The following is a 61,609-nucleotide window of genomic DNA, read 5'->3' as shown; positions in this document are numbered from 1 at the left end:
TTGCTACTGCGTAGAAAATTATCCAAAATTCCAGAGGGAAGCATACCCCCTCCCCCCCTCCGGACGCCCATGAACGCCAGCGTTCGTCGGAGTCAGCGTCGAGAGTTAGTTAAGGCCCGAACACACGTACGCGTTGACGCGCTGCAACGCGTACGTGTGTTCGGGCCTTTACGGATCTACGGAAGAGAGAAGCGGAGGCGAAACGCCAGCGCCGGGAGTTAGATGCACTGCTCCCGGAGCAGCAAACAGGAGAAATGCATTACAAATGAGACCATGCATAGAACAGAAAATAGATGATCCCAAACAAATCAGAAAATCACAAGAAAAGAACAGGAAGGGATACGAAACATCACATAATCACACGAAAAGAACAGAGAAGGTAAACACAATGGGAACACAGGCGAATCTATGCTCCGCAGTTCGTGCAGCTTTCACTTGGGGTGGAATTGGCTTTGATTTCTTTATCTGTACTGTCAATTACGACGAATTTCGGATATAACGAACTAATTTATGGTCATGACGCTACTTCGTTATAACAAGGTTTTACGGCCCGTGCAGTGCTCTAGCCCAGACGTTGCGAGCATCTGCGGAAAGCGCGTTTTGCTGTCGAGCCGACTTGCAGAACAGAAGCTGCGTCGGCACCGAGCATGGCGTCATGGCTTACTCGGCACGCATGCGCGAGCGCTCTTTATTAAGCGGAATAATTCTTGCTCTGTCGTTGTAACTTTGACGGCCCCAAGATGTTTTGACGCGCCGGCGGAGCGATTGTCGGTGATAAGACGCCCCCAAACCAGAGACTGGCGCAGTTCGGCGCAGTTTCCGTCGATATTATCAGGATGGCGCAGTAAATACAATTTGACGCACTTTGGCGCGGCAGTGGAATCACTGTAAATACATGATGAAAATGCATGTAGTCCGTATATGACAATAACACTTAGTGAACGCAAGCATATAACTTTAATGACAGTTTCTCAGTCAACCTTGACTCATTCACACACACAACACACACATAGAAAGGCCACTCTCAATATGTAGAAGTGTGCAGTGAATACTGAAATTCATGAACAAACAAACAATCAATGCACTTTGTAGGCCAGTCTGGGCAGCCACACTATGCTCAAGTGTACCACATCTAAAAGTAATTATTGTACTGCTACAATACTTTCCACAAGAAAAAGAAAGTAGGCATCTTTAGGTTCACAGTTTGAAAATTCCACTATACAGATTTTAGCAGGTGTGTGCAGATAACAGCAAACAAGTACGCTTACTTTGCATTAAAAAAGCATGCAGGGTTTGGAGGTCATCCTCGAGATACTGGAGAAAATACAGACAAGTGAAGAAAAAATGGCAAGGACATTGGAAAGAACTTCTTATGGCATTTACACCTGGTAAAAAAAAATCGCTGCATGTTACAAAGGCAAGGCAATACAACTTGCATGGAATAACATGGAATAACTGATAGATATATCCTATACTAATCTGGGGTAGTATTCTTCACCGATCACTTGCAGATATGCTCAAACCTAGATATAACAAACTCGGATATAGCAAATTATCGGCTATAACGAAGTAAATTAAGATTAGACTTGTCAAATATAGTATCACGAATATACATTTATAACGAATTAGTGGATATAACGAAGTTATTTTTGTGCCAGGTAAGACTTTGTCATAATTAGGTTTCAATGTATATGTACACGCACTTTCACGAGATTTCGCTTCATTCGATACCACATGTGTCAACAGTTGACAGGTCATGTGGCATGGTGCCAGGAAAACCGTTGGTTGCACACATCAGCAATCCCGGTGTTGAATCCCGCGAAATCTCCCGAAAGTGATTACGTTAGTGAAACTGATTGATTGAGAACACTGACTCTTACTTCAGTTAATTGAGGAAGCTTTGTTGTCTGCTCCATACGCCTTGCATGCTGAAAGTGCTGCTTTTTTTATTAAACAGGCTCGTGCTGTATGCATGAACATGAACACTGAAATGATACAAAAGGAACAGAAGACGCGGATAGGAAATGTGCGGTTTGCCTATTTCCACTATTTATTTTTGCGTACCTTTCCAGTGCTCATGTTCCTACGAACGTCTCACCAACTAGCCTAGCCTAGCCAAACCCCTTTTTTTTAGGTGTGTGTGCTTTCTAAAAGAAAAGTCTCCAATCTTAAGCACTGCCCACCCAATTTTGTTTTCCTCCACACTGTCTGCAGCCATTTTTCAAATAAAGTAGAATATCAGTAAATGGAAATCATATAAACAAAAAAACACTGCCTAAACAAAGCAGCTGCCTCTAATTTTGCAAGTTTTTTTTTATTTGACTGCTTCAGCATTAGACTTTCTCAGTAAACAAGACTCCTGTTAAGCGGAACGCACAAGTTTTGTTCAACGACAATTCTGCTGCACTTCTATGTAGTACTTCTATTTTGAGCATTTCTACATGCACAAGTCTTAAGTGCATATGGACTAATATAGTGTGCAACACCTCTGCATTTCGTGGCATCTGGCTGGCTCTTGCTAACATCAGGGCAATGTGTTTACAATATGGCCTAGCTAATGTATAATAAAACATGGTGGCATGAAAGAATGCAGAAAATAATTACTGTAAATAGCAAATGAGCAATGAACATGAAACTCAAACTTCATTACACTTCTAGCACTCGAGTACAACCGCATGCCAACAAATGGAAAACGCTGTACTGAGGCTAGCTCAGTGAACGTCGCACTGTCTCGTGCCGAAGCAGTTTGACGTGAAATTCAAAAAAGGAAGAAAAAGGGCTGCTTACTTTCAACAGCTGAAATGTTACAGCAAGCTCTTTTCGAAGAAAGTAAGCATATCAAGATGTTTCACAAACATTTCTAGCCACGACCAGCACTTCCTTCATGAGAATGTTGTACTTCATGGCAAAGCATTCACTTTCGGCTCGAACTTCAGTCCAGCTCAGTTAGAACTACACAATACAGCACACACCACACCCTCAAAGGTGCATATACTCGTGCACTGCCCAAACCATGTGCATGACATAGTCTTTGAGTATTGATGTTGCTTCTGATACAAGCATGTGTGACAATGGTACTTTCATGACAAATAAAAGAAAGACTGAGAGAGTGGCTCCTATGACACCAAGTATCACTGGGCCAACATATGACTGGCTCTAGCAACACTTTTTGGTCGACAACTGAAAACTTCGAGCCTCTTCCAGGGCTGCAAACGTTTGTAACTGAAAAAGAACTACAAAAAAGTGTAAACGAAATCCATCATTGTGCCTGGCAAAGAATAATATGACATAAAACCCACACTGCAAGCACCAGACAGGTGTGGGGAGATATCAAACCGTTTCAGCTTGCGGCCTCATGAAATATTTGGCAATATTTTTGTAGTGCCTGATGCGCATGCTGCAACATTGCAATTTAACATGCTATGGTTTGGAAGCACCTTTGTGGTCTAGCAATGAACTTTTTTCCTTCCCCAGCAGCACAGAAAATCAGGAGCATAAGTCAAGTGTGTGTTCTAGATGGATCCCACTTAGTGCCCTATCTTTAGGTTGTTGCCACAATGAAGAACTGCCTTGTGAAATGCATGTTGCTGTGTTACTGCACGTGCACAGTAATGCATGCACACACAGTAACAAAGTTGCAGCCAGCAAGCAAACGCATACATTAACATGTACTATGACGAGTGCAAGCGCCGAGTGGGATCCACAGATTGAAGCTCGGGATTCGAGCCAAGGCTGGCAGCCTCTCGTGGATATCAACATATGCTGTTTGTAAGGTGGATAATGCCAACTCATGCTGTGTTGTTACTTCGCAGCCATGTTGTTCTTTATAATTTTTTTTGTAGCCTTAGAGCCTATCAGACAAGTGCTTGTGCTGGGGTAGTGTCTTCGGGCAATAATTTCTGGGATACAGTCACTTTCATGGGATTTTGCATGCCTCGGCAATGCATATTCTAGTGACAGTGTTTCCGGCATTGCGGGAAGCTCTTTATCTTGGTATGGTGCCAGAGGTGCTGTCGTTACATTACTTAGGAGCACATGGTGTACGTTAGTCTACGTATAAACATATGCTGGCATATGCAAGTATACACAGAAGCAGACGGTGCAGTCAAGTAAACTCGTGCAAAGGTAATCACCGAAACTGACTAAACACTGCTCTGGAGTAGTGTGCGTAATGGTAGTGTCGAGTTTGAAGGTCAAACACCGTAAAGAAATCAATGTAAGGATGGATGAGGAACTCAAGTACAGTGAACACATTTGCCTCAGCACAAACATTTAGCCAAGGACAGCTAACTAACATTACTGCTTTGGCAACATAGTTTTGCGAGTTCCTCACTGCCGCCAACCTGCTCTGATGTGATTTGAATCAATATTATCAAAGGGAAGTAAATGGCGGCACCGTGATTACACGCAACCACGTGTCGATGAGCACTGAAAGCATAGGTCGAACATCTTCGTACGCAAGTCAGATCCAGTTAGATGGATGCTAGCAGTTGATGAAGAAAAAAAAAAAACATTGCAAGAAGTGCAAAGGCTTCATTGTCAATCATTTAATTGCAAGCTATGCAAGTGCCTCATTTACAGAGCTTTATGCAACATTGTTGAATGAAAGATGATGCTCTTGTGAACATTATGAATTCATGCTGCAGGATAGAATGCTGCAATGCTAAGCAACACATGAAATGCATACCATTAACATTGTCCATGTTGTTGATGGCATTTTTAATGTAACCAAACAGAAAACACATGTCAAACCATTTTTGCACGCACTGCTGTAAATCTCATGCTTTCCATAGTTTCTGCATAGACATCACAAGAAAGGTTTGAGAGTGCAAATAAACACAAATATGTGGACTCTACCAGGCACATTTGCGATTAGTGCATGGCTTTAGCTCGAAAACAAGCGGGATCACAGTAGTGCGCGTGAAAAAAATGTTTCAACAGTAATTCAAGTGAACTTGCTTATGATGTGATAAAAACATGTCAAAGAAAAAGTGGTGTTGCAAAAGTCAGAAGCACCACTGTTTCTTCTTTTCCCTAGCCCTCATGACTCTAAACATCCGTGACAGATGTCATTCGACCAGCCGGTTTTGGTAGCTCTCTCTCGTCACGTGCGTCACATTTCTATCGCAAAGGTCAAGGCAGACCAGTACAGTGCAGACAGATCTGGAGCTGACTCAGCACTTGTGTTCAATTTGCCAAGCTGTAGCAATTAAATATTGGCAACGAAACATACATGCTGCGACTGCATTTTCAGTTTCTACAGACTTTCGAATGACCTCACATGGTGCGAGCCATGAACTGTAGGTCGGGCAAGTGATTGACCGATGGATTCCGCAGATGCACAGCCACCTTGCTTCCTCGTATTCACACTTCACATAAACCTGCCTGACATGCAAAGTGATTTACAACCTGCCATGGGAACATGGTGTATTTGCTGACCAATTATGCTAGCACCGGCAATTGGCAGCTAACGACAAGGTCATGGGCGACGTACACCCTCGCAAAGCTTTACAAATCCATTAAAATTGGGTGTCATCCACTGTCTTCGCAAGAGTGCTGGATGGTGTCCCTGTGATCAGCTGCCAATGCATGCACTAGCCCTCCCTTTTACTTTGCGCCTACATTCCGATACGAAGAAATGCTTTAAAACCATGATAACATCATACTGGCACGTTTACATTTGCAGAAATGCCAGCCATGTTACTACAGGTTAACAGGGCACTGCTAAAAATGCGGATAGGCCATGAGACATCAAAATCAGGTGTTGAAAAAAGAGAAGAAAATACTACACAGACCACAGGCCAGCCACGCAGCTTGGCAAGTGCTTATGGAGGTACTAGTTTTGTGTGCAATGTAAAATATAGCTTTTGGTCTCCACAATGTTTATGCACAGACTGTAAGGAAACTCAGGTTCTTAATACGAGAGCTACTGAAATGCGGGCATCTGGTAGTGATGGCCGGGCAAAGATGCACTACTAGAACCTGAAAAGGTTGTGCGTTACCTAGCATTGGTTTTTCTGGCCACACAAGAAGAAGAAAAAATATTATGGGGAGTAGTGATAGGCTTCAGCTTTTAAGGAGGGTTCACAAAATATCATATAGCAAGAAGGAAAATAATATTCATGTTACTTTGAACGCAGTGTTTCCTTACCTGCACCCATTGGCATTGACATCCCTCCGTGTCAGACACCTTTGGATGGTGTCCTGATGTTTCATATATCACCTGCAAGGAGCCAAGCTCCCTGCTAGTGATTACATAAAAAACTGTTCTTGAAAGATCTGAAATACCCCAAATTCCTATCCATACAGTACATAAATTGACTTGAAAAGCCTGTGTGCACTTGCTTATGCCCAGTGACAGTTGCTATGTTCATTAATACAAACCGGCCCAATTGTATCAGTTTCCTGAATAAATAACTGTTTAAACATGTTGATAGGCGAAAAAAATAGGAAGAAGCATTTTTTACGCAACGTTACAAATCAGAACCTCTTGTTCAACTGAAAGGTGACCCATGCTTCAACCAGGAAGTTCTAGAGCCTATTCCCACTCCTTCATTGCTGCAGCACTGTAGCACCTTTCAACATGCTGTACCAACATGTTCAAATCACTGCAGAGCTTATCTAATGCAAAGCAGCAAATCTGAAGCGTTGAGCGCAGATTTATCAATACGGGACAAGACGAAGGGGACACACGCAGTCCCCTTCGTCTTGTCCCGTCTTGATAAATCTGCCCTCAACACTTAAGATATGCCGTACCAACATGGCCAGAAGTCAGCCCTTGCAGACCAACAACGCAAAATACCCACCACATGACTTCTGTTCAGTCAACCCAATTATTATAACTGTATGACATATTGATGCAAAATTGGCCAGAAATCGTCGCAGGTATTCAGAAAACTGCCCAACGGGCGAGAAAGAGAGTGAGAGGGAGCAAGATGAAGTAGTGTTGATGATGAAATGCGATGACGTTAGTAAGACACCACACTGCTAACGATTTGCGCCGAGACGAGCAAAGACGCTCTGTGGAGCGGCTGTGCTACCGCTGAAGCCCACGCGAGGGGCGACCAAAGTGACGCGCTTCGATGTTGGCACGACAGTGCTGCCCTTTCGAGTAGTGGACACTGTTGTGCGCACTGTCGTCCGAACGACACCGGCGGTCGTTGCAAACTTGGGCCCCAGCCGATCGCGCGCCGTGGCCACCTTTTGTGAAGTGGCACCTGCATGGGAGGGAGAAACAGGTGTTTTGTCATGGCTCGACGTTGTGACAATGATGGCCAGGAAGTGACAAGAAATTATGCTAAGCGCTAATGATGGCATGAGTAACAAACCATAGCTTGTACACAGGGCCATATAGAGGCCCACAAGAAGTCACCGCATATTTCAAAGAATATATACAGTCCACGTCCAATTTTTCGGACTCTCTAAGGGCCGCGAAATGAAAAAAAGTTTGGCAATCAAAAGAAATAAAATCATGTTTTTTGCTTTCTTCTGTCCTGGCCTTCTTGAAGACGATGAAACCTTATTGGACACTGCCCCGTTGGCCCAGCCCCTTGGCGGCTAGGCCGACCTTGCCACTTGGCCACGGACAGCCTCCGTCACAGGCTGGCCTCGGTCTTTACAAGGCAGGGAATGTAGGAATTGAGAGCCCTCTCCCCTTGCGCCACGTTGCCCAGCTAGCACATTGTGCCGGACCCTGCGCAGCTTGATCGCCGAGAACCACCGTTAAATGGCAACAGGGTGGGCACGGCCACGGTGCGGGGCTTTGTTTCCCACGCAAGCCATGCTTCTCCCTATCTGGTGTGAAGACGTCCTGGCGCCGCACTCTGCATGCCACGCTAGCCAATCTCATTGTATCGCGCAATTTTCTCAATGGTAGCCAGTGACGGCCCTCGGGCCTCCTCTCCTCCTGAGTTCGCTTCTGTCCGGCACTCAGTTGCCACAGAAGAGATGCTCTCAGGCCTGCAACGAGAGGGTCACATGCTGCCTTAGCAGGTGACTTCTAGTTCGCATGCTTGGTGGTCCCATTTGTGTGGTAGCCGATAGCCCCACAGGCAACTGTACTCGATTGGTCTTACAGAGTTATCCTGTTCGGCCCACAGTCCCTTGATTGTCACACTGTGCTGCATCTTAAGTTAATAAAGCCACGTTTGTTGACATCCTGCCCTGAGTGCCTTTTTGCACAGTGTCGGAGAGTCGACGAACCCGGCCCGGCCGTAGCGTCTTTGCATGTTGCGGTGGTGGAGGGGCGTTTCGTCGCTGCCTGACCGCGCTCGTTGGGTAAGCCTCGTGCAAACCCACTGCCACATAAATGGCGCCCAACGTGCCTTCCTCCACTAACTATGGCCATTCTTATGCACCGAGTCAATGGTGAAAATGGCAATGCCGCCAACAGGTCAACCACCGAGCATGACTGAATTTTCCGCCCTTGAATTATCCTTAGTTCATTGTAAGCACATTATTTCTATTGAGTACACCCATTATCAATTAGGTGGAAATCAGAACAGCCACCGAAAAAAGAGCAAAATTACTTGACTCTTGACTTGATGCCCCAGCTCCTACACAGGAGCCTTGTTCCCAAACTGTCAATTGATCAGCAAGTCTAATCAATAATTCGTTTGCTGACCACTGGCTTTAACAAGTTCAACAGGGGATCAATGAAGAGCTGTGATGTTCTCACCTGCAAGGGTGCTGAAACGGCCCTGTGAGCCTCCAAGCCTTCCAGAGGTGGCCTCGGTGATTGAGCGTCGCAGCATCACTGTTCCTCCTCCACCACCGGCCCTAGAATCGCCAATTACGACAGAAGCTCGGGGCGATGCTGTTGGTGGCAGGACTTGCCTCCGCATCATCGGCCTGGCTGTCTTGGCAGCTGCAAACAGTCGAGTGCAAGAATATGACCACACTGACTGAAGTATAGCACGTGAAGCAGGCACGACAATGTATCATCTGTGAGCCAATGTGAATATTCAAGCACTTGGGATACCAGAGCAAACATTCAATGCTTTGATTATTCGAAACGAACTAATATAAATATTTCACCGCATGCGATCTGCATGTAAAGGTGGTTTCACTGCAGCGTGGGGTTGCTGTGCCATGAAAACGCCCATCCAGGGAAAATCTGCAGTGCCGCGAAGCCACATTTCAAGGTTTTGTGTACATATTGCCTGCACCTTGATAGATAGATAGATAGTTAACTTTATTCGGGTCCGGAAAAATCTTCACCCCGTTGATAAAATTTTTTTTAAGAGTTTAAAGGTGTTTTATAGAGGCTATGTAAGGCAAATTTTAAAATGTAGCATATTTTGCAGCAAATAACTTGCACACTTCTGTTATTCAAATCATGCTACTATTCAAATTAGTTTTGAAATTATTCTATGCGATTACCATTCGCTTAAGACTTCACTTCGAACCAACAAAAGTAACATTTTACACAAGCCTAATTCGTATCACTTATAGGGTCCAGTTTACTGCTTACTACGAGAATTACCAGTGTAAACATCGGCACTGGTGCCTACAGCAGGAAGGCACAAGCATGGTGGTTCAGCCAGGATTAAAATTAAGTTTAATTCTGGGGTTTCATGTGACGAAACCATGATGCAATCATGAAACCTCTGTAATGGGGGAGTGCGGATGGATTTTGACCACCAGGGGTTCTCTGAAATTCACTTATACCAGTTCTTGCCTATTAAATGTGTGCAGTACGCATGCAACTGTGCTAGGCCACATGCACTGCCGTGCAATTGACTGAACATGCTTTTCGTAACGGTTGTCAGTGATTAAGCTGTACTGGCGCGTTTGCCACCTGCCGCCATCACGCCTCCGTGCATTTCTGCTGCTTATCTGTAAAGACATTGCCGCACGGCGCCGTGATAGCGGCTCCTTTAATTTCTGGTCTGCTTCACCCCATCACACTTCGGCAATGCCGCAAAGCTGACTTTAGGGCTCTGCTACTGTCGCAAACAGATCGACTCGCGAAAGCACTGGCTCGAACCCACGAGATAATAGATGTGGCAGAGAAGGGGGCTTCAATTAATGCTTTTCAGACCTGCAACTTGGGCAGAAAGTCCGAAAAATCGGACACCAAAGAGTTTCAACGTCTGAAATTTCGGACATTCTGATACATTGACGTCTATGGGGCTGGTGACGGTGCCGCGAAAGCGTCCGAATTTCCGGGCATGTCCAGAAAATCGGGCGTCCAAAATATCGGCAGTTGACCGTAACTACGTTCGTACTCGATGGATTCTAAAAATTTTTGCGGCAGTCGATTCGTGTTGCAGGGCCTTTTAAGATGTACTGGTGGGTTGGTTGGTGATAGCTTACGGCAGCGTTCATCAAAAACAAAAACGATACAGAAATATAACAATATTAAAAAAAAAATGTAGGTGCTGAAACGTCAGTGCTTACATTGTTTGCGTATTCTTCATGTTTCTGTGTCACCCTCGTTTCAGGTGCACTCTGCCATCAGCTATCTGATTAGTATCCGATGGATTTGCCTGAACTTTGGCGTTTGCTTCAGAGGGCTTTGCAATCATTCTCAAGAAATTAAGTGCGTTATAAATATGACTCGCAAAGATTACAGTTGTGCACTAAGACTAATTGCCTCACTATGCTTCAAGCTAAGTGCACTTGAACAAAGGGAAATATAACATCGAAATGAGTACCGTTGCAAGAATGTTCATCTGAAGTTACAAGAGCGAATATTCGACAAATATGATTACTAATGATTCCAGTCGTAGGTGAACAATTAAACATTGCAATACCTCAGGCTTACAAATTGTGATGTCCCAACGAAACAGAGAATTCTAAGACACATTGTCAAGGCGGTCTCCAGAAAAGTTCTGAAGAACAGGAAAGCACACCTATATCTTGGTAGAGGGGTACTTCTGCATTGTGCAATCACTGAAATGGGAGGGCACGCTGCAGTGAGGACCTCACACTTCAGTGCAAAAACATGACATCCACTAAGCCACAATGGCAGGGAGCATTGCTATAAAGGTGGCACATAACCTACAAGACAACTTTCCTGTACTGTGAAAATTTGTGCAAAATGACGGTACCGGCTATCCTCACAGCAGTTGTCAAGAGTAGTGTACCATTTACATGTTCGGCTAGAGTGGCAAAATTGGCTTTTGCGAAAGCTTGTGCCCAGATGGTATTCTGTAAGTCTAATAAACGGACTCTCCATTTCAACGAGCGCCAAATGAACAGAACCAGAGAGCTGGCAAAGACAGCTGGCACTGATACGCCGGCTGTTGAGCCTCATACAGGCCCCGCATGCTGAAATGGACTGTCCACTTCATCATCATCAGACTGACAACGCCTACTGCAGGGCAAAGGCCTCTCCCTTGTGTCTCCAATTAAACTCTGTCATGTGCTTGCTGCGATCCCGTACCTACTTTTAAAGCCTTGGAGCCACCCGTTACTGGCTTTTAAATCAACGCAGCCTGGGATGCAAGCATAATCTCCTTCTGTTTGCTGCAAAACAGCGCCGCTGATGGAAACTTTTCACGCTTTCACGTCCATGAACAATGTAAACACCGCTTTGTCGACGTCGGCGTATGTTGATGGCTTCAACTTCTTCTTGCTGTCTGTGCCATGCTCCACTGCGTTGTGAATCTCATCTTTCGCGTTCAGAATTTGTGGACAGAGAACTTGCTCGAATGCCAAATTTGGCAGCTACATCCTTCTTCTGGCCTCCAGAAGCAACGTCCATGATAGCCATTTTGTCCTCAAGAGTCAATATCTGGCGTTTCTTCATTGAGGCACTCATCCTTGGAATGTTAAACCAGTGACTGCATGCGTGGACGTGTGTCAGTTCGCACGTGCGTAAGGCGTCGTAAACAAAGAGCAATCAACATGATAGCGTCCTGGCGAAGAGGAGAAACAAAGACACGGAAAGTACAGAAAGCCAAAGTGCTGCCGGCGCTACTGCAGCATCCCCTTTTTCTTCTTCTTATTTTTTTAAAGGGCCAGTAAACAACCCCAAGGTCCAAAAATTGTAATGAAGGGAAATATGCAAACTTTTGCTATGTGAACATGCTGCCACAATAATTTTGCGAATACGTGCTATAATAAGAAAGTTACAGGGGTTAAAACGTCCGTTTCAGCTGGTTTCAAATTTTCACGCGGACTCGCCACCCTTCTCGGCGACAGGGAGGGGAAGGCGTAGCCCATCGTTGTGACTCCACCCACTTCGGCAACGTGACATGACGTCAGCAATTGACGTCATCGGCAAATGGTTGTATATTGTTTACATTGTAGCACGTGCTCAGCAACTTGACGGGCAGTTTTCGGCTTTTCGGTATTTTTGAACCTTTGTGACAGTTCACAATGCAGCAGGAATGCATGCCTGCTTTCCAAAACCACAAAGGGGCGCGAGAGAAAAGCGTTGAGAATTCCACTTGCCGCAAGGGCGACCCGTCCGAGCTACCGGAGATTCCCCTTTCTCCGCTCGATTTGCAGCCGACAACTGAACAACGCTTCCTCCACGTGTTGCTCATGTCGAAGGCAAACTGCGTGCAGGTGCCATGCAGTGCGGGCAAGATATGCACTGACAACTGCATTACTGCGTGGCCGAAACCGCATCACCGCAGGGCCAAGAAACAAGGCGCAGTTTCGTAGCGGTGGGTGAGAACAGGAACTGACGTACTGTTTGTTGAGACCTGGCTTAGATCAATTGACGAGCTCAGTGCTACATAAACTCTCCAATCGCCGAGTTTGCGTCACTGTATATACGAGGAGGATAGGTCAGGCGTAGGAAAGAAGCGCGGGAATTGTTTTTCGAAATGAAGGGTCTACGCGGCGCGCAGCGCCGTAATATTCGGAAAACATGATCGCCGCGGTCTACTGTACGAATTAGATAGCTTGTTTGGGGGGTGTAAAAAAAGTCACAGCCTGTTTACGGGTCCTTTAAAAGAAGTGTCACCCGGTGTCAGGTTAGTGAAGTGAAGTGCAGAAACTTCTGCAGTAACCAAAGAGTGGCGCTGCCAGCGAAGAAAAAAAAAATGTATATTTTTTAGGCCGGCGTGGCTTGGAAACATCAACTGGAAAGGGAGGGTGGTGGGCTTGGTGGGCTAGACCAGCTGCAGCAAACGGCGGGAACAGGTTTGAAGAGAGGGGGAAAGGACACACCCGCACCTGCAAGATCGCCAGCTCAAGGAATGCAGGCCCGCTTTGCGCACACTCACATGCACACACACTGAGCACTCGCTCTCGCCTCGCAGTTGCCGTGACTTCAAGCTCGCCATGCGTGACGCTGCAGTTTCGCGTTCTGTTGTTGGCAAAGAAGGTGCTTCTGGTAAAATGACAAAATTTGGGGCAAAATCTCTAGGTTGTTGGTGGGGAAAGTTCATTATTTCCAGGGTGTCTCCCGCTGCCACTTCATTACACAGAGGTCGCAAATACATGTGCTTCTATGGAGTAACGGTGGGAATAGAAAAACTTCGTAATATCGAGAAATTTGTTGTATGAAGGTTCATTATAGGCAGGTTTAACTGTAATTCGAAATATAATATATGCCCATAAAATAGTCACCTTGAAACGTTGCGAATCTCAGAATGGTTTCTCAAGATTGTGCCAAGTGGGAGTTAGCTGATTTGCCCACAACATACAAAAGAACAATGCGAAAATGACCACACTTTATTTAGCACTAAAAAGCCTGCAACTTTACCTTGCTTCTTTTTCTGCAGCATTAATCATTAGGCCATTCTCAATATTGCTGAGGCCCTCCACATAAGCCAATCCTATGCCTTTCATAGTGCCACAACAGCGGCGAATGAGAATGAATGCCTACGCAAGCTCTGCAGCAGTACACGGTTGCTTCGAGGCATTGTCGACATCATCTTCACTGCTCGGGTCAGCCTCATCGGCACTGGCGACGTCAGCCACAATCTGCATCAGTGCGGTCCGAAATGGCTTGTATGTACATCATCAGTGCTAACGAAATCGCCTGCCCCCATCAGCGATAGCACTCGGGAACGCTCACTGCTCGCAAAATTGATCGTCGAGACACGCTATGCCATTGTTCGCTGTGAGGTCACTCCCAATGTAATCCCCTGGCACTACAAAGCCAGCTTCACAAAAGAACTTTATGAGTGTGGTTTGTTTTACATTGTTCCATGCCCCTGTCATCATCTGAAGAGCTCCGAGGCGGTCGCTTTTCTGTTCGACTCCCAACTGAAGGTTGATCGGGAGCCTTTGCACCAGCCATCTACTGTATCCGACCTTAAACACTGATAATCTCTTGGTCGAGCCAGCTGCAGCTTCGCCGTGGTGTTGGGTGGCAATAAACTTGAAGGTGATCCTCTTCAAGTGGCTGACGACGTGATGTGCACAACAAATGTCCACAAGAAGAGAAACATTACGGTCCAACTTCTCCAATTTGGCATTCCGTGCACGGATCTATTCAGAAAAAAGGTCACACATCATCCACGCTTTCTTATTCAATGTGTATTGGACCAGGTGGCTCCTTGCGTTCTTACAGCAGCGTGGCGACTTAGTCTTGCCAATACAGTCGACTCTCGTTAATACGAAGTTCACGGGGACCGCGAAAAACTTTGAATTAAGCGGAATTCCAATTAATCACAATGAACGAAAAATACATTTATTTCAAAGCAGTTTATGAGAAAAAATCTGTGATTGCCGTTCGCTTCTGTTTGCTGAATCTTGCAGCAGAAAGCAAGTCCTGCAGACTGTATCCCTTTGCGGCACGGCGTCCTCGTTTGAGGACGCGAACTTCGGAGGCGCGTCCCATGCCGCGTGTTTCTTCAAATGGCCTGAAATTCAGTGTGCACATTCGTGCACGCTTCCTGATTGGACAACTAGCGGTCATTTAACTACACTGCCCTGTGTATTGCTGCAGAGGATCACTTTGCTGGAGACACTACCATTTTAGACGATCGTTCGACGTGCCGCGTTCCAGGACCAACGTCAAGAGTATTTTTTTTTCTCCGCTCGAAACAAATACAACCAAAAAAGAAGGTGTACATGGTTTTCGGGCCAAATAGTTGATTCTTTTTATGCAAGTACTGAAGCTGACTGATGGCAGAATAATTAGATAATTAGTAACACGCTAATAACGATTAATTACTGAAACTCACAAAAAACAACACATTTCTTCGTTTTCTTTCTTGACATGTAATACTGAGTGCCTTCGAATCATGCCATGCGTTTTTGACGCAGTTGCAGACAGTGCACCATAATGCGTGTCTGAAGGGGGTATATGTGCCTGAGTGCTTCCTCGGCGTTGCTCTCAGCAGTGAAAAACCGCTGCGCGAGGGCAAGGCCTGCGGCTACATCAGCAGCCCGCGGTAGTGGCTCACTTGCGTCGTCGTCGTCGTCAACCTCAGTTTCGTGACTAGGCTCGCTGGGCCGAACCATCTCCACGATCTCAGCGTCCGACAGTGCACCGCACATTTCTACCGAACTGTCAGTGGCAACGTACTCCTCGAAAGGGACGTCGCCGAGAGCTGGCAGGAGACCGTCGACGTCAAGCTCACTCGTGTCTTCTTCCCCCACTGTACAAGACACGTCATCATCTGCACCACTTGGAATGAAGCCGCACGCCCTAAAGCAGTTCGCAATGGTTTCATCCTTTACGCGACCCCACGCTCACACCAGCATATGGATAGCACTGAGAAGGCTCACCTCATACTGACTTGCATTGTCCATACACAACAGCATCCGCTCAAGAAGATGCTTCCTGTACAGTACTTTCACGTTTTTGATGATCCCCTGGTCCAGTGGTTGTAACACCGATGTAGTGTTCGCTGGCAGGTAGGCGACACGTATTGTACTCAAGGGCGGCACATTCATGTGTGCACTGCATTGGTGCACAAGGAGCAATACATTGCGTTTAGGTAACGCGAACTTGCGATCCAATTTTGTCAGCCAATCCTTGAATAGGTCTGCGGTCATCCACGCTTTCCTGTTAGATGCGTAGTCGACAGGCAGCGTTTTCACGCCCTTGAAACATCTAGGCTTAGCAGCTTTGCCTATCACGAGCAGGCGACATCGCTCAGTGCCCATCATGTTCGCCGCTATCAGCACCGACACTCTTTCTTTGCTACGCTTCCCTCCAGCACAGTCATCATCCTTAAAGATCAGCGTCTTCTCGGGCAACATTCCGTAAAAAAGTGCTGTCTCGTTGGCATTGAAGATATCTTCTGGCCAATATTCTCCCAAGTATTTGCGAAGCTGATTTTCCCTCCACGTAGCACATGCTGCAGCGTTGACGGCAGCCCTTTCCCCGTTCACGCTTTTAAACACCATGTCGTGGCGTTGCTTGAACCGTGTGAGCCACCCATCGGACGAAGCAAAGTTCTCAATGCCTAGCATAATCGCAAGCGATGACGCTTTCGCTGCAACGATATCGCCGCTGAGAGGAAGTCTGTTGCTTCGAGCCTCCCGAATCCAGATGAGCAGCGCTTGCTCTAACTCCGGGTGGGCGCCGGTGCGCATTCTCTTGCGAGACATCTTGAACTGGTCATTTTCGAATACGTCCAGTACCGAGCGCTTGTTCTTCAGGATGTTAGACAGGGTATTAGGCTTGATGCCGTATTTCCGCGCAATATCTTGCTTGGCGGTGCCTCCTTGTTCAACTTCTTTCAAAATTTTGACTTTCGTCGCCAAGTCAAGCGTCCGATAAGGCCCGCGAGTTGCCATAGTAAATGCACGTGGAAACGCCGAGTCCGCACACGACCGTAACGAGATCAACAATGAGGCCCGAAACCAGAACCGCCGGAGCAGCCGCTTCGTGATCTGGGGTGCTGCATGCAACTGCAATGCCATCAGCTGACGCTTTGAGCTGCGGCGCTGTGGTCAACTGCGATGCCCTTGGGTGCCGGTCGCACACGCATTGTTGTTTAGCACTTCAAAAATAGGAAATTTAACAAACATTACGATTTCCTGCGGGAATTCGATTGAAAATAAATTCAAATTAACCGAAATTTCAGACCTCTAGCTTCCAATTACCGAAAATTTCTTCCTGCTGAACTGCATGCAAAACTGACGGGACCCCCACTCCACTTCCAATTAACCGATAATTCCAATTAAGCGACTTCGAATTATTGGGAGTCGACTGTAACGAATGGCCGCAGCTTGTAGGAGCCATCCATGTTCGCCACGAAGAATATTGCGACGTGCATTTTGCACATACAGTCGAACACGGATATATCGAACTTGAAGGAGATCGCGAATTAGTTCGATATATGAAAAATTTGATATAAAAATATACAGGCCCCGAGACCTTACCAGTGGTGGACGATCACCTACAATCGGTGCATTCAAGAATTGACAACTAATTCCGCACACACGATGCCACAGAACGTTTTATTTGCGTGAAAAAAAAATCGCTTACCGTATTTACTCGAATCTAACGCCTTTTTTTTCGGCAAAACGAGTTGAAAAATCGCATGCGCGTTAGAATCGAGTACCGAAAAAAAAAAAGAAACTCGGTTATCGTATTGCCATCGGCATTTCAAAATGGCCGCCTCCTACGCGCCTCGGCCATTTCTGTCATTTGTTTCAGTTCGTACGTGTGCTGAGGAGTTAGTCATCCCGTTCTACATTCGCATCGGTGGCATGGAAGTGCCCACTCCAAATACTCGATGAGTGCACCACAATGTCGCATTTCAAAGAAAAGTTATTACATGTGCAGAGACGGACGGAAATCGGGCCGCATCGCGGTCGTTCGGAGTTGCCGAAACGTGCGTGCGAGACTGGCGCAAACAGAAGCAGAAGATTGTTTTACAGCAAAGCTTCACGAAAAAGTTTCTGTGGACAAAAGCAGGGCTGGTTTGCCGAAATCGAAGAGCGTTGACAGCGACAAGGAGTTGTCCGACAGCGACGAAGACTGATCCATTATGCGACTCGTATCGCCGCCGTAGTGGTGACAGTTTCAGCGGCAAGGCCCGCCGTTTGACTTTGTGTTTTCTTTTTTTGAAACTTTAGTTCTTTAAAAGCCAAATACTTGTTCTTCTGAATGTGCGAAGGTGGACTCCTACGGACTTCTTTCGTTCATTTCTCTCATGAAAAATGGGTGCGCGTTAGAATCGATGTTGTACTTTTTTTTTTTTTGGTCGCGGAAAACGGGTGCGCGTTACAATCGAGGGCGCGGTAGAATCGAGTAAATACGGTATCTTGGCCTGCTTCTTCGTCTTCGAAATGATTGAAGACTCTGGCCTTGATCTTATCGAGGCTGTCCAGGTGCGACAGCCCGGTTCCCTCCATGTCGCCGCAACAACGGCGAATCAAGCCGAACGCTGCCGCCACTTCAGCGGCGGAGTACGCGTGTGTAGCCGCCGCCTCATCCAGACCATCTTCCTCGTCACTTGAGCTGTTGGCCTGGGCATCCTGGGTCCCTGCGACCGCAGCTACAATGTCTTTGTCAGCGGGGCTCGCAACAGCCTGAACATTGCAGTTCGCTTCCACGAAATCGTCCGCGGACACTTTGGGTAGAACGGCAGCCGGGAAGAGGGACGCCAACTCGCGAAACGCGTCGTCTATGCGCTCGTCGTCGCCGTCTTCACCGGTTTCCACAAGTTCCGCCGTCACGAAGCCTGCCTTCCGGAAGCAGTTGGCCACTTCTAAAAACCAGGCATAGAGTGCCTTTTCTACTTTCCCGTGGGCAGGAGCGCACACACGACAGGCTCCCGACATTCGCTGCTCTGCCGCCTTTGCCTTGATATCCGCCTTCCTCTTCAGCAAGGTGCTCATAGTGCTCCGTGGCATCATGATGTCGTCCGCCACCGTCGAACTTTTTTCACCCGCCTCAACACGCTGTATGGCTTTCAACTTTGTTGCAAAGTGAAGGTTCTTTCGCTTCTTGACGCTGGCCATTGCTACACGAGAAGTCATCAATTCAAGCAGTCTGCAGTGCCTTTGCACAGCACGGACGCAAAAGAGGAATGCAGTGGCATGCGAAAACTCACGGAAGTGGACTCCGCCAACAAAGTGCTCGCGATCAGTCGTGATGGCGGTGATGGCTATCCGGGCTACCCGGCTACTTGCGAGGGCAGCAGCAATAGCTATGTATGAAAGGCGCAAGCTGTGGTTGGCTGAGCAATTACGAAAGGTGCGGGCTGTGGTTGGCTGATCAAAACTCACAAAACAGCAAAAAAAGAAAAAGAAAAGGCGAAAGCAGGAGGCTGCCGGCTCCTTCGTTCCTGCTCTCCGAGCCGACGTTAACGCGGAGAAAGCATAAGAAAACGAAAGAGAGAGAGAGAAAAAAAGCCATTCCGCAAGTTGGAGAACGCGCTCAACAGGAGTACAGTCCGAGCCCTCTCGCCCTCGCGTTTCGGCTGTCGGCGGAGGCGCGGTGCCGCGAAGGTCGCGGGGTGCAGCGAGTATCGAAGCGCCCCTTCCAGCTCGCACGGCGTTCTCCGATGGCGGGTAAAAATACCGTTCGATATAAACGTGCGAATTTCTATACTTTTACAAAGGATTTTCAAGGGGATAATTTACGAGTTCGATATAGCCGAAAATTCGATATATGTGGGTTCGATATATCCGTGTTCGACTGTATTCCCTCCACGACACGTGCTCCCTTTTAACGGCAATGTCTTGTTCAACAACATCTGGCAGAACAGCGCCGTTTCATTGGCACTGTATAGACCTTTTTTTCGTGAGCGCCGCCATATTGCTTAGCGGGTGGCGCCGTCTCTGCTCCGCGTTTGTATGGAAGGTATGCGTGCGGCTGCAGTTGCAGTCGGTTTTTTTCGTTCTGGTGTGCTGAATCTTGTATGAAGAGATGCGGTCTACGTAGGAAATGAGTCTGTGAGATGTCCTGAAAAGGTTTGATCCGCTGAAAGTCAATGATGTTATTATACGTCGGCGCGAACGTGTCGAAAGTGGTCGATGTCATATATTTTCGACACTGTCTGTTGGAAAACCACGCAAGTATTTCGACTTGTTCTAGCAGGGCAAGCAAGTTCCGCCACTCTTAGGGTATACAATGATTTTTTTTTCACTGTAATCTTTTAGTTATTTTTTCATTCATGGTATGTTTATGCTGTCGCACCGACTACCACTCGTACATTCGGTCATATGTGAACACGCAGTCCCGTGGCGCGGCATCTGTTTGTTGCTCACAAACAGTTGCCTATCTTGTTTGTCAACTTTTAAGTGACCGCTTATTACTCGCTCGTTTATTGCCCACCGGTGTGGACAAAGTTGGAGCTGTTTACAGGGAGCTGCTGGTACATAAAAACGATGCTGATGTTCATATGCCGGCGCGCTTCTTTTTCTTTTTTCTTTTAAGAGTCATGCTATTTGATTGGATTTAGGCGGCGATAAGATGAAGATGGTTAAACAGTTTCTTCTGCCGGTAAGGCACGAAGCGTGCCCGGGCTCGAGCCTTTGATCGGCATCGGAGGTGATTCGCGTTCTTGTTTTGTGTTGTTTTTTTATAACTTCGTATAGCAGATGTACTGTTCTTGCGAAATTCTTGCTGTCGTTTGCAAAGCTAAGCAGCAAAATTGGCAGTTCTAAAAACACTAGACAAGCGTAACAACGTGGTTTTTGTATCGCGCTTAGAAGAGAACTATGTTGTATATAATTGCGCGACATGTCAGGCATGGTTCTTGACCACGTAAAAATTGTCTTCCTGATGGAGTTGTTCTACACACGGAGCGACAGAATTCTTATTTTTCTTGTTTTTTTTTTTTTTACTATTCGGCTTTCATATCGCTCATCGTATACGATACACCCCGCTGTCTTACGGAAGTTGCAACCTCACGACAAAGATCTCACCACGTCCTTTTGATGTACTGTTCATTGAATTTTCATGTTTTACAAGGCTGGTACGGATCAATAATTAAATGTATGATGCCGGTTACCTCGCAGCGAAGTGACGGATTTCTCGTCCGTGCTAATACCGGTATACATCAGCTGCAGCGATCACCGTGTTAAGCCGAGCTACGAAGCTAATTGTCAGACCAAACACATTATATTAAAACATAATATTAAAACAAAGCGAAAACAACTCAGGTGGCTACTCGAGTGGTGCTTAGATGTTTTGCGCTTAACCGGACAAGGCCGTACTTGACCGCTTATGTTTGTTCGCAAATCTGACCAGATCCAATTGACATTTGACTGCGTGGAACACTGGAAATTCCGGATATATTGCGGCACTTGCCTATTCAGAACCTGTAACGTAACACAAACGATGTACCTTGAAGAGTGCGCACAACCGCAGACACTCTGCGTTTGGTGATGCACGTCACATACTTGTTCTGACAGCAGTTGCCTTTTTATAGTTGTTAGAACAACCAAAGAGGGCAAAGTGGTTTCCTGTTGGCCTTTCGCTGGCTGACATCACAAAAAAAGAGAACAAAATCCGCAGGTCGACTTAAAACATGCAAGAATTGTTTGAAAACGCCATCCAAGCACCAGCCCGCACACTCCGTGCCGTCACGCACGAGCCAGAAAGGAGGAAGGCGCTGGTTGCCAGTCCGGTCCTCCTCGCCCGATGCAACGGCCTATACAGTCGATCCCGGTTATATCGAACTCGGATATATCGAATTATTGGATACATCGAACAGTTGAGAAATCCCTTTGAATTTCCCATGCAAAAGTATGGGGCTGGTGTGCACGCATATCGAACTCCCACACAGCGAAACATCCGCTATATCGAACGCTGCGCAGCGCCGAAGCCCAGAAAGTGCATTTTTCCAAACAAATATTCATCATTTTTCGACCTCCTTCTAACAAGTTCCGATCACTTGTTGCGCACAGGTGACGAAAAGGCGGTGTTATTCCATTGTGTTGATCTAGCTCGTTACACAGCGCCTGTCAGTGCACCGGTCTTTTGGTGCGCGATCCACAGGTTTTAACGTGCGCGCATAGTGTTTTTCAAAAAGGCTGATTGCCGGGGTCACCAAAATGAGAATGCGAAGTGACTTGGCAGCCTCATTGTCATGTTTGCATCCCCTTCCTTGTTTGTTTGCACACGATGGCATGCGTGCCCGAAAAGCATGGCCTTCGAGATGTGCAATTTCGTGACGTATTTTGGGTGTTTTCGGTTTTAAAACACACATCTCGGAGGCTACGCTTTTTTTTCGCACTTCTCGCCAAAGCAAAGACTGCCTTCTACAAAGCCACAACTGCCATTGCTATCGCCAACATGTCGACGGTGGAGAAGCAGGAGAAGTGGTTTATGCAGCGTTGTAGTGGCATGTGGACTTGTGTACTTCTTGCTTTGTTCTTGATAAATCGTCATTCGGGAGTCGAACTAAACATTGTCCCGCCCGTAGTGATAAAAATGATGACTGGTGCTTGGAGCGACGTCAAGTAAAGCACTGTCGTGCACTGTTTCCTTGCAGGTCTTGGTGCCAGATTGCGACTTTGGGTGCGTCCTGACTGCTGACTACGGCGTACGGTGCAACAGTGAATTTTGCGACTTATTAGCGTTTCCGGGCGCCATATCACACAGCAAGAGACTTCATCGGTGCAGATAACGACGTAGCTGTTTCTGGCTGCATCAATGCAGAGATCATAGCTGACGTTGCAGGGCCAGCAGAAATGGACCTGTACGGTTTGAAGGTGCCAATACCGCCGCTGCCACCGCTAAACCCTTTACCGTGCTACAGAGCTTGCATCGGCGTTCAGCGTCAATCACCGCTGTTGTGGCCGAAGGTGCTGAATTTGCTTATTTGGAAAGCTTCAATAATATTGATGATGACTTGATGAACTTCACGGCGCGCAAGAAGCAAGACAAGTTTACAGACTATTTTCATGCAAAATAAAGTGCGGTAACTTGCAAAAGAAGAAGTTGTCGCCTTGTTCTTTAGCATATGTGAGCAAATCGTCAGGTTCGCGCTTTTTACGATTTCCAAAAACTGTGTCAAGGCCTGCAGTGCTTTAATTAAAGCCTTAAATGCGCATATTTTGTATTTCGAATTCTCAATAAATCTAACCATTTCGCGGTCCCCTTCAAATCGATATATCTGGCATCGACTGTATATCTGACAGTGAAAAGCTGTCGCGAATGTTAGGCCACTCTTCAGAGAGCCACTTTTCCATGTCATGCCTGTTTGTCATGCCACTTTCGCTGGACAGGGCCTTCCCAATGATGCTGTAGCAACTCTCAAAGCATTGCTGCCAGTTGGTGCCACCAGTGAAGCTGTCTAACCCAAAGGCTGCTGCAGACCACCTCGCCTTTTCCATGAGCATCAGGTCACCAATGGGAATGTTTTTTGCCCAAGTCTCCAAGAACCAGGAGTACAGAGCCTCTTCAACATTGTCGTATGCAGGAACACGCATGTGACAAACATGAGAATGGCACGACTGGGCAGCCTCCACCTTTACATAATCTTTATTCCACAGAATCGTGCTCCGAGGAACTGACGACTTCTGTTCACCAGCCTTCACATGCCGAATGATGTTGGCTTTGGTTTGCAAATCCAAATTCTTCCATTTTTCCATGTCCATGGCGTCCACGTTCAACACATGCTGCAGACAATGAAGCACACAAGCCGAAAACGTAGGAGACCGGCGAGAGGTGACTATGCCAGCACACCACCCACAAACAACAAAGCAATGCGGCAATGGGGAAGGGGGCCCCTCTGTTAAAACACTCTCAGTCATGGCAACGGCACTTGTGCCTTTGTACAGACTGCCGCTACCTTGGATAACAAAAAAAAAAAAAAAGAAGAGAAAAACATACCCGTCGCATACAGCTAGTAAAAGCATGGTCTTCGAGATCTGAAATGGCCATCGTTGCATGGGGCGTCGATGGAAACATATCAAAGGCTGCGCTGTTGGGAACTGCATGCCTAGTGTGTGGACTAGCATGACAATGCGCACATCGCGCCGAGGCAGACTACCAAGGAAGTTTTATTTGGAGCTTAAAGCTGTCCGCATACTTAGTTAAAGACACTGTTGCTGTGCATTGCAACATGAATATAGTGCAGCAGACAAGCGGTGCACTGGCAAATGCTGTGGAACTTACCGAAGTAACTCAAATTTTCGCCACAGGTGTGCACTAACAGGGACAGGAACCCTTTGAAAAGCGACTGAAATGTGATTTACCGTATATACTCGTGTAAGGGCCGCACACCTACTTTGGAGGGGGAATTTCGAAAAAAATTCAAAAAGTCCCGCCAGAAAAGTGTAGTTAGTTAAATTGCAGCTAGATGGCGCTGCCAGCTTTTCCGCTTCCGCCGACCTCGACGACGCCATTACTGCTTTGTGTGGCGCATCGTTTGCATCGTGTGGGTAGCTTGGCAGTGTTTCTTCAGATCGGTGTTGTCGGCGTCACTTTGTCTGTAGTAGTGAGCCCTGTTTGAGCCATCGCAGGTGAGGGACGATGGGCCGGCACTTGAGATCTTTCACTGCAGCATTTAAACTGCAAGTGATTGAATATGCCGAGGAGCACGGCAAGCGAGAAGCTGGATGCAAATTTGACGTCGATGAGAAGCGTGTGCGTTAGTGGATGAAACAGAAAGATGCCCTCGCCGCTACCAACAGGAGCCGCAAGGCATTTCGCGGAAAGAAGTGCAAGTACCCGGAACTTGAAGGCGAACTTGTCAAATATGTCATCGACACTTGAAGGGACGGCTACGCCGTCTCAACTGACATGATCCGCGTGAAAGCCCTGGCCATCGCTCGCCACATGGAAATACCCCAGGCACAATTCAAGGCAAGTCGGGGTTGGGCTATGCGGTTTATGAACTGTAACCAGCTATCCATCCGCCGCCGAACAACGCTTTGTCAAAGGCTTCCAGGCGAGTACGAAAGCCACGTGATTAAGTTCCATCGCTTTGTAAATGGTCTCAGGAGGGAGCATGACTAAGACCTCTCCCAAATTGGGAATGCGGACCAGACTCCTGTGTGGTTCGATGCACCAGAAAGCAACACAGTGGATTTAAAAGGTGCGAAAAGTGTGTGTGTGCGCACGACCAGCACAGAACGTCAAAGATGCACTGTGATGCTGTGCATCACGGCAGACGGCAGAAAACTTCCGCCGTACGTCGTACGAGGCGAGCTCTTCCGAGAACGAGGACAGTGATAGCGAAATGGAATCGTAATAGAAACATTCCTGGAATGTGATTTGCGACTCTCTTGCACTCTGCTACTGTCGCGAAAACAGTACAGACCTTTGGTGAGCTGTCATCGGCCTGATTCATGTAAGGGCCGCACCAAGCAAAAATTTCGAAAAAAATGTGCGGCCCTTACACGAGTATATACGGTATATCAGGGCTTTGACACGGTGCAGCATTCGATATATTAAATGCATCGGCATATGAGTGTTAAATATATGTGCACGTGCCCTATGCATTTACATGGGATTTTCAAGGTGATGTTTCGGCTGCTTGATATAGGCAATATTCGATAAATCCGAGTTTGCTATATACAGGACCGGCCATATAATCGAATCTACAGAGCATGAAAGACTCAATGAAGGTGCTATGAAGGAATCCAGACACGTTATGCTGGTGTCTTCGACAGCCCGAAAAGTACACGCCAGCATATACTGCCCACTGCACCCAAGAATCACAGTGCTGACAGATGGCACTACCCCATGGCACAACTACATGACAGATTGCATGAACTTTCGCAGTGCAGAAAAACTGCCTCATGAGTTATGCAACTCGTCTATGTCAGGGTGGGTGGCACTTACAGCTAGTGAGCGAGATGATTCGGCTCGGCTTGGCTGCAGCTGCCAAGACGGCTTGGTAGGGTGCGGGCAGCTGCCGCTTTGTGGTCAACACAGTCCTCGGTGGATCCCTTTCAGGCTCCTCAGCAGCACTTGGCCCCAGGCGCTGGAAGACGGTGCTGCTTCCCGACTGGGTCAAGTTAATGTGTTTCTTGGTACAGAAAATCCGTTATGTGGAAGCTCACAAGATGTAAAAAGGTTTATGAAAGTGAAAAGCTCTCGACTTATTTAGTAGCATGATGCTACACGAAGAATTTGTATGAATCTCACAGAATGAAAGCTCCCTAGTTTAGGAAAAATTCGTCCTGCTTTGTGCGTATGACAAATTAACGGGGACCGAGTAAAGACTAGCAAACAAAGGCATATTGACGCAATGAAGCACAATGTAAGTGATCGGTTCCATTTTTGTTCACCACCGACGTTCATCCTGTCCCCATTAGTGCGTGATCGCACAAGATGCAATGAACAGCAACGAACAGGCCCAATATGTCACTCCTTCATGTATGCATGCTGCAGTAGACTGACAAGATTTGTTGGGTTTATCATAAACAAAATTAAAGCTTTCAGCAAGAAAGTCCACTTTGGCCCCTTGCCGTGAGAGGTTTAAGCACCTTAGGCCCACATGAAACATCGCAGGCATGAATGAAGTAAGCAGCGCATAAAGCTGAACGCAGTAGAGAGTTTTAGTGTGCGCAGTATTTCACTGTAGGCCAAGGTGCTTACAGAATACTGCGTGGCGAAATGATGGCAGTGACATCTTGTGGTGCTTTGTCTAACCACAACTATACAGACACGTCTTTTCATGCTCATATGTTGGTAGTGTTTTTGTGGGGAAAGGTTTAAAAAGGCAGGATGTTTGCGATTATGCTGACGCTGGAAGTTTATGCCAGGAATGCAGTAGAATATACAGCTCAGACCACTTATAACGTAACCGCTTACAGTGCAGTACCGGCTATAATGCGGTTTTTTCTGACTCCCGTTTACCCTCCCATAGAATTCCATGTATACGCATACCGCTTATTGTGCAGTCCCCCGAGATGAAAGACCGCTTATAATGCGGCTGCCGGGACGTTCTCAGAGATGCGAGGGAGCGAGCGTGCTTCTCAGCGGAGATGCGTCGGCGAGGGAGGGAGCGGCGATGGCGTTACGAAGGAGGAGGGGACGCGGAACGAACGAACAAGGAGCGGGGGGAGAAAAAAAAAAAGGGACGGCGGTGGGAGGCAGCAGCCCGGCGCGGGTGCGTGGTGTGTGGAGGGGGAGCGGTTGCGTGGCCGATGGAGAAGCCTTTGCCCCCCTTTCTTCGGCCGCTTGACATGCGCGCTCCGCTACGTACGGGCGCCCGCGTCCGCATCAAGGGCGCGTTACCGCTGTTTGTCTCCGTCGGGAAAATAGTTGCTTCGACGTAGAGCACAGATATCGTGCGTGCAACCTCGATTCCCCCGCAAGTAACAATGCTTTGAGACGCGACTGAGCTTTCGCCTTTGCCACCAACAGGCGGACTTACAAGCTTGAAAGACTTTTTCAGGATAGTTGCCGCGGCTCATCTCCCGACCGCGAACCGAAACTTCGTTCCACGCGTGATGCCCTCGGCTCGCGAGTGCGATCTCTTCTACGCCCGATCTCCGTGTTGGCTAGGGCAAGCTTCTCGCGACGGCATGCGAAGTTGCAACGCGCACACTAGGCCTAACGGGCGCTAGCTGCCATATCGGTGGCCGCGGACTACAGAAGTCGCGGTTTGGTGCCGAGTCAATGAAACATTTTGCATTTAGAAGGGGTGGCTTACATCTTTAACGAAAACGCGGGCGTGCGTGTGAAACACTCGAGCGGTGGTTTGCGGTCGCCACCGTTTTCGACATCGCGCACGCGCAGTATGTTACCGCGGCGACTTCCCGTGACGGCGCATTTTTTCCGCGTTCGTTATGTTGGCACCGCAGGTCCGTGGACGCTAACCGTTCAACATTTTCAAATGTAAGCAGATGCAAACTTGCGTCCCAGTCGCATGCCTCGATAGTCGGAATCGCGCGCCTGCCTGTTGGTCATGTTTTGCACACGTGCAACCTTTCAAAAATGTTGATTTGGTTATAGTGCGGTACCGCTTATAGTGCGGATATTCGCGACTCCGGCGACTTACGTTATAAGCGGTCTATGCTGTATTCGGTTACTGCAATACTTAACAGCTCTGTGTTTGCCAATCGATCTCTGTGCCATCCATTAAGCTTGCTCATGTTTATCGCTGCAGCAGACCGGTAATATCGAAACTCTAAGAAGTTTGTGGAAGAACTAAAGCTGTCCAATAAAGCAGCAGTGAACAAAAGCCAAACATACCTTAGAGTCGGTCGTGCTGCTTACTGTGCTTTCACCAAGCCGGTCGAATACAGACCGCTTGCCAGCTGCTTGCGTCCCAGCTGACAAACCTGCAAGAGATATGCAACAGAGGGGTTCCGAACGACTGCATTCAAATGGCACACCATGTTTCTGGACACACAGCCCATGCATGTTTAGATTATGGTCCGATTAAGGCATCCCAGTGGCTGTGTTGAGGTGGCATGTCCATGACACATAAAAATTCCTACCTAATCTAATCTTGATAATGATGAATGGATGTTTGTAAAAAGTAATAGAAAGACCCACATTTGTTTGCACCACTCAAATGACGAGTTATGTAATTAGATTTGAAGAGGGAACAATTTCTAGATGATTCTGAGAATTAATTGCAAATTCCAAGCCGCATGCTTTGCTATAATGTTTGACTCGCGTGTTCTCAGCAGCCTCGACTACCGACTGGCAGCGTTTTCTGACAATGCTGAAAAAGTGTTGCAGGACCCTTTAAGCATGTAAAAAAAGTATGAAGGTCAATGATCGAGTAGCTTACGAAAGAAAGGGCCACGGACATAAAAAAATGTGTGAAATGACACATGTTCAGGCACATGGAGATTGGTGATGTGGTCCAAGTAAAATCGTGTGCTTGCACTCATTTGGAAAGGTATATAAAGCAGATGTATTTGTGAAAGTTTATGGGAGTAATTTTTGTTTTAAGCGAGAAAAAATTTTGATGTTGAGCGTCCACCGCACCTCTAGGCGCCAGCCTGTAAGTCAGCTTCACTGCGCCAAGCACTTCCTTGGCGCAACGAAAAGATGTGGTGGCCACGCGGGTGCAAGACTATATTCTGCTTTGTGTTTTTTCCCATTTTGACATGCATTCACCGACTCTCCACAGTGCCACCGAAAAAGTTTCAGATGATTTACCTCGAAAGATGGTTTGTTTAGAAATATATTGTTATGTAATAAAAATACATAAGACTGGGCATTATCTTTTCGTTTATTTTATTTGCAGTTCGCTTAAACCTGACACGCACCAATCGTGCCTCGGAGCTGAAAGCGGCTTCTGTATCTTATGCGTGGCTTTTTCGCGGGGGTGAACTTTGCTCCGAGGATCGTGTCCCCAATTGAGCACGTGGAATTCGTGGGTCGTATTTTGGCCGCATCCCCTGGAAGCACGTAAAATAAGCTCTGCAAATGGTGAAAACACTGCTTCCATGTTATACTTCACACGGAGAGGCTGTACAACAGAAAGTGAAAGAGGTAAATATCTAAAAGGATGGTGCCACCTTACGATTATTGTGCTGAAGGCAATGCATGCAGCGTCGACGGCCAGAGAGCGAGAGAGCATGTAAGGATAACTCTGACTGCGTACCTGTTAATAGCTTGAAATGGAGGCAAGAAGATGATAGTATTGTTCTTGCGAGTGTGGTCGACATGATGAAAGCAATACGTTTTAAGTGGCTGTCCCAGTGCTTCCGTACCAAAGCATCTGCCTCTCAAGGTAAGCATCAATAAGTTTAAAGCAGTCTTATTTCATGGTTTACGAATTGACAACTAAGTTGGGGCACATGCCTTCGTCTTCATGAGATGCTCTTGTTCTTTCTTTTTTGACGATTTCGAACTGTCAAGCTAAATGGAAGTTTATGATTATGCTTGTCCTCATGTTTCTGATGCAAATACAAGCACATTGTTTGAATACAAAGGCATGAGACATTACTTACTAGTCAACTCGCAAACCAAGAAAGAAAAGCCTAACATAACTTTTCCACTTACTCGCCACATAATGCTACGCAAGTAATGCTTGCCTTGTTGGCTGGCAGCCAGGAGCTGTCGGGTGCGGGCAGTGGTGCCTGTGGGCAGGACCACCTTGAGTGTGGGGCCTTCGCCGTGGGCCACCGGCTGTGGTGCCACCCGCTCAGAGGCCGACGAGCCAATGCCCAGCCGCTTGGGGGGCAAGGGGGTCGAGGCAGCGGGTTCATCGGCATGACGTCGCTTGGACAGCGGCCGCACCGTGGCACGTGGCTCTGGCTCTGGACAGATGCACAATGCCACGGGCACAAAAGGTCATCGTCATAGGCCATCACCACTGTCTACGTACATATGGTCGCTCATGAGTACAATGACTTGCTTTATGCTCATTTCGTAGCAGAGGGTGTCAGTGAACGTCAAAATGTGCGAGTTTACTTGGGTATGAAGAAAAGTGAGTACTGATTAGCATTTGCTTTGTTGACAATCATTTCGCTTGCACATTCATAAAATTATTAGTGGCTGTTGGCACAATCATAAGTGGACATGAATGTGTATACGAGAATGCTGGTGAGTGGACAGTGGACATGAGTATACTATGTATTTGTTGAAAATCCTTCAACATTCTATTGTAGTGCCCTTCTTTGGACGGCGAGCAAAACCCAGATAGCGTGCAACCACACCTGGAGTCCTGATTAAATGCATTCAGTGATGCAACCGACTGAAGTCACTTTGGCACAGCTCCTGGAGTGGCTAAAACTTCACATTACAACAGCAAACGAATCTTTCGCGGGCGTTACCATCACACATTTTTGAACGCAAGTATTTAAGTCTCTAGTCTGGAGCAGTAGTACCCTGCTTACCGAAATTGATATATATACACACAGATGTGCATACTCATTTATGATATCCCAGAACATGAAATTAACTAACTGCTCTTTGTTCTGCTGCAGACAGCCCTAAGTTTCTTTAGTTCCATAACCTCAGTCCACTTAACATTTTGCCATTATACACTTGCTATTTGTAATTCAATGAGACTTTCCTTGATGCTTTAGTTGCAGAACTGGAAGCGTAAGCTGTTTGAATACTGAAAAGAAGTCATACTATTCTGATAATGTTTGTGCTTTCAGTACAAGGTAGGCGTTTGCATTGTTAGGTGAAGTACAGGCTGCTGCATTTGATGGTCTGTAATTGTTAAGACTTCTACTTCATGGGTGGTCAATAAATATGGGGTTTAATAATTGGCCCTTTGCGTTGAAGAGCTACTCTGTGATCTACGACAGAGGTGGAAACAAAAGATAATTTTAACAACTTCCTTAACATGAACTCTTGCCACATTTGACAGGCAGAACAGAGATGCCAGAAGACTGCAGCATTGTGCGTTCTCAGCAAAAAATGTTCCACGAGAGCGGTTACTCCACGAGGCGACGGGGTTGCTGTTTGTGGCATGGCATATACTTCCAATTCTGAAGTCGCCATTTAAGGGACGTTGAGTTCATGCGTCTGTAGCTGGGTTAAGTGTTCGAAATGGGCAATGCTGTAGCATGAATGGTACTTGGACATGGACATTACGGTAAGCACAATCCATCAAGATGCGACGACTGCGACTTACTTGCTCGTCAGCACTGGATTAATGTAATAAAATTCTCTGCCGAGTATGTAGTCATTGGCACTTAGAGAATTCAACTACGGTAGAATGTCGGTGACACGAATATACACTCAAACCTCATTATAACAGTCACACCTGCCCCGAAAATAACTTCGTTATATCCGAAAATTTGTGATAAACGTTTATTCGTATCACTGTATCTATGAAAAGACTATTCTTCATTTACTTCATTATAACCAATAATTCGTTATATCCGTGTTCATTACATCGAGGTTTGAGTGTAACGAAGCCACATAAAATATATTTGTCAGCCTAAATTCACATCAGAGCATAGAAAACTACCACTGCCAAATATTACCAAAAAATCACAATGACAAGCTTATTATTTAGATAAGATAAAACTGCCAAGAAAAAGTGTTTATTTTCAGCAGCAGAAATCTCTGAAGTGCTTCTGCTTCTTTTTTGGTCATGTCACCAAGTTATTTTTTTATTTTCACAATAACACACGTAGGTGTTGTTGCTGATGTCATCCGTCCCACAGCATGCCTTACGTTGAGCGCGTGCAGCGTTTCGGTTGCCAATGGTGGTTGCTTGTCATCGCCCTTGGCAATGTCGTCACGTTTGTCACTGCTAATATCTCCACCCACTGATGTGACCTCAGTAACAATGTCCTGGGCTATGCGCACTCCACAAGTCGCAAGGTCACTGTCCACAGTGAGAAACTCATGTGCGGTGCACCCGGCATCAAGCCAGACCCAGTCATCGATTTCTGGGTGTTTTGGCTATGGGGGCACCTCTGCAGGACTCGTGAACAAGCTACACTTTGCAATGCAGTTGGCTATTTTAACAGGCGTGAACCTATCCCAAGCTATGAAGTGCACAGCATCCAGCGGGCTGGTTAGCAAGTCACTGTCCTTGGGATCAAATTTTTGCGATGTGGCGGCGCAAAAATCCTTTAAGGTGATGTTTCGTGTTCCTGATCACATAAGTGCAAAGTGGTTGCAGATGCGTGGTTGTGCAGCTGGGCGAAGATAAAAAGCTCGATGTTCTGAAGTGTCGCTTGTTGTCGCCGATATTCACGCCAGCCACAGCGACTTTTCTAAACAATGTTCCCAGAACTTCTTCAAGTCGATGGGCTGTGTTCACCTCCTTCACATTGGCATTAAAGGAGAGCACATTCTTAATTTATCTGGTCATGTTGCCCAACCATCATGAATGTTGACGTTGCAAAGGCCTAGATGATTTGCAATGTCCGTCTACTACTTTCTCTCTGGGTCATAGTCCACATTTCGGTTTGATTCCCAATTGGTTTTCATTATTTGAATTTGCTTAGAAGTTGAAAATATGATATTTGCGCAATCCTACTTCTCGTTAACGAAAGGAAGGCGGCTATACAGCAATATGCAAGGGATCTTTCTTCTGAAAATTTTGCCGTGGCTTGTAGTTGGGGGTGTGCGGGTTATATTCAGGGGAGGGTTATGCACAAGAAAATACGGTATTTAGACAAAAAGCTGCCCAGCAACATTACTGAGAGTTATGAATACAGAGAAGAAGTTGCAGCCAGTTGCTATAAAACGGTATGGAAATGTAATTTCCGGCTCACCAGGTGCCGCATAGTTGCTCTGAAAGCTGGTCCTTCTCACTGGTGGTGCCTCGACCAGTGGTTCCACCCTCGGTGATGCCTTGACAGGTGTAAACCGGCGTGGGATGCCAACAGCTGTTAAAAAGGAAAAGCCCAACAGCTGTTAAAAAGGAAAAGCACCAGAGTGAAACGCCCAAGTCAACATGGCATTACTCGACATGCCACAGCTCTATGGATGAACATTAATACAGTCAACTGCCAATTTTCCAGACATGCTCGAAAATTCGGACGCTTTCGCGGCACCGTCACAAGTCCCATAGACGATTAGAACATGGATGCACCCACTTTGATGATTGGTGGTACATCTCCATCCTGACGACTAACGTCCATGTTAAATGATTACACAATACCTTGCGGCAGCTGTAGTAGCTAACGGTGAAAGCGTAGTCAGAGAACGAGGTGTGATAGCCAGAAGAGCGTCGCATATTGGACGCAGAACTTGGTCGCCATCCTGTGGCATGTTAAAATGTGATTGAATCCCACGGCCGGACTAGAGGGAAATGCAAAGCGCGTCGTGCCGCCCTCCGGCCGCGATTTTTCTTCGGGCAAGCGCGTGAGCGGGGAACGCGGTGTAACAGCCACGTGAGGAGGCGCGCGTCGCAGAGCTATTTTTTGTTTGAATTAGCGTGATGCTATGAGCGAGGCCGACGCTTTTACGACACTTGCGCTAAGATCGCCACCTCGCGGTGTGTTAAGGCACTGACAAAATTGAACTTCTATTGAAAACGCACCGAATAAGACGGATGTGTAACACATTGCAGGTGTCTATGGCGGAGGCCACAGTAATGACAAATTACTTTACTTTACCGCTCCCAGAGGGCAACACCGCCCCGCCGACCGGGAGAGTGGTAGATATAAAAGGCGCGTTTGTAAACCCTCTAGAGTCTGTGACCGCGGCGCAGTGGATAGCGTGCCCGGCATCTGTTGTTGTGGACCAAGCGGTCATGGGTTCGATGCCCGTTGACGGAACTTTTTTTCTTTGCCATCTGATCATGTAAATTTCTTTCGTCGTCATTTCCGTGACCGAAATACGTCATTGAAGTCTTGGTGGACCCGGGCATAAAACACTTTCGTGTTAAAAATTACATTGCTGTGGACTTTTGCATCCAGATTGCAATGCTTTCAAAAGTGTTTTAAAAGGACAAAGACAACATGCAATCACATAAGTCGCGAAGCTCTAAATCCTACACAGTCCTAAACGATTAGATAGGCAAGCAACGAGCAACGAATGTGGATGCAAAGAATTTTAGTTTCCGAGAGGCATGAAGGCTTCGTTCTTCTAAAAGTTGTGGGGTTGCATGCACAACCCAGTGTCTTCAATGCGGCCTCTCGACTCGTTTAAAAATTGTAGCGCTATATTAGACGAGGACAAGAAGAAAGGTACATGACAGGACGGGCGACTCGTGATATGTTTATGCGTGCAGCGGAGAGGGGTTGCGTTGAAGGGGGGCATTTTTCCACCTCCGCTGCCCTTCACGCTCTGCGCTGACTCTGTATACAGCCGAGACTCCCTGTTTCCTCCTTCTCCTTTTGTAGGGAGATTCCTCCTCTCAACCCGAGGACACGCGTCGCTTTCTCAGGGGCCTCTGGTTCTTCTGTTTGGGAGGTGTGACTGAATGCATCTCAACCAAGCCGGGAGCACCGCCATTGCCATCAACCCCTGCAGTGCTCCGACCATGGAGTGCGAACTACCGCCACGGGCCGGATTGCATAGGCCACACAAGGTGAGCTGAGCAGTTATCGCTCTCTCGATGTGTGCTTGCTACTTGTTAATTGGCGTTTCCCCCAGTAGTGCGGAACGCTGCGCTGCTGGGGTGTTCTGTTAACTTGATGTGCTACTGTATTTGTTGCAATTGGCAGATATGTATCCGAGGTAAAAAATTACACCATCTCCCACTAAGGGAACCATGTGTGGATGCGAAGCAGCAAAGAGATGGTACGCTTGAGCGGGAGATGGTGTAATTTTTTTTAGGAGCTGGCTCGCTAAGTTCTTAAACCGGGGCGAAGTCCCACGTCGAAGCTGCGTTCATCCATTAAAAGCGTCGTGGAACACGAAAAGGAACGCTACGTGCGTCGTGTCTTCCCTCTAGCCTGGCCGTTAATTCTCACAGGGCGAGTGGGGAACGCGGTCGACAGGTGCGCAAGAGGGGGTGAGCGTAGGAGAGGAGAGAGAGGGGACGTGCATGCGCTGGCACTCATCGCGGCATTGCGCAGGAGAGAATGAGGCGCGCGAGAGGGGGGATGACGCGTGGAGAGGAGGTGGTCACGCCGCACACCACCACCGGATTGAACTCCGCCATAAACTCCTTCGCATCTAATAAACACCTTCAGTTGAAAGACTTGTCTCTGTCCCCACTGGCCTGAAACTCATTGAGGTCACGACTCGGCACGAACTGTGGAATAGAGGCTCACAGCTCTGACTGTTAGGGCTGCTGCGTAGTACTAGCAAGAGTGACCACGACTCCGATAGCGTGCGGAGCGATCCACAGAAGAGACAGGTTCGCGTGCGGGGCTTTGTTGTGTTTCGACAGAGTAATGTTATTGGGCAGCATAAATGTACAGCGGCGTCATCTTTTTCCACATTTTATCACCTGCCTTGCAGCCTCGGAACAAAAAATCGCGTAACAAATAACATCATTAGAAATGACTTCATTCGGTGTTTCCGGGAGCTTTCTACAACTTCACAAGTACAAGTTATGCGCTCAAACAAAAATCTTGCAGAAGTGAACAGAACTATTTGGCCGACTAACCACAAATAGAAAAACAGTTAAGTCGAAGCGCAACTTCAATCTGCAGTGTCGTACCACTCAAAATACAAAACAAACTTGTCTAAACTGTACTCTCATCTTTAAGGGGGTCATGAACCACCCCTCAGGATTGGTGAGAAAACACATCCTGCGGATAGCAGGCGCTGCTACGAACATCTCAGCCAAATCTTGCAGTTGTCTGCGGCAAGGAGAGCTTACAAGTGGAGCGTGAAGTTGGCATTTTCTCAGGCGCCCTCTTTTCATACAGACGCCCCTCCTCACTCATTTCCGAGTTGCCGGCGCCCGCTGCTCGACGTCAAACAGTGGGTAGCCTGCTATTGGCCAATAGTTGACATAAATCAAGTGCGGCGTTTGAATCAGATACGCTTCTTGGCATGCTGGTGAAGCGCTCCATACTCTGATAACATTACACAGCAGCCACATGCACAGATACAATAAAAGCTCTTTAATTTGGATTTCGTGGGACCGGAAAAAATGTCCGAATTAACCAAATTCCGAAAGTATCAAGAAAACAATAAACATATGTCTATTATGCCAATACACTCTCATTTTCTTGATGAATACGTAAATCCTGTACTTACTATAGCAAAAAAGCCGTTTAAAAGCAGCAATTTTCAGTCACTCGCGATTTTGTTCACAATGTGAGCGCCGCTCAAGACCTTCCTGTCCTAACTAACCGGAAACGTGGTAACCTTAAATTAACCAGAAACGTTACCGTCGTTACAGTACGGTTTCGCGATGATGGCAAGTGGCAATGAAGACTGTGCCGCCTCGTTTTGGTTGCTTGCCAACGCCGCGTTCACTTCTTTCCGTCGCACATTTGCGACGCTTCACACTCGGCACGCTCCGAGAATAGTCCGAAATGACCGAGCTGCAGTCAAGTATGACTGAATTAACGAGCATTTGATGCCATTAAACAACACATAAGCTTGCCAGGACCAGAGAACGCGTCCGAATTATCCAAATTTCCTAATTAACGGGGGTCGAATCAACGAGAATTTACTGTGTCACGGCGGGACAGAGTGATCACATTTCATCACACATGCTCAGTCATGAGGCAATAAACCGAAGGCCATGAGACAACTAACTTCAATACTGAGGTCATTCGATGAATACTTGGAAAAGTGGTTCATGACCCCACTAAGGTTTGGTTCTAACCATGTGAAACACACTGTATGTACAAGATGAAGTATGAAGATGTTACTGCTTTTACATTGAGTACTTTATGGCAATTATACTGGCAAAATGGCTGCACCAACATGTCAGAAAGACCATCGAGGAAAAACTTACCCATTTGTGCTCCTGACGGTGTACTACGCATCAACTTCTCCTGCGCCTCCTGCAATAGAGATTTATTGACTGAGTGATGGAACTGGGCTACAGACAAGTTGCAATACAGTAAAATCCCAGGGATAGGAAAATGCAGAAACTAGGAAAAATTTTTAAATCAGCGTAACGTTAGCCCGATGGCAATGTGTAAGCCCCACACAGAGCCCTTAGAAATGACGTCAGTAATATATTTTCAACTGTTCACTTTCACATTAATCGTTCGCAGAGATGTCGGCATCTAGGTGCAATAACTAGGCTTATGTGAATACAGTCCCGATCCAGGATATATCAAACTCGGATATATCAAATTATTGGCTATATCGAACAGTTGAGAAATCCCCTTGAATTTCCCATGCAAAAGTATAGGGCTGGTGCACACGTATATCGAACTCCTGCACGGCGAAACATCTGATATATTGAGCACTGCGTCGCGCCACACTCCAGGGAGTGCATTTTTCTTAACCAATGTTGGTCATTTTCGGCCGCGTTCTGCCAAGTTCCTATAACTCTTTGTGCATGGGTGACAAAAAAGCGGTGTCGTTGCATTACGTTGATCTGGTTGGTTGCGCAGCGCTTGCGAGTGCACCAGCTTGTTTGATGCGCGATCTGTAGGTTGTAACGCGCGTGCATAGTGTTTTTCAAAGGGGACGATTGCCGAAGGCACCAAAATGAGATGAATGCGGAGACACCCGGAAGTCTCGTCGCAATATTCACATTCCCTTCGCTGTTTGTTCGCGCACGACTGCATGTGGGCCCGAAAAGCATGGCCTTCGAGATCCGTAACGTCGTGACGTATTTTTGGCGTTTCCGGTTATAAAACACACATCTCGGAGGCTACGCTTTTTCTTGCTTTTTGCGCCAAAGCAGCAGCTGCTTGCTACAAAGCTACAAGTGCCATCGTCAAGGTGTCGACAGTGGAGACTTGTTCTTTTGTTGTTTGTGGGCTGCGTTGTCTCTTGCGGCTTGAGGACTCGTGTACTTCTCGCTTCGTTCGTGACAAATACTCATTCTGGAGTCGAACTAAACGCTGACCTGCTCGTAGCAATAAAATAATGACTGGTGCTTGTAACGATGTCAAGCAAAGCACCGTCATGAAATGTTAACTTGCGGGCTTTGGTGCCAGGTGGCGACTTTGGGTGCGTCATGACCGCTGACAACGGCGTACGGTGCCTCAGTGAATTTTGCGACTTAGCATTTCAGGGCGCGCTCTCGGACGGGAGTACAGCAAGCGATTTCATCGTTGCAGATGACGACGTCGCCGTTTCTGACTGCATCGATGCCGCGATCAGGCTGACGTTGCTGGTGCCACGGAAGTGGACCTGTGCAGTTATGAAGATGTCAACGCCGCCACTAAGTCAACGCTGCCGCTGAACAACCTCTTACCGTGCTCCAAAGCTTACATCGGCGTTCAGTGTCAGTCACCGCTGTTGTGGCCAAAGGTGCTGAATTTGTTTATTTGGAAAGCTTCAGTGATCTTTAGGATGACTTGATGAACTTGACGGCGCGCAAGAAGCAAGACAAGTTTACGGACAATTTTCGTGCGAAATAAAGTGCGCTAACTTGGAAAAGAAGAAGTTGCCACCTTGTTATTTAGCATACTAGTCGTGAACGAATCATCATATTAGCGCTTGTTACGAATTCCCGAAACTGTTTCAAGACCTGCAGTGCATTAATATAAGCCATAAATACGCGTGTTTTATATTTCGAATGATCGATATATTGAACTATTTTGCAATCCCCTTCGAGTTCGATATATTCGGGATAGACTGTAGTAAATTTTAGGTTCGAAGCAAGCAGTGACTTGGTAGAAAAACTTCAAATCGAATTCGAATAGTATATATCACATAATTATAAAGAAATATGAGCATATTTGTCATGACCAAACTAACCTGCACAACATTTTTTTTAAATTGAAACAAGGCATGAGCAAATGTCCTTCTTTTTAGTTCAAAGGGAAGTGGAAGCAACTTTGAATAGTACCGGGATTTGACTTTCGGTAGAATGCAAGTCAAAACTTGTAAAGTACGTTACGTTTTAAATTTTACTATAATTAAAGCATATAAGCCGGTATAACGAGCTTTTAAACTTAAGAAATGATGAATCGATGTGAGGGTAATATGTTCATTTAATCTTGAAGTGGGGCTTCGCAGCAGTGTGGATTTCCCCTGGAAAGGCGTTTTCACAGCACAGCACTCCTGCACTGCAGTGATACCATCTCTACAGGAGGCTACATGCGGTTTACATATGTTTAGTCATTTCGAATACTTTGAAATTTAGAATACTTTAAATTCGTTTCGAAGCGAATTCCAATACTGTAATATTCGTTCAAATATTCCAACTGCTCAAATATTCGTACAAGCCTAGCAAAAACATTATTTAGCAGTGTGCCGAGAGAATTTACTGATATTAAGCGACACAATCAAAGTCGGTCATTTTCAGTATATAGTGAAGGTTTCCAGACTGTCACAAATTGGCACAGACTGTCCACAGACCATCCAGGCTGTCGCACTCTAGTAATATCATACCACTTATGTTATGGTATTACACTCAAACCTCGTTACGACGAACACGGATATAACGAATTATCGGTTATAACGAAGTAAATGAAGAATAGTCTTGTCATAGCTACAGTGTTACAAATAAATGTTTATAACGAATTTTCGGATATAACGAAGTTATTCTCGTGGCAGATGCGACTGTTATAATGAGGTTTGAATGTACCATTTTGTGTTAAATGTACCCCGATCCGAAAATGTTTGAGCTGGGAGAGTCGCTTGGCATACGATAACATCATGAGATGATTACAGTGGCTAATACAGTAAAAGCTCGTTAATTCGACACCCGTTAATTCGGAAATTCGGATAATTCGGACGGCTCTATTGGTCCCGGCCAAAGTGCATGTTAATCTATGGGACCAAACCTTCATTAATTCGTCAGAATTGGGCTCCGAACCGCTTAATTCGGACAAATTCTGACGGCTGCCGCTACACAAATGTGTGGTAAAGCAGCGCTGGCACCACTGGGGCGAAACCGAAACTTGAGTGACATCGCCATCGTCATCAACTAGTGGGGGCGATCGCAGCGTCACCGAATGTCGGCGTCTTCTTTCTTCGCTAGAATATACTTACTAGTGTGCCGACCGCAGGCGTCGCGGTGGCACGGAGAATGATGCCTTCCACCGGCGGCCACCAGACGGCGATAGCCGTAGGGACCATGCTATGCCGAACGCGCGCGCCTGTGAGGGACGCCGACGGGCTGTCCCAGCCAGTTTTGCGCTGCGCAACGTTGGTTGGGGTGCAAAGCGTAATCGAAGGAATGTGATTACGTAGCACTAACAAGCTATCGTACGCACAGTTATCATTAATACGAAAAATACTATTATATGCGACACATGACCACAAATGCTAAAATCACGGCAACTTGTAGCTAATTACCATACATTTACTAATGATCTGTTTATTTACCTAAGGACACATATTTTACTAATTATCCGTTTAATCATCTAACCACACATATTTTACTAATTATCTATGTAATCACCTAACGACGCTCAGTGTAGCAATTATTGAAGTGTTTCTCACAAACGACAGCCGCCAGAGTTAGTCTTCGATTTGTGCTCTTTATATTATTCTCCCACTCGGCTAAACTTGATTAAATTTCTGTGTCCACAGGAGCGCTGAATAATGAGACCCGCTCGTTGTTTGAGCGGTAGCCACTCGTACAATATGGGACAAAACAGGCGCTGTCTTTACGCCTCGTTTTCTGCGACCACATCGCAGTTCTGTGAACAGAAGCAAGCGTGAAGCGCGCGCACAGAAAAGAAACCTAGCAATGACAGGCGGAGACACCAGCTACTGGCTCGAAAGCGACAACGCCCCACAAGTTTACAGCAACGGAATATTAACTCCGTGATCACAACCGACAGCGTGTACGAATGGGCATGGCCGCTACATAAAAAAAAAAAAAAAACAGGTAGCGGCCGCGGAACAGGCATTGAAGCGCAATTGAGCGACGCGCGTGCAACGCGCGCCGCGCTTGGCTTGATGCGCCGCTCGGTTAGCATGGTCCCTAAGAGTGTCGCCGTCTGGTGGCGTCCGGCGGAAGGCATCACCGTCGGTGCCAGCGTCTCCCATTGGAAACGCTTGGCGGTCGGCACACTAGTAAGTATATTCTAGGCACTATAGCTCCACTGCGCCTCCGACGCCATTTTCCCTTGTGTTGTGTCGGCACCGTCTCTTCTTGCGGAGTTCTTGTTTTTTCCCGTTGTGACCGTGTTTACACGTGAGGCCCGAGCATGCGGCAGTAGCCGACAGTGGCATCGACGAGGTGTGAGCCGAGTCCACCCACGGTGACTGCCCGACCTTCGATGCTGTCCTTCCCACAGATATGACCCTTCAGGACTACATCGCGATTGACGATTGTGTCGCCACGACTAGTCTCCTGCCCGATCAAGAAATGATTAATGATGTCGCGACCTCATCGCACCTCACGGGAAGTCTCGGAGGCGCTTTTGATATTAGAGGGCGTTTGCCTGAGCACTTCCGACAGTTTGCGTGCTGTTGGCCATTTGGAAAAGCTAAGAAAAATTGTAATGTAAGCCGGAATCTGCGTGAAAACGCAGACGACCATTACAAAATACTTAAGCAAATAAAGGTATGCTTCTCCAACTTGATTTTATAGTTGTTTTTCCTGTTCATTCGTTAATTCGGCATTCGGTTAATTCGGACATTTTTTCCGGTCCCGTGAAATCCGAATTAACGAGCTTTTACTGTACAGGTCTTACAGATTGAAATATTGCGCTGACCACAACGCATACCCACCAACCTAGGGACTTCTGAAATGGGGAGACTCGCAGCAGGACGGGGGAGGGGACAGAAAGAAACATTCTTTCGGGACGCCTGTGGTAGGTCAACAAAATTATCCAGCATACGATGAGCCCCACACCCATGGCCTTTGAACACTCAAAGCAAACCTGCTGTCTGAGTGAAGCCCTATTACTATAGAAGCATTCCAGCCTCTTTACCGTCACTGTGCCTTCGCCGAAATGGACCATAAAATGCGGGATGTGCCCACCAGTGTCAGCGGTAGGGGTGTGTGCGTGTTTGTGTGTCCCTGGTGATAGGAGGAGAGCACGGCGAACGACAGAACAGAAAACAGCAGTGGCCAGCGAACATTTCGAGCTGTGTGGACGTTCCCTTTTTCTTTTTTTTTTGTTGAGTCATATAAATAGGTTCATGTTGTTTTAATCACCAGTTTTTGCTTTACTGAAGATCTTTTTTTTTTGAAAGTCGGTTGAGGTAGTCTGTTGGGAGATTAATGGCTGCTATCATACAATCGGGAGAGTTGGCAGGTATGACAACGGTATGGTATTTCTGTAAATGAACACTGCTAAAGGACTCAAGGTTTCCTACAGAAGACTGTGCGGTGCACTTGGCTTTGGGTAGTGAGATGACCATGCTTTTACCCGCAGTACAGACATGCAATGCTTGCTCATCACAATGACTATATGCCACTGAAAGAAAGGCTCACTTCTCCACATGAAAATCTAGGCTTGGCAGATCCTAAAAATGCAGCAGAAGGCACAAAGCCATTTTTACGTACGTAACTGCATCTGTGCAGGTTAGCTTTGACACATGGCTACGCTGGCCATAATGACACTCCACAAAAGCTGACCGTGCACTCATGCACCCTGCAGTATTTTGTAGCCAAATGTGCCTTGACAAGGATACTAAAGTGAAGCACTAAATCAGTTTACACAGGCAGAATGTTCACAGGGAACTACCATCAATTTGTCATTACAGGTTCATTATTGCAAAAGACATGAAACTCAAAACTTCTTATTTTTTAAACGCACGCCGCAACTTCAGCCCCCTGAGGGTCAAAATAAAGTCCCAAACTTCAAAAGTCTTTCTTTCATATTTTGGCCACACTTGCCCAAGTAAATCGAGGTTAAACTTGCAATGTTACAACTCTGGGTCTCTGTAGAACACAATGTAATTTGTTTTTATCAATAAATAGTTAGTTGGTCCTTAACCAATCCACACATGTGGTGGCGAGTCGGGGTGGGAACTTCAAGACGGCATTACAACCTTTGTTTTGGTGCATTTTCCGACTTCTTTCCACTGCAAAAGTAGCCATTTTGTTTAAATTTAAACATTTTTACAGAGATTGCCTGGCTGGGTTAAAGAATTCTAGACACTGAAACGGCTCCAACCAGTTTTTTTTTAAAGTGAACTTGACGTTTTGGGGCCAATTCTGTTCCAACAAGCTGGGTTCATTTAAAAAACTGTGGCTGGATCCATTCTAGCTTTGAGAGTTCTTTTGGAAGTGTGAAAGAGTAATCTTTTAATACAAAAAAAAAAAAAAAAATTCACTTTACAATGCATGGCAAACCCTCTCAAAAGCCGGTTTCCTTTTCATACTGCCACGTGCGCTTCTTTTTCTAGTTTCATGTAACCTACCCGTTACACGTGTAACCACTGCCTTGCACGTGCCACACCAGAATTTTGAACATTTCCTATTGTTTTCGATTGTTCTGATAAGCTTGAGCACGCAAAGCAATCAATAGAGTTTATTTTGGAACTAACGTGTTCACCAATGATAAGGCTGGAATCTGCGGTGTCAAATGAGTAAATGCCGACACGCCTTACCGCTAATCAGATGATTCGACTAAAGAGTTCATTATCAAATCAGATTATTCAAATAAGGAGTTTCCTCTTTACTGGCTGCGATTGGCTTCTTCACCATCACAACCATGTGACAAAATGTTTGTATGCCTGCCAGTTGGTCTGTGCTCCTCCTTACAATGTGACAGTGTCTCTTCCAACGCAAGCACCTACCTTGCTGTGGACGTACTTGGCGTGCTTGAGGATGGCAATGACATCGCCCATGGTGTGGATGCCCATGTCGAAGAGGTACTCCTTGGTGAGGTCCATCAGCATGCCCCACTGGATGCGGTTGTCACCAAACACCACCGCATACTGCACCGACACGTCCTGCGGTAGGCCAGCGGCGCGGAAGAACTGCACCCACTGCGAGGTGCCTGCAGCAGACAAACATGATTTGAACTTAGGCCTAGGCTCATATTTCCGGAGAGTTTTTGTTCGTTTTACAAAATAGTCCAATTAAAGTAGTACTGAGGTGTAGTAAAGTGTGGGATTGGGCTAGTTGGTATTCCATTATTAAACTGCTAAGCGCAAACAGCGCTCGTCCTTGTCTTTTCTATGTGTACTGTGTCTAAATTTTTTGCGCTGAGCAGTTTAATTGGTACTGAGGTGTGTTTATTAATTTTTGTACTGTTGCTATAAATAAAAACACTGGTGTCAAGAACAGTAAGAACGAGTATCATGGTGCCTTGAAACGCATTGAACATATTTTTAGTACCACTACTTTTGCTTTTGATATCGAGGGAACGGTTTCACAGTGATGTGTCAACACTGTCTGACATAGGTCTAAGTCACAAGGAGAGAGCAAGTCTTTATGTGCTAGCAGCAGCATTGTCAGCTTCCGTTAGTTGACCGTGACATGACACATGTAAACAATGATGAGTAAATTGTCATCCAGCGACTCTGACAGTGATTACAGCAAACTGTGTTGACTAGTCATGATAATATCCATTGTGGTGGGGCTGTAGGTCAGTGGCATAGCCAAAAGGGGGGCTGACCGGGCTACAGTCCAGCCCCCCCCCCCCGCCCGAATTTTTTGCGTACTGTCATGTACCGCCGACCGAAACAGCCACCTGCGCCAGAAATCTGGATTCTTTCTAGAATTCCTTTCCACAGTCGAAAAGACACTTCGGTGCAAACATTGCTGATTTGGGCTGGCTGTCCTCGCTACACCCATGGCAGCCCTGTAACTGGCTGCCATGTTGCTGCGCAGCGCATGACCGTCAGAAATACCCTGCAAACAGAGGTGTAATGCCATTGATTGCCATTCTGCAACGCAGCAACACGCTCATTAACGGGCTTCGTTCCCACGCTGAGCCATGCTACCGTGAATGAGTAACTATTGTTGACAAGCCGGACGCTCGGTATTAAGCTACAGAGAAGGTACTGTGAATACACCGTTGCGGCGGGGACGTCTTGAACTGAAAGGATTATATTGTGCTAGCGGAGGGCCCAAAAAGTGGGTGGTCATCTTTGACAGCTGTCCAGGGCATTTCGTTCTCTTGGCCCACGGATAGCGGGGAGTCGTTTTTGATAGTCTTCGTCTTTTTAACTACTACCCCTCAAACGCGGGCGAAAAGTACAGTACTTCACAGTAAGCCCATTTTGCTGCTCTGAAGGACCCTTTGCAGAAAAGTCATGTGTCTGTCATTGATTGCCATTTTTGCGACCTGGCGCCATGCCGATTAATGGAGGCCGCGCTTCCCCGCTGACCGGCGGGACCGCTTGATCATGAGAGGGTTGTCTTTAGAGCCTAAGGGGTATTCTTCTAACGTTCACCGCTGGCGTTTGATCCTTTGTACCTGTACCAGCGGCGACAGCAGGGTCGCTAAAGGCCGCAATGTACCCCGAACCAGGTATAGACTGCAAGACACACCGGCTGAGAGCCAAGGAAACGGACCATTATCACTATGAAAACTGCAGGTGGGCAAGCCATATGCGATCTCCTTAACAGGTTGTCACTCTCACTCAGTTGAGTACCGTCCCATAGTTAAAAAGGGGTGTGGTCAATATATTTTTAGGGCAGAGTTGATAACAATGAAACACGCATGATTTGACCCATGTGGAGGTCCCTTTTACCCCAGTAAGAGAAGCGGGGGACACGAAGGAATATCGCCCTGCTAATCAGTATAGTTCTTTGTCTAACATGGTGTACAAGCAGATCAGCAAATATTCCTTCTGGAAATTTTCAAGTTCGAAGACTAATACCTTTCGTTCCCGATCACCAATTTTGATAATCGTTTGAGCGTTAATCTCAGTATTCTGCACTACCCACACTTCAGTGCTGCACAAGGAAGACAAAAAAACCTTGCAGGACCCTTTAAAACACTGAAGATTGTAATAAGTGTGGCTTGACCTACTATGTGCAGGGATTGGTAACTAACGGCTGGCATCCGTTAGCTGTTGGGTTGATTTCAGGTGCTTGGGCTCCCGCTTCAACCCTAAAATGAATCACCAATGTCACTTCAGGTTTCGACATGCTGTAACTTACGTGTCACTTGTGTGTACGCGTATAAAACCCTGAAGTGAAGTACGCACGCCTCACTCTTTGAGTGGCGCAAACCAAACCCGGTGCATTAGGCTGTCACGAACAATAGCTGCAAAATTTAAACTCGAAAGAACGTCACGTTGAGATAAGATTGAGCGCAACAACACGTCAACTCCTTCGCTGTCATGCGCCTTGGATCTCCCCAAGCTATTTATGAAAAACTAACGCACTAAGTTCGCTGACGTTAAAGAACAACACGCTCGTCAAGCGCCTCGGGTTCGAACCCTAGTACGGATGGCTGCTGTCGAGTGAGTAGCGTTATATTACATACGCCTAAAAGGAGCCGTTCATCAAACTACGTTTAAAGAAAGCACGAGCAGGGATAGCTTTCGTCCGTTACTATCACAGCTGCAGAGGCAGTTTCGCAACTCCGTCGATTAGTGACCATCCGTATTTTCAAAAGGCGCGACGGAGGCAAGTCGCACTGATTTCGGTGCTTCGTTCGCAGCCGAGAAAAACACGCCGCTCGCTTCACACGAACGACCTGGGGGTGGGGTATAAACAAACAAACAATTATTATTATAAACGGGAGGTCTTCGTGATGCATGCTGACCGGCATACCACGGCAAAATAACCCGCGGAAGCCTATTTTTAGAACTTCGACGACTCTCAAATGCGAGGCAGCATACGTACTCATTTCGCTTTTGGAGGACATGCTTTCGTTTCAGTTGGTGGAGCGCGTTGGGTCCGCTCCCGCTTGCAAAAGTCTTTGCGCCACTCGGCGAAACTTGAGGCTAAATGAATCTGTCTTTAGCAGACCGGCACACTTGAGATCTTCGAATCCAACACCATGCCCACCACGCCAGACCGCCACACAAGCTTTTTGTTTATGCAAGTTTTTGTCGCGGACTCGCGGCTCCGGCACCAACGTTGGTGGGCGAAAAGTCGACTGCCGCTAGAAACGGACCAAACTGCGACGGAACGTATTCTGCCCCACTTGAATCTCGGAGGCCACATGCAGGAAGTAGCTAGCGGCGACGTTTATTGAACCAGCAACGTTTCTTACCAGTTACGAGATCACTGTTGAATTTGCGATTATATATATATATATATATATATATATATATATATATATATATATATATATATATATATATATATATATGTGTGTGTGTGTGTGTGTGTGTGTGTGTGTGTGTGCAGGCAGGCATGGTGGCGAAAGTGGCCGTAGTGTTGTAAACAAGGAGGTTTTTTAAACCTCCTTGGTTGTAAACAGTGAAGATGATCCTCCGTGAGAACAGTAACAACGGAAGTTTTTACTTCGACAGTTTCGGCCAGAGGCTGGCCTTCATCAGGAATAAGGGTACATGTTGCTTGTACTCATATTTATACAGTCTTGTACGAAAAACGAGAGAGGAACGAAGTCGATCATTAGGCTTCGTGTGCACATGATTTCCAAAGTCTTTTAGATCAAGCTGAGGGTTGATACTACTTCATACAGATGTTTATAGGTTGAACAAAACAAAAAACAACGTTACATTAGCGGCTTCGTTTCCTCAGACAGTTTTTATAACAATGAAAGCGCGATCGTTCTAGCTCGCTCGTGTTGGGTCAGGTACTTGAAACCGGCGATAGCAACTGCAGCAAAATCTTTAGTGTATTATTTTTCCATTTCCGAACATTTACTGCACGTGCAAATACTTTTCACCAGAGTAATTTTATAGAACACTGGTCCCTTTCTGTCGCGTGTCAAGCAAGCACTTCATCGCGCCGCATGCGATGAGACAATGAAGACCATCTGCGCACGCTCGAGTTCCCGACAAAGGCACTGCCGCCATTTTAGATGTAGTTCTTTGAGCGCTGCCGGTGCGGCTGCTTGCTGCGTGCTTCAGGCATACTGGCGTTTTCCACCAATCCTCGACACACAAAACGATTGAGCTCGGTTGAAATCTGTGTCCGGACCTCCAATGTGTGTTATTTTATTTCAGGCTAAACTGCATCCTAGCGCTAAGAGAAAAAGAATTAACAGTCGATAGCTTACAAGTGACCAGGTCGTCTCGTCGTGTTGATGAGCTTGCATCGCTTTGCTGAATAAATAGTAGTATAAAAATAAAAAGAAATCACGTTCTCGTCGTCGTGAGAGCAAGAATATCCTTCAGTGAACGCCAGCACACAGTTAACTTGCTACAGCATCCGGAAAATAGCTTGTCGAAACTGCGTGTAGAGCTTACGAAAGCGGGAGAAAAAGAAAAAGCCGAAGAGACGAAAAAAACAAGCCTTTTGCGCTTTTTTTCTGTCGAATCAGTACTCTTCATGTACACCGTGTTGTCAACGCAGGATTTCGATCACACTGAGTTAAACGGGAATGAAGATGAAACGGTCGCCGTGAAGCAGGTTAGAAGCGCGTCCGCTGAACGGTGACAGGCCGCTCATGCCGTTTGCAAAAGTTTTACATCACGAAAATCTCGTGAATGGCAAAATATTTCTTACTGCGTAAGGGATCCATGGATGAGTCAGTAAGAGATTTTGGCGACCCACGCAATGCGGCGGATAAGCAGTAGCTCCCTCCGGCTGGAGGCGGCGGCCTCAGCCGGTGGCTCGCCGCCGGTATCGTCGCTAGCCTACCGCTTCGAAACTGCAATCTATGATTAATTAATAGCCTCTGCTCATATATATAAGAAGCTCAGCTTTGCTATCGCTGTTGCCGCTTTACGATTAGTTCTCGATAATATCACGTAATGAAAGGAATAGGGAAATCCCGGCGGCGGAGTTGGCTGCGATGCCGGCACGGCCGAGTTTTCGCCGTGCGCTCCATGGCGCGTATAAGCTTGGCTTGTATCACAGGTCTCGTTCATGCTAGACGCTTGACAGTCGTCATCGCATTAAGTGAGAGGTCGGTTTAGGTATCCCTATATATTGAAGCGTGCTCTGTTTTGCCCTGGAAACACGTATCCAATCTATCGCCGCTGCCGGCGATCGCCCCGGCAAGGGGATCGAGCACACGATATATGAACTTTTGATGTCGCTGATCGGTCCATCGGTCGCGCATCAAGCTTGTTATGATGCAATAGGGCACTCCTAAACCACAGTGCATCACACTGAATTCTCAACACGATGCACACTGAATTCACAAACACGTTGAACAAGAAAGTGCGCGGTAGTTGCCTCTCTGTCCGACTTTGTTGACTATCGCACATATTCCTGTCGGAGCTTGAAATCCTTTAACACGTAAAATCCGTGTCCTTTTGCTTCAGGCTGCTGCTGTAGCATCCCAGCACGCAGCACGTTAACCCAACCATGGCAATTCATCCAAAATAAAGCCGCTAAAGCTCGTTAATGCAGCTCGCCGATGCACTACCTTTAGGCAGCTGAACGTACCGAGTACTACAAGTACCGGCATGCACTGCGGTGGTGTAGTGCCATTCGCGGTGAGATCTGTCTATAACTTGAAAAATGCAGACCTTAATACGAAGGAATGCGTCTTCGCCTTCTGGCCCCCTTCAGTTACTGCAAGCTGCAATACCCCCCTCCCCCCCTCCCCCAACCGAAGTAAGGAATGGCGCCCCCCAAAGAAGGTTCCTGGATTCGCCCCTGTATATATATATATATATATATATATATATATATATATATATATATATATATATATATAGAGAGAGAGAGAGAGAGAGAGAGAGAGATCGGAAATGAACATGCACACGCACGTCTAAAAACAATCAGTTTCTAACATTACGGCCAGCGGGGTAGCCTTCATCAGAAACGGGAAGTCTAGGGGTGCTATTCCGGACGCTTGTCAAATTCCGCCATAGTGTAAAATTTCAGAATTAATTGCGGCATTTTAAGCCAATCGGAGAGGCAGTAGCAGCCCTCGGGGCCAATCAGGCTTGACCAATGGCGGAATTCGACAACACTGCGGAATTTGACAATGTCCAGGATAATGAGGTATATCTGTCCAACGGCCGAAACATTAGTAAACGACTTGTGTTGTTTTCGTGCGTATGTTCACTTTCTGATATTTCTTCGGGTTCAGCGTATACTTGGACCATAATGCATGGCTGCGCTAAAAAAATAATTTAAGGCCTGCAACTAAGTAATAAAGTAGGGCTGAAAATAAATATGCAGAAGAAAAAAAATAATGCTAGAGAAAAGCAATTCACTGTCCGTAAACAACCCTCAGAAACTGTGCAAGAGCATGCCCATCCAGGCAAATTACAAACAGTGGAGCCTATATTTATGAAAAGGAAATTCACCAGATTATGAGGATGGGCTGGAGCACATATACCGCAGACATTCCCAAACCATGAGGCATATGACAGGCAACTTACCGCTGTCCGTAAAACGAAGAAGATGTTTAATGAAGCGAAAGGAGGAGAAGTCGACCCGAAAGCGGGTTTCCAGCCTGCTACTCTTCACGGGGGTAAAGGGAAAGAAAGAGGGAACTATGATGACAGGTGACTACCGGTATATAGTACAATGAGCCACTGCACACACTGCCCTGCGCGAGGACGTGTACTAGTACACGCGCGAAAGTTTTTACATCATAGCACATGATCTAAAGACAAACATCTCAACCCAGCTCGCTCAGAAACCTTAAAACGCACTTTAAGCTGCGTTGGGCGTGCTCCACGTGTTCCCAAGCACCCAAAAGCTTCTCATCATAAAAAGGGTCGGGAGATGGTCTGTAAAGCGAAAATTTTTGACGCGCAGGTAGGGTGGCTATAGTGGTGGGCAGAAACTTGAAGGATGACAAACAAACTTGAGGAGATATTGAAGTTAGATGTGATAGCTGTTCCAAAAAAAAAAAAAAGAAAAGAGGACTATTTTAAGGTGGGGTGAGGCTTCGTTTGGTCAAACGATTCCATTTTAAGATTTTGCAATCGTCTAGCTGAGAGAGTATTTCTTTCATCTTTCAGAAAAATTATCACAGTCGGGTACTCGAGGTTTCAAAAATGATTCTTGGACCTTTTTCTTCGACACGTTGACAGGAAATGTGGGTTATCCCCTTCATGGTCTCTGCGTTTTTCTCAAAACAACGTTTTTGGAGGTTTGTGTACTTTTTTCTCAGGAACTATAGGACATAAAGAAATAAAAGTTCTCACATGTGTTAAATAGTGGCACTTACTAACTGGAGCTATAGGATCAGTAGACTAGGTGCATTTGTATTTTTTAGTATAAAGATAATCACTTATAAGTGGCAATTCTCATACATCGACAAACGTAAAAAATCCTTAACAAATCTAGTTTTTGCTGTACGCTCGAAATTTTAGTTCCACTTTTGTAAAATATTGGGAGCTGCCTTTGTACAAAATTGCAATGCGCTGCACATAGCAAATCCTTAAGAAAAGGGCGCGTGTAGAAAAAAGACATTAAATACAATTTAAAACTAATTTTGAGCTCCAATGCAAACTGCGTCTATCTTTAAACTCCTTGCAAATTTTATAGCCATAGCTTTTATTACCACTGCTGTACAGTCAAATTTTGAAACTCACTTTCAAAATCTCATTTAAAGGGGCCCGCAACACTTTTTGAGCATGGTCAGAAAACGCTGCCGATCGGTAGTCGAGGCTCACGAGAACACGCGAGGCAAACATAACGCAGCACGCGGCCTGGAAGTTATCATTAATTCTCAAAATCAGCTAAAAATCGCTCCCTTTTCTCTCTACGAATGATACCATATGCCCAAATTACTGCGCCATAAACCCAAAATCACCGCCGTTTGCCAATTGGAGCATCGTAAGCTGAATAGTTACCGTGGCCACCGTGGGATGCCGCCCCGTGCCCGCGCGCGCTCCCCGCTTAGAGTGGTGTCAGCTTTTGAAAGGGCAGTTGCCGCCACCTCGGCCTTGGCGGCCGCGTGGCCGCCATTTTGAATCCCCCGCCTGGTCAATTGTGCGTGGCGCGCGTGCTGTTATTAGGTCGGTGGTCGTTTCCCACCAGTTTTATGCGCTCGCTACCGTCACCATGGCCGGGTGTTGCGTGCCGCAGTGCACCAATCATTCTAGGAACGTTGGGAGCTGTATCGTTTTAGAAGATACGAGGTTTCTTTGGACAGTAAAAATCAAACGTGACAAGCGGCATCCGAAGAACACATTGTGCACTTGCAGCGGAGCGCGCGGCCACCAAGGCACCCTAGCACGCGCGCTCGCGATAACACCGAAAAAGCCGTGCGTTTGAAGAAAAAAAGAATTGCTCAAGATCATCCTCCCTGTCATTCCTCTCCCTGCGTAGCTTTCAGCGCGCTTGCTGGTACGAGATGAGAGAGAAAGCACCTGATGCGTGCGACAAATCCCTGTTACAATTCCGCTCGTACTTGACGGATTTTAAAAATGTTTGCGTCATTTGATTCGTGAAGCGTAATTCGCTAATGGTGAGACTATGCCGTTATAACTCACAGAACTTTCCGGAGCCAGTTCGGTCCCTTCAGTGGGTTGTACTTCGGGGTAGGCACGTGGTGCGTCGTTTTTTGTTTGTCCATCGCAAGTAAGGGAGAGATGAGGCTGACGGGACTAGTTTCTGGGTGACGGGGAATACGAAAGGAAGGGAGGGGTGCTGGGGTTTCTTGACAGATAAACTGGGTTCTAAGGTGCTCGACCTTTCGGTCGTTAGGGATGAAAAGGGAATTCGCGAAACGTAGGCTTTTCCATGTTGCTGCGGAAGGCTACTAATGCGCTGCGGCCTTTTTCCTTCTTTCCGCCGTGTTGTCAAGACCATGTATGTGTATATCGCTGGGAGGTACTGAAAACTGGCCAGAACGTGTGATTAGATCCCATGGTGTAAATAGAAAGACCGTGAATTGCAGCGACAGAATCGTACATTCTTTTCTCGATTCGAATAGGATTTATGCGCTTTGAAAGTCCTTGACCTTGGAAAGTAGCACATCGAGCGCGCGCTTTCGTCCCCGATTGCCCACGTATTTCTCCCTCTCCCTTCTCTCCTATCCACTGTCATCCCATCTCCCTTTCCCGCAGGCGCTGCGCCGTGCTCCCGACCGGGCTGCAGAAATTAGGCGCCTTTTCCTCTTCAAACCATTACCACCACCACCACCACCTCTCCCAGGCCGCCGCCCTGCGCACTGCCCGCTGAACAGACCAGTGGCTGCCCGCAGCAGAAGTAGAATTGATGCGCGCTCTTGTTTCTTCACCTATTTGAATCGTTGTGTGGAATTTGTCCCCTAGTGACACTGTTACGACGATATTAAGCTTCCGACTGAACATCGCGATGATTTTCTCTTTTTAACTGTTTCGCTATGGACATATAAAATCGCTCCAAGATATGTTCCTCGAGCTGTAGTTCAGCGGTTTGCCTTTCCCGCACTCTAAGAAAAAAAAAAAAGCGTATACGTGACTCTTTTCGGAGAGCTCTGACTTGGCACGTATACGACTCTCTTTAAAGAGTCACGGTGACTCTCTTGGTGGGTCAGTGTCGGCGCGCTCTCCTGACCCTCTAGGAAGAGTGGAAGGACTCTTATCTGAAGGATCACGTTACCACTTATAAGGAGTCGGACGACTTTTGCCGGTAACACTCCTACGGGGGTCAAGTGACCCACACTGAAGCGTCAAGCGACTCCACAACTATTTTAAGCCACTCATTTGACCCTTGCTCAACTTTTGCGCGACTACTGTCGAAAATAGTGAAGTATTCATTTTAAGCAAGTCCAATAATACTTGCCGTTCTGCCCAGCGACTGAAAAAAAAAGAATAGTTCAGTTTCAGCATTATTTGAATAAAACTCATCAAAACAACACACCTTCCGCAGCAATGTAATATAGAAAGCGCGAAAAGATGGTCTGTGATTTCCAATTAAGAAGTTTAGGTATTCCTCATTTACATGCTTGTATGAGTATAGCCAACTAAAATGTGTGACCGACGTGCATAGTGTCATATGGTGCAAAATAAACTGCAGAAATCGGCATCATGTTTCAATCTTTATTCCTTATGATTAAGAATAAATCAAAAAGTGGTGACGGCTGGAGGCATCAGACTTGTGACTTGCTAGGCTGTCGCTCCTATTCCGCGTGAGCACCATAAAGACGGTATCTGAAAAGCAAAAGGTGATATTCTGATGAGAAAACGAAATTGCAGTAAAAGTTTGCAAAATCTACACAATAAGTGGTTCACATAGACACAATGAAGGCTCACAACAAAACAACAAATGCAAACAGGCATGGTAAGGAACCAAGTTTTTTTGCCGTTATCGTGTAAAACACAACTTGCAAATAGTAGCTTTTGTAACTAGTCACTTAATTGGCGACAAACTTGCAGCACAATATCATGTGAGCCTCTTTTAAACAACAAACAAAATTGGTTTATGCTCCTTTGCGTGGGTGCCACTCCCCTCTTTTCCTACGTCGTCTTGTCCAACCAAAGGAAATGTAGGACCGACTGCCTCGTTCGGCTGACAGGGCGAACGCCGCTATTGATTTTTCCATCACGAGCGGTGAGGCGCCAGACCTAGCGACACCTTCGTTTCCCCGAGTGTGGCTGTCAACTGGAGTGAAGAGGCGAGAGAAGGGATCCGGGATTCTGGGAATAACCACAACATACAGACTGCTGATTGGTATTTAAAACCACCCTTTGTTCAACAAACCGTTACTGTGCACACATCTGACACGAGCGTTTCGTTCGAAATAATTTCCCAACGAAAACAAATTTTCACGTAAAAGGCAGCGGGAACATCGTTTCGCAATAGGCACTGGCTATGCACGAATGAAAGCACTTCTTTTCTGAGAAATAGCTTCAAAATTTGGTTTCAGAACAAGCACGGCTTTGCGCCAGCATATTCCGACACCCAAGCACATCCTCCGGCAGCCAGGGGCACGCCGTGAGCGGTTACTGACCGCATGTTTTACAAACGTAACCCATCCTTAAATACTCGGCAAACACATTCGAGTACGAGCGCCCGAACGACACCCAGTGCGCGCGGACGCCGTCTACGTCGAGAGCAGACTTGTCATATGCTAGAATTAGCGCACATAACTCCCACAATCACGTACACTCCCTTGATTCTGTTATAGCGTCATCGCAGATGTTGGCAAACCACGAAAACAGCAAACAGAAACGAAGGAAAAATCACAGCATATCCACAGAGTGAATGATGATGAGTGGGCGAAGCTGCGGAGGTTCATCGGTAAACCGTGAATCTTCCGTGAATTCTGCCCAGTACATCATCACCGACGTGAGATCGGGCGTGTTTATACTAAAGGTTCGATGAGTTATGATGACTTGCAGCGCACTTTAATTTTACATGTACGCTGTGAATTTTCATTGTTTAGAAAACCATTGCTTTAGAAAAATCTGGCGTCTTTCGTTAAGCAGCTGGCGTCTCTTCGTTTTGCTTTAGAAACATCTGGCGTTCTTTCGTTCTGCTTTTACAAAACATCTGGCGTCTTTCGTTGGTTTATTTCATCAATCAACGGCGTTTTGAACAAAATTTTTATTGTTTAATCACGCACAGGAGAAATCTCACCAGGCACTAGGTAAACAATGGTAAACGATGGCTGCTAATGGGAATGAGAGACAGAAGAAGTCGGCTTTTAGCTAACACTTACACTTCTACTTCTACTAACGTTTCCTACTGGAACATGCCAATGGCTGCTAATGGGGAATGAGAGACAGAAGAATTCGGCTTTTAGTTAACGCGCACGCTGCGAATTTTTTATTGTTCAACAACGCACAGGAAAAATCTCCCACCGGCACCACCTTGGAGGTCAAAGCGTAAGACTTGTTACGGACTACGACTACTACTACTGCTACTACTACGACGACGACGACTACGAGGGACGAACGGGTGCCGCCTTAAGGAGCTTCGCCCCTAAAAAGTGCACGGCGGCGGCCGCAACATGCAACGCGCGCCGTCGAAAGTCTGTTTCAGGGACGAAGTTCCTTATGCCGTGGGTCTGTCCATCCTCCGTTTGTTTGTAGCGTTGTAGTAGCCACCTCTAGCTCGTGAGAAGCGCGCGTTCTGGTATGCAGTAGAAGAAGACGTTGACGAGTGAGACTCTCGTGCGTGTTCGCCTGTGTGGCATTCTTTCTTCTTTACTGCGCGCGTTCTGGTATGCAGTAGAAGAAGAAGACGACGTTGAAGAGTGACACTCTTGGCACGCTTTCTCTTTAGCTCGGAGTTGCCAGATGGAAGACAAGGCTGCGGAACGGAGGGCACGGAAGGCGGCGGCAGCGCGCGCTCGCAGACAGAATCCTGAGGTGAGAGCCCGCGAGGCCGAAGCTGCACGTCGACGCCGCGAAGCAGATTCCGCCGTTCGAGCCCACGAAGCCGAAGCTGCTCGACAAGCTGCACGGCTGCAGCGAGAAGACCCCGCCGTTCGAGCCCGCGAGGCCGAAGCTGCTAGACAAGCTGCACGGTTGCGGCGGGAAGACCCCGCCGTTCGAGCCCGCGGGGCCGAAGCTGCTCGACAAGCTGCACGGCTGCGGCGCGAAGACACCGCCTTTCGAGCCCACGAGGCCGAAGCTGCACGGCTGCGGCGCGAATCGGATCTTCAACATGTGAAGGACCGTGAAGCGGCGAGAAAGCGCGCGTACTGACAGGCAGAGCCCGAGGCTGTGCGAGCACGTGAAGTGGCTGCAAAACGCATTAGGCGGGCTCTGCCCGAAGCCGCCGACGCGCGCTTCCAGCGGGACTTCCTTGATAACAGTTTCGGCCATATTTGCGGTGTGTGCAACAGATTGTGGTTCTCAAACATTCTAGTCACAATATCTTCCATCAAGAAGGACCACGCTCGCGCCAATGCCATCGCCGTGCTGCAGCGCGAGTTTGCTTCGCCCCACTCATCATCATTCACCACGTGGATATGCTGTGATTTTTTTTTTTCGCCTTACCGGCGAGACGTGTTCAACTTAAGTGACTAACGCGTACGTGCTGGAAGCATCCTACTATAACTGCACCTAAACTACCGTCTTTAAGCCAAGAAAAACCATAATATATGGTGCGTCAAAGCGTTCTGTAGACGGGCTTTTTTTTTCACGTTCCCACGCGCGGAAGCACGCTGCACACTCAAGGTTGATGGAAAAGTTGATATGAAGTAGACTAAAGCGCATCTCAAAACGACATCTTGACCCTTCAGCAGTGCAGACACAATGTGCGATCAGCAAAAAATGACCCTTAATAATTGTTTGCATCGCTCATTTTATGGGAGCTTGTACAGCAACGCGCATGACGGTGTCAACCCGTTAACTGACAGCTTTAGTTGGGCATCCGCAACAGCCCCGCGGACGCAGGCTGCTGTTGGAAATGGCTGGCAGATAACTTCCGCAGAGCTGCTGCAGACGCTCAGCTGAAGCTGTGCAATTAGTACCTACGAAAGCAGCACACTCACCGTTAACGGGCGCACGTTGTCCGTGTCCGTAGCTCCATGAATATTTCGCCCTCCAAGCGTGACTTCGAGCACGGAGCCCATGGCGTCAACGCCACCGAAAATGCGCATTTTTGTTCGAACACAAAACTGCACGACAGCCAACTGACGCAACCCGCGCAACCGACGCAACGCATTCCAAAAGACCGAGCAGACAGAGAGGAGGCCGAGGCGCGGCGCCAGCCCGGTGGCTTCGTCGGCGAGCGAGGCGAGCCACCACGCCGGAACGGCGCCGAACGGCAAACGCGCGATACATATGGCGTATACAACGGCGCCTTCATCACGAAAGCCAATCGAAACGCGCTTCAGGAGAGTCCCGTGACTCCAACCGAAATGCTAACTCTCTTTCTCTTCATCTACCTTCCAAAAGGGGTCAAATGGACAGCCGTAGAGAGTCATGCGGCCGTGACCCTCTTTTGAATCTTTTTTAAAGACGATAGTCTTTCTTGGGGAACCTAAACGCCTAAATTTTGGTCTGTCTGTCTGTCTTTCTGTTTGTCGGCACGTCCCTCGATTCAGCCACCCGGCCAAAGTTGAACCACTTGCTTACCGCCCACCCATCTTGAACTGGTATGGCTGTTCATACTAGTGAACGTTGTCGATCAAAAAGTAAATATTACGCATATCTGAGGCGTAACATCATTAGGTAAGTATTAGGTGGTGTGTTCGTTTAATAGAAAATACATAGATACGCAATTTTAAAGACCTTGATGGTATGCGTTTAACGTTCAGACAGTAACGCTGAAGCGATCAGCGGTCCAAGCCGAGCAAGCGCGAGCGCCAACAACAACCGTCTTCGTCTTCTTCTTTCGCAGGCGTTCTTGTCTGCGCCCTACATGTTACAAATCACTCCCCCGCGGAAAAGGAGCTATCCTGGCGACCTAAGGAACAGGTACAACTGGTGGGTCATAATGCGGCTTCAGTCGATCGACGTGAACAGTCTCGCGGCCGCGACGACGGCGGTCCGTAGATGATTGAACAGGCTCAATCATATAGTTAATTGGGGATGCTTGACGTAGGACGCGGTAGGGGCCTTCGTACTTAGGCAGTAGCTTTGTGGAAAGGCCAGGAGCGGAGGAGGGAACGCGAAGCCACACCAACGTTCCAGGCGAATACGACTGAGGAGGCAGGTTTTCGTCGTGACGGTCCTTCTGGCCCTACTCGCCCTACAATGTTACAACCCTAGTTTCTTAAGGTGCGCTGAAAATGCGACTGCGCTGAAACTTGTCTTCCTCCGTGCCCTCTGCACAAGCTCATGCTGTGTTTCGGTTTCGGTTCAGTATTGCATTGTACGAATGACAGGGGGCGCCGCTCTGGCATTGCTGTTTTACCCAGGCGACGTGTAAGTAAGAGAGTTTGTGGAGAGTACTCGTTGAGTGCGGACGTTTCTTCTCCTTCGGCGCATCGCGCCAAACAGCCTGTTTGGGCTGGCCGGCGTCCCCACCGGTCGCGTTGGTCACCGCCGGTCTTCGCCTGCCGCTGCGCCGGGACTACCAGCCCGCAACACAGCACTCATGTTTCCCGACGTATTGCCAGATGGCATCCATATCTCACGCAGCGCCTCTTCTATCGTCTTTAGACGACATTTGCAGCGAAGCACGCAGATACACGGCCAATTTTTTTTTTCTTAGAGTGCAGGCCGCTTGGGCTGTTCGTGAGGCGGAGGAGTTGGAACGCAGAGAATGTTGCAGGAATTACAGAGACATTTATTTAATACATGCGTTTTAAAAAGCTCAAGGCAGATAACCAAGACGATGACCAAGAGCCGCAATGAAAATGCCACTGAAACACTGTTCTGGCCACATCTGTTTTACCCCACTCTCTATCAACCACATTTCACCACCTGCCGGGCGCCCCGGGCGGATCTTTTCCACTGTTTGTGGAGCTGCCCCAAGCCCCTGGCGGCAGACCCTATTCCCAATCCTTCCCTTAATTACTCTTGGGAGGCCGCTCTTCGGGCCACTGGCTCAGATGACCAGCTGCGGTTGATGGGCCGGCCCTGCCAAGAGATGTCGGCCAGGGGGTTCCCGGACATCTAGGGGCCCAACAACATTTAAAGAGATTGTTTTAAATAAAGTTCAACCAATCTATCCATCCAGATTCGGGCCTTGCGGAACAGCCAATAGAGAACGTAATGTGCTCACCTGAGCTTCGTTGCGGTGAAGACACGAAAAATTGCATTGCAACCGCTCTGCGCATTCGCTACGTCTCGCGAAAAAAAAAAAGGCGATTGCGCAGACGCCAATCGCTAACAGTTGCTCTGACCATCCGCTCTAACGACACACACCAACTATGTCGTGTTGTTAGCCGCATGCTACTTTTGTTAGTTCTATTTCTTACTTTTGCTAAACTTGTCACAAATTACGAGTCCCTTTTTATCGTACTGTTAAGGGATTCGATGTACGCCCCTCTTACGTGATGCCTTCAGGCCTTTAGAGGTGTAAAAATCACAGGGTCCCTTGTGCATTCACCTCAGATGACCGCGTAGGCGCTTTTATGTCTCTTCAGAAAGTTTTCTTGTGAGAAGCTTAGAGTTACTGTTACCTTAGGTAGCATATACAGTAACTCTAATATACAGTAACTGTGTATACTACCTTAGGTAGCTTCATAGAGTTAATATACTGACTCTAGAGGAAAAGCCCCCCATAGGGCCCATACATTGAAACCTATAACCGCATGGGTTCCGCCATGATGGAACAAAACGAACGTTGCCAGACCCTGAGACGCTCGCTATATTCGACGGTAGTAATCAGTTTTAATCTACCAATCTAAGCCAGATACGCGCTGTTCAGGGAACATATCAGCTGTGTTTTGATGCGTGAAGCCGTGTTTTAGTGTAGCGCTGTCTGTGCAGCTGGCTCGATTGATAACAGTTAACATTTCCACCTGTTTGTGCATAGTTTTTACTAGGCACGCCCTACCGATAACGCATAGCGAACAAAGTTTCTCCGTTCGCTGGCACAATGGTCACTCGACAGATTCGCAGCTCGACGCAAAGTGCGTAGGCTGTGGTCGCGCGGTGCTTCGACTTGCAATGACGAGACACCTGTATCCACGTTCTTTTTCAGCTCATTGCTGCCGTGTTTCAGCACACAGTGCCATAAAGCAGAACTACGTCGATTGCAGCATGCAGCGGCGAATGTGAGTGCATGAGACGTTACGCGAAAGCTTTAATCAAAACTAAAGATACACGGCACATGAAATTTTATCGCCGGTAAAATGACTGAAAAAAAAAACTTTGGTTGCGCCTAGTTACATAACTTTCAGTGCTTGTCTCATCTGTTCTTTGCCGTCCGTCCTGGTCTGCATTGAATTTTTCAGCTTGAAAGAAAAAAGGGCTGTCATATGAAGTCGAGTGGTACGTGGCAACAGAAAACGCAAACAATGGGACGCTATGACAACTACGAGATACACGACGTAAACTAAGTTTCAGGGGCTTTAATGGCTTTAACACGACGCAGAAACCGGCGCAATTAAAGTTACTGTATAAAACTCTAGACGCAATTAGAGTTACTGTATATGCTACCTTTAGGTAGCAGAGTTGCGCATCTGTCTTCCAACGCCGCTAGCAACCATGCATTGCGGAGAAGCTGCCGCTTGGGCCAATTTTTTTATTTCTCGACGCCACCGCTGCAGCGAACTGAATTAACACTAGCCATCGACAGCCAATGTTTATCGCCGGTCTTCGACACGTCAGACAGGTTAATCGACGACACGGTAGGCATGTCGCCTGCAAAAACGAAGTGCGACTTCACCGCATAGCTGTGGTTGCTAGCCGGACCTATGCGCAACTCTGCTACCTAAAGGTAGCATATACAATGACTCTAGACGCAATCGGCCGCGAGCGCACTCTCGAGTCTCGAGTGTTGGCGTTGATACGGTGGCGCCATCTAGTAAACCAGCCTGCAAACGCTCCTTTCCTCGCACAATAAATTGCATAAATAGCCGTCTTATTCTTTCGTAAAATTATTCAAAATAAACACAAAACAATATCCGCGCGTTTTTAATTGTGGAAATGCTTCTT

At 47.0% G+C, this 61,609-nt stretch overlaps 1 protein-coding gene across 1 annotated transcript; it reads right to left on the bottom strand.

Annotated features, from left to right (window-relative positions):
* Positions 1-938: 938 nt before the first annotated feature.
* LOC119373943 (uncharacterized protein C19orf47 homolog) lies at positions 939-47,139 on the bottom strand. Its single transcript, XM_037644004.2, has 9 exons — positions 46,914-47,139; positions 43,907-44,109; positions 37,029-37,077; positions 32,932-33,045; positions 29,779-30,003; positions 27,977-28,065; positions 25,616-25,781; positions 8,678-8,866; positions 939-7,217 (listed from the first exon to the last, which is right to left on the bottom strand). The coding sequence occupies exons 1-9, from the start codon at positions 46,933-46,935 to the stop codon at positions 6,988-6,990; spliced, it is 1,287 nt and encodes a 428-aa protein (XP_037499932.1). The 5' UTR covers positions 46,936-47,139; the 3' UTR covers positions 939-6,987.
* Between the last annotated feature and the right edge of the window lie 14,470 nt (positions 47,140-61,609).

Source organism: Rhipicephalus sanguineus, chromosome 11, assembly GCF_013339695.2.
Source record: "Rhipicephalus sanguineus isolate Rsan-2018 chromosome 11, BIME_Rsan_1.4, whole genome shotgun sequence".
NCBI classification, from domain to species: domain Eukaryota; kingdom Metazoa; phylum Arthropoda; class Arachnida; order Ixodida; family Ixodidae; genus Rhipicephalus; species Rhipicephalus sanguineus.
This window is presented reverse-complemented; position numbering and strand designations above follow the sequence as displayed.

What these genes read in the sequence shown, in the direction of transcription:
- LOC119373943 (XM_037644004.2), bottom strand. Translation starts at nt 46,935, where the DNA reads ATGTCCTCCAAAAGCGAAATGA. An exon ending in GAGCAACTATGCGGCACCTG is followed by an intron (nt 30,004 to 32,931) that starts GTGAGCCGGAAA and finishes GCATCTGTCCAG; the next exon opens with AGCCAGAGCCACGTGCCACG. An exon ending in CCGTTTCAGCACCCTTGCAG is followed by an intron (nt 7,218 to 8,677) that starts GTGAGAACATCA and finishes CCTCCCATGCAG; the next exon opens with GTGCCACTTCACAAAAGGTG.